This window comes from Equus przewalskii, chromosome 29 (assembly GCF_037783145.1).
Source record: "Equus przewalskii isolate Varuska chromosome 29, EquPr2, whole genome shotgun sequence".
In the NCBI taxonomy this organism is placed as follows: Eukaryota; Metazoa; Chordata; class Mammalia; order Perissodactyla; family Equidae; genus Equus; species Equus przewalskii.
Genome location: NC_091859.1, coordinates 33,316,844 through 33,387,588, shown reverse-complemented (window position 1 = coordinate 33,387,588; position 70,745 = coordinate 33,316,844). Strand labels below are relative to the sequence as shown.

General features: G+C 50.7%; 1 protein-coding gene and 1 long non-coding RNA gene across 2 annotated transcripts; one reads left to right on the top strand and one right to left on the bottom strand.

Moving 5' to 3' along the window:
* Positions 1–30,781: 30,781 nt before the first annotated feature.
* On the bottom strand, positions 30,782–55,494 carry ISX (intestine specific homeobox). Its single transcript, XM_070599166.1, has 7 exons — positions 54,115–55,494; positions 36,727–36,878; positions 34,850–34,966; positions 34,102–34,208; positions 33,776–33,984; positions 33,316–33,417; positions 30,782–30,852 (listed from the first exon to the last, which is right to left on the bottom strand). Exons 1-7 carry the CDS (start codon positions 54,305–54,307, stop codon positions 30,782–30,784), a joined length of 951 nt encoding a protein of 316 aa, XP_070455267.1. The 5' UTR covers positions 54,308–55,494.
* Positions 40,647–49,104, top strand: LOC139080185 (uncharacterized). Its single transcript, XR_011534467.1, has 3 exons — positions 40,647–41,770; positions 42,024–42,135; positions 46,815–49,104. It is a non-coding gene; the product is annotated as an uncharacterized lncRNA (long non-coding RNA).
* Positions 55,495–70,745: the final 15,251 nt, after the last annotated feature.

The following is a 70,745-nucleotide window of genomic DNA, read 5'->3' as shown; positions in this document are numbered from 1 at the left end:
TGGGCCGACATCCCACCCATGTTTTGAAAAACCACCACCACAACCTTGACCCCACCCTCCCCTCTAGCTGCCCCCGGCCCCTCGCCTCACCTTGGGTGTCGTACTCCTCCAAAGGGCCGCCCCCACGCCCTGCTCTGTTCCCTCCACAGCCCTCGCCCATCTGGGCTCCTCCTCGCTCTCCCCAGCCGACAGCTCTCACCAAGGTCGCTGGTGTTCTCCGCACTGTGAAACCCGTGGATGTTTTACAGACCTCTCTCCTTCCTGAAACACCCCCTCCATGGGCCTATTTGATACGCTAGTGTCCTGGCTCTCCTCCTACTGCTCTGGACACCTGTCCTCTGTCCTGTACCTGGTGTTCAATGTCACTGTACCTCAAAGATCTGTCCTAACTCCTCTGCTGTTCCCCATCTACTTTCCCCTCTACAGTCATGCCTTCGATTACCACCTGTATCAAAATCTGTCTGTAGCCCAGACCTCTCTGCTGGGCTCCAGATCAATAAAGAAGTTGTCACTTGTCATCCCTATTTGGACATCCCCAGCGTACCACAAAACCCACATGTTCAAAACTGAACTCGTGCCCTCCACGCCCCCCTCTCCACACCACCCCAAAATATCTGGTCCTGTTTGTTCTGTCTTCTAAACAGTTTTCTAATGGAGAGCTACAGTATGCGGAAGGAGGCAGGCGGGACGCAGGCGGGAGGAGTCGTAGACGGCTGATGACCTTCAATCCTGAGGGGGAAGAAATTATTTGTCAAAAATATGACGGGGCTGTCAAAAATAAATTAAACGGGGAACATAAGTTGTGAAACGTGAGTCACCGTTCTGTTTGCTCGGAGATGCTAAATTAAAGGCCAACTTTTGATTGGAAAAATTATAAGCGCCACAGTGAAGTCTGCAGATGATAACACTTGGTGACATGAGTGAACTCCATCACTGCATTTAAGAAGCCTCTGTGCCATCCCCCTACCCGACTCCTAGCCCCCCAGTGGGGGTTCTGCCAGTGGGTTGCAGGAGAAGCTCCCAGGAGGTGGCCAGTGAAAGCGAAGCCCTATTTTGCACATGCTGTTCCCAACGCCTGGAGTCCATGTTCTCCTCTTCTTCCCCCTCCTCAGCCCCTTACCGTTATCTTCACACACCCAAGTCTTACTCATCCTCTGGTTCTCAAGTTAAATGTCACTTCCTCCAGGAAGCCTTCCCGGAATCCCTAAAGTCCCTCGGGTCCCCCCAAGCACATCCCTCCTGGCCCTTGTGCTTGCCCTTCAGTGCTCTAATCAGACAGTAACTTACTAATTACGCTGGTTGCCTGTGGCCAGCTCATGTCGCGGTCACCCCATCACCGCAGAGCAGAGCCTGCAAGCTGCCATTGCCCAGAACCCCCTTCCCAGATGGTTCTGGGCTAGAGTTGGCCAATGAGGCACTTGAGGGAGATAGGATCCATGAAAGAGAAGGAGAACCATTGTTCTTTAGAGGCATTGCAGCCAGACAGGTATAGACACGAGGCTGGAAGCAGCTTCCAGATGAGGTTCTGGGGAGGCATCTGCATCTGGGTTGCAGGCTGAGGTAGCTCGTGGGAGCTTCCCAGTGGCCTCTGGGTGAGCTCTTGGAAACCAGTTCACGAGGAGTGACTTCCCTGCCCTTCGCTCCCCCACCTTCCAACGTTGTGTAAGCCTCAGATTTCCTTACTCTATCCCTTCATGCTTGGAATACCTGGAGTGGCTTCTGTTTCTTAGTAGGTTCCTCACGGATGCGCGAATTATGTGTGTGAACAGTGTTAATATCTACCTTCCCTCCAAATCCTGAGCTCCACATGGTTGGGGCCACCATCGCTGTCATGTGTGCCTGTATCCCCAGATATCAGTCTAAACTGAAACAGACTCCATATTGTCCCATTTCACAGATGAGAAGACTGAGCCCCAGGGTGGGTCACAAGATATTGGCAGAGCTACCACCATCCTGTTTGACTGCATTCTCTCTTTGCCTTCAAGACACTAGAAATGGAAGAAAGAAACGACTTGAATTCAAAATGGCTTTGGAGTCACTGTTTCAAGTGTTACACCCCAAATCAAGATGCTAGACACACTGAAACCAAAGCACAGGTTCCTCACTAATACGACTGACCGATTATCACCTCCCTGTGCCAAAATTATTTCTTATCTTTGTGTTGTACAGGTATAGCGACAAAAATTACTGTCAAGGTGATTACTACAATTTTTAACTACTAATGGAATTATGATGCTTGATGGAGTCTCAGCAACAAAACGTACTCCCTAGGACAGGTGGGAACTTTTTCTTTATTATCTCTGGGCTTTACAGTTACCATAGCAATGAAATTCACACTCACCAGGATTATTACCATTTTCACCAACAAATGGAATTATTATTTCTGTTTGTGGTTTTGAGCCTTAGAATAAAATGTAGTCCCATCAACAGGGCTGAATGATGTCCTTAAACCTCACCGTGAATGACCAATATAATAACAGAGTCCCTCTAACTCTGTCATTGGCTCTCCTCCTTCAGCCACGGGGTCTTTTTGTTTCTCTCATTATGGGATCCAAATGTGTTAAGGGAGCGTTTGGGGCATTCATTCATTATACAAGCAGTTAGGAAATGGGCCTTATGCTGGGGGCGGATGGAGACGTCAAGGATAAACAAGACAGCCCCGCATAGCAGATAAGGGAGCTGGCTTTGGGGCCATCTGAACAGGAGTTTCGATGCCAGTTCTCATGTGTGGCCCTGGGCAAGTTTCCTTTCTGAAGTTTCTGCTTCCTTATTCCAAAAAGAAAAGGGGAAATTATTCCCACCACTCAGCGTTGGGGTGAGGCTCAAAGGTGACCGTCTTTGCAATGTCCTTGTGAAAACGCTTGGCACGGGGGAGATGCTCAATGAATGATGGTGGTTGCTGTGTTTGTGGTTGATGCTGATGTTGAGGATGTTGGCATAACCCAGCCCTTTCTCTGAAAGGATTTGCATTCTAATTCAGGGGACATTCCACACGGTGACATATGCTACTCAGGGTACCTTCACAGAGCCGTCTAACCCAGCCAGGAGAGGCTGGAGGGCTTCCTGGTGGAGGTGACCCCTAAGCGGAGTCACAAATGATGGGTGGCATTGACACTTAGGGAGAAAAGGAGAGAAGTTTTCCAGGCAGTGAGAAGAGCAGACGCAAAGAAGGAAGTGAGTGAGGGCGCAGTGCCTGCGGTGGGGGCACAGCGTCAACAGAGCAAGGGCAGCGGGTCCCCCACAGGCTAAGTGACCCCCGCCAGGCAACTCTGTGACTTTGAGCAACTCCCCAAACTTTTTCTTCTCAACGTGTGAAGATCCATTAATAATAATCCACGGAGCATGGAGAGCCCGCAGGCTGTCTTTGGATGAAAGAAAGCATTCTCGTATTAACTAATTGCATGAATTAAAATAAATTAATTAAATAAGTGGCTTAATGAGATTAGCGCATTTGATGTTTAGTCATCCATTAACGCTATTCATAATAATAATGGATTCGGCACTTATGACAGGTGACAAGTCTGTCAGCGAGCAGTGGAATTTAAAGGAAGGAGTCACGAAGGTAGAGCGGCGCAGAGGATGCCCCACGTTCCCTGACCTTGTCCTGCAAAACCCGGGAGAGGAAGGTCAGAACGGGCAGTGGGCTTGTTTCCACCTCTCAGGGCTTCGGTTTCCTCACCTGTTGGAGGGGCGGGGCCTGTCTTACCCCCAAGGCTGCCGTGATACTGAAATCAGGTGATGTTCACAGCCAGGTCTGGGGTCCCCCTGAGCAGAGCCTGAGACAGAGGCTAGTGAGTGGGTCCCCTGGCTGGCACTTGGCCTTGCACATATCTGGGTAAATCCATGCACTCGGCCTTTGCAGACGAGGTGCTGCCACGTGGCCGGAATCCACCATCTCCGTTGATACTGAGCATTGATTGCAGTTCTGTGGCAGCATCTCCCACCTTTATCAAAAGGACAAACATAAACCTTTGGGGGAACCCAGGAGAAGACGTGGGGCACTGGAAGTGGCCCTAGGAAGCAACCCCTCAAGCGATCATTCCTTTTGATAAGAGTTTGGCCACATCCATGGAGGACAAGCTCTGGATTAGGTTTCAGAACCGTCTGCTCCAGGAAAGAAGGGAAAGTACCTATCCTCCAGCTCCTGTCCCCACTGGCCAAGAATTGTCCCGGGGGTCTTCGCTGTCTGCACTTTCAGTTTGCATGCGAGCGAGGCTGAGTGGGTGTCTCCTGGGTGCCAGATGCCTGCTCCCCGCAGCAGTGGCTGGAATAAGAGATGAGGCCGAGAAAACTGGAAATGGAGTGCAAAAAGTGGCCAATGTGTAAAGTGCTTTGCAAAGTGTCTGGTAGGAAGTTGGAACACGATTTAAAAGGCAGTTATGATTTTGTATCCCCAGTAGCTTGCATTCACTAAATAATGGATGAATGAAGGGAAAGAACAAGTGTCTGGCTTGTAGTAAGTGGGCCTCATGCATGTCTAAACGGCTTAGCTCACATGCTAATAGAATGTGAGAGCAGGACCTCTGAGAGGTCTCTGCCCACCTTCTGCAAAGATGTCTGTGCTGGACCAACAGGATTTACACTGTCATTCTTGAGAAGAGATTTTGGCCTGTGGCTTCTGAGAAATTCACGTGATGGGGACATCAAAATGGGAGGACGGTCCCCAGAGGAGCACACCTGAATAAACTCAGGTGGCCTGGGGCAGCCAACCTAGGGATGATGTCCTTGGGCTCTGAGCCTCCACTGACCAGGTTCGAACCCAGATTCTATCACTTATTAAAACCTGGGTGTTGGATGTCTTCTTCCGGGAAGATCAAATACACATACTTTTCCCTATTCCTCCTGCTAGGCACAACCGAAAACCTTTAAACAAAAAACAAATGTAAGAAGACTCTGGAAAGTGGAGAGAAGAAGGCAGACTGGCTGGGGACTTTGGGGTCTGGGAAAGGATACGATGGGGAGCTCCCTGGGACATGTCGGTCCAGACTCCTGTTCCCGGTGAAGATATCCTTCAGGCATGAGGGGGAAATCAAGACACTCTCAGATGGAGGAAAATGAAGAGAACTTGTCACCAAGAGACCTACCCTAAAAGAATGGATAAAGAAAGTTCTCTAAACAGTGTTTAAGGAGAGCTGAAGGATTAGAGGGAAAAGGGTGTGGTTCAAAAGGGCATCATGAAGGGTCTTTGTGGTGATGGAAAGTTCTGTGCCCTGACTGTATCAGTGCCAATATCCTAGTTGTATATATTGTATATATTATACTATAGTTTTGCAAGAAGTTACCACTGGGGGAAACAGGATAAAGGGTATATAGGATCTCTCGTTATTTCTTATTTCTCTCTCTTATTTCTATTTCTTATTTCTTTTAATTAAATTAAAAGTTTAACTAAAAATGCATGGCCTTGGGAAAGTTACTCGCTTCTCTCAGCCTCAGTTTTTCCCATCTGTGACATGGAGACAACCGGAGGGTCCCCAAACGTAAACTGGAAATACACAGGATGTTGCTGTGGCAAGTATGTGAAATACAACAAGACAATCACCCAGGACAGCACCTGGAACAGGGTGATTTCTTGGTGTACGTAACCATTAATTACTACTAACAATACAAAGAATCACTTTGCACTGGGTAGGACTTGAAGCCTTCACACAAGTTCTCTCATTTAATCCTTACAACGACCCTGGGGAGCAGATGCTTCCAGGATGGCTGTTTCACAGATGAGGAGACGAGCTTCAACAATTCACCCAGGGTCTTAGAGCTCATAAGAGGCACGTGCACGGTTTGAGCCCACCTGGCTGCTCCTGCTGCTGGGTTCTGAACCACTTTGCCACGTAGCCCAGATGCTGGGTCTTCCTCCAGGAAGGTGTTCTTTCTGATACTTGTGTCCCTCTTCTCTCCCCTGGAGTGGTGACCCCAAAGGTCTGTGGAGTGTGCTGTGACAGTGAGAGGCCATGCCCCGGGCCCCCAGCCTGCCCCGCCAGCCAGCCAGAAACCCAGAGGTCGGAGGAGGTGGGGGCATCTTGAAAGCGAGGTAGACAAGCAGGGAGCTGGGGGTCCTGGAGCCTGTGACAAAGGATATAAAAAGAGCAGAGAAGCTGGCCAAGGCAGGAAGAGATGCCCCAGGGGCCTACCAGAGGGCGAGCCAGAAAGACAGACTCACTTCCACATCCATGTTTCCGTACGTGCTGATGCTGTGACCTTGAGCTGGTGCCCCAACCTCTCTGAGCCCCAGTTACTTCATTGGGAAAACAGAGCCTGTGTTGGCACCTGGGGGTGTTCTGAAGACCAGACGAGGTCCCAGTATTAAGCACATTGCACCATTGCTGGTACACAGTTGGTGCTTAATAAACGCTCTCTCCTTCTGTTCTCCCCGTGGGTAGCTGATTTAAGGGGAGTGATCCTTGTCACCAGGGTCACAGAGCCTGGGTGACTCTGTTGCTTCGGAAGCCAGACAGCAAATGTGGCTGATTTCTGGGACTGAAGAAGCCTCTTTGGCTACCGCCGTGTTGAGGGTATGAAGTGGTAGCAGACGGCCGGGTGGGCAGTGATGTCCGGGGGGCCCCTTTCCCCAGGTTTCTGGGAAGGCGGCTCAAGCCCAAGGTCCTTCTTAGAAAGCCAGCTGTGTGGCTCAGGAAACGAGCATTCGTAACAATAATGATAACAATAAAAATAGCAACCACGAGGCAGACACTTAGCATTAATAGCCGGCCAGTTTATCAGCACTCAGCAGGAATTAACTAAAACCCCTCCAAGGGAAGCGGTTATCGATTTGGGAGGAAAGATGAAGAGAGCTCCTCGTGGAGGAACTTACGGCCAGCCAGGCTGAACGACGTTAGTCTGAGACGCAAGTTTCTTCATCTCCTAATGGCTCCATCCCCAGGTGCTGGGGGTGCTGCCCCAGGGGGTTCTGGGAGGCCGAGACCCCTTGACTGCCGGGATCCTCTGCACCGAAAGTTGCCTTCAATCACAGAGAGGAGACAGCCATCCTTGTCCTGCAGTGGAGGAGAGAGAAGGTGCCCCGGGACAAACCCCAGTGACAATATACCACCTACTGTGAAGTGAGCTCGTACTGTGTGCCAGGCAGTGGCCCGGTGTTTATTTACATTATCTAATCTAATTTACTCCCATGAGGTAAACATCATTATACCCACTTTACAGATTGGGAAACTGAGGTTGTGAGGGATGAAGTAATATCCCCCATAGCTAGTCAGGGAAGAGCCTCATCTTGGGATTTCTGGAAGGTTTTGCACAGACATCTTAAAATGAACCGCTGAACTCGGGATTGCTCTCCTCTCACAGATAGGGAAACTGAAGCCCAAGGGAAAAAGGGCATCACCTACAAGCGGTGGGGCCAGGACCCAAGCACAGGCCTGTGTGGTTCCAAGGCCGCTTCTCTTTCTCCTCCTGGACCCTGAGGCAGATGGAGAGAGGAGCGGTACCTTGAAGAGGGAGCTTTAGATGTTGAATCTGGCCTGCAGAATTTGTGACCTCCACTGAGCGAGCTCGTGCCGGGGCCAAAGCCACAGATTGGATTCCCCAGGGTGTCCGGGAGCTCTGGTCTCTCCTCTGGCCTTGGTCTGTGCCCACGTAATTCCAGAAAAGTAACTACATGTCTACAAAGTGCTTTCACATCCCTTTTCTCAACCCTGAGCAGTAGGCAGGGCAAGGAAACAAATGGTCAGGGCTAGCCCCTGGGCAGATCCACCTTGGACGTAGGCCACGTCATGCCTGTTCATGGCCCAGGGTAGGATGACACCTGGATCTACACAGCCAGCACCCTGGGACCCACTGCCAGAGAAAAGGAGCTGGAAAAGAAGCATGTGTTGAAAAGCTACCGTCGCTTTAGACTGTGTTACTAACTGCTTAATTCAACCCTCCCAACACCCCGGGATGATGTCACCACCAGTTTCCCCACAGTGTGGAGCAGGGAGTTGGCACAGCTGGCAGGTGAGTGATCCAGGCTTTGGTCCAGGCCTATCTGGTTCCAAGCCCACACGCCAAACTGTGGTGCTCGCCACACACCGGGGTGGCACACGGCTCTGGAAATGGCAAGTGCCCAGTTTTTCACTAATAATAAAGGCTCCCATTTCTGAATGCTTGTTCTGTGCCTTGCAGGGCCTTTCATGGAGTCCCCACAACGATATTATGCAGGAGGTGGCACTGTCCCCGTTTCACAGACGACACATTCAAGGGAAGGAGCGTGTAGCCGTCCTGGTGGCTGGGGAGGCAGGACCTGGGACTCAGGTCTGTCTGACTCTAAAACCCACCTCCGTTCCTCAGACGTGAAGGCTCCTGGTGTTACCCGTCCCCAGCCTTCCGGCGTCAGTCCTGCTGTTCCCGGCTTCAGAGTCGAGTTTCCCAGTTTGCAGCTGGGTGACATTATCGCACGCAGTCAAGTGACTCGGGCATCAGCGTTTGTCGAAGCTTCCCCAGGAGGTTCGAATGTGCAGCCCAGCCTGAGAACAGTGGGCCGGAGGAAAAGGCGCAGCATCTGGATCTTAGCATCAGCTCGTCTCACAAGACCCTCCAGGTCAGGGCCCTGTCCTCATCCATTTCACAGACCAGTGAGGAAACTGAGTCCTGGAAAGCTGGAGTGATATGACGAAGGAGCCAGGAAGCCAGGCTCGGAGTGGAGGCTGGAACTGGATCTTCCAACTTGAGAGCTGCCTCCCAGCCTCGAACGTGGGCATCACCTTCTCTTTCTGGGTGTCTCTGGCTGCTCATGGCTCCCCACTCCTGTGGCCTCGTCCCCCCGGGCCACTTTCCTTCTGGTCAGTCTTGGTTATGTTACAGTCAGGGACTCTAAAGACTCCATAACCAAGGAATTGTGGAAAAAGAGGCACAAGGAGGGGTCACTGTCATGGGGAAGGGATGCCCTACTGTCCCCCAAATGCACTAGCATTTGCCACGTCCCAGCCTTTGCCTATAGCTTGTAGTGAGTCAGAGGAGGAAGTCGCACGGGGCCAAAATAGCATCTTTGTTACTGGTGGAGCTAAGCATGCAGAACGTGGCTTCCGTCTGGAGGCCAGAGTCTGAAAGCCCCCTGGTGCTTTGGCTTTGTAGTCAAGGATGCCACCCCAGGTCCCTCCACGGGCGGGACCCCAATGGAAGAGTGAGGGGGCTCGCGCTCCCTGTGAGCATGCGGCTCCCAAGGGACCGGGAATAGGAAGGGCAGGGCTGTACGGGTCTGCATCTCCTTCCAAACTCGGTCCAGAGGCTTGAGGGGCAGCAGGGGCCAGGGTGCTGAGCCAGGCCCCTCCATGGGAAGGGCAAGGCAGGAGTGACCTTCCGCATCCTTCACGAGTAGAGGGCGCGGAGTGGGCACTTGCGAGCGTCTGTGTGATGATGGAGAGCGTCTGCAATGGGAGGAGGGCAATGCTCGCTCTCCCAGGGCAGCTGAGGATCCCCCGAGGCTGAACCAACTGTGGGGAAGTGTGCTGCCCGCAGACACGCGAGCGTTTGTTAGGAGAGTGTGGGCGCCGGAGCTCTGGGCCTGTGTTCTAGTCTTGCCTGGGCTGTGTGTGTGGCCTCGGCCGTGCCACCTCTCTGGACCTCAGCCCCCTCGTCTGTAGAATGAAGATAAAGCCTGGCCTATTTCTCAGTGTCGTCCCGAGGATGCTGTGACAAGTGGCCAGGAGTGTGCCCGGGATGCTGCAGCCTCAGCATGCGTTTGGGATGGCTGCTTAGCTTTCCAGCTCTACAGTCCCTCACTTGGCACCTTAGCGGGGCGGTCCAGTCGGCTTGCCCTCCCTGGGATCAGGATGGCAGAGGGTTCCCCCCTGAGCAAGCCCCCAGCCGGCCACTGTGCCTGGGCCCGGCGAGCTGCACCCGCCTCCTGGCACGTGACAAACTGCAGAGCTACGCCCCGGGTATGTGTTTTCATCCCGCAGCCATAAAGTGGGATGAGGGAAGAATTTACAAGCAAGGCTATAAAGCAATAACAGCAAAGGGGCTGTTTCGTTGGGTTCAGGTGGAGGTGAGCGAGGAGTTCAGAAGTTCAAGACCTCCAGACGTTTCCTGGCCTGATAACTAACCCCCCCTACCCGCTCCCCGCCTGGAACCAGCTAGTGTCCCAGCCGCGGAGGCTTCTCTTGGCTTGAACAAGGGGGTCTATTGTCGATGGTTCTCAGCTTGGACTGATAAACACCTGTGGGCTTGGCTGGTGCCCCCAAGACAGGCACTGGGGGTGGGGAGCCACCCTCTCGGGCCCTTGCCTGTGTGCCACCTGCAGAGCCTGTCCTCTTTGGCTCCTGGCCCCACTCGGAGTACCACAGGGAGGGGGAAGAGCATGGCCAGAGAACTCAAGCAAGCCCTGCCACCTGGGGTCCGACAAGCCTGCCTTCGTGTCCTGGCTCCCACTTACCGGCTGTGTGACCTTGGGCAAGTCCCTCTACCTCTCTGGGCCTGATTCCTCATCCGTCCACAGGGAGGACAACACCTTGTGTAACTGAGATCACAGCCTGGCACACAGCTGGATAATGAAAGGAGCTCTCTGGTCTTCCCTTTGCCATCCTTCTCTTCTCTCTGGTGGTACCCTCCACCTTCCCAGGACTCAGAGAGGTGGACCTGAAGGGGCCTTGGAATCATCCTGGAGTAGATGTGAGGGGGAGAAGCAGGAGCCCCAAGAACTGAGTTCTGGTTCCACCCTGGATACTTCCTTGCTCTGTGACTTCAGGCAAGTTGCTTAACCTCTCTGAGTCCCAGTTTCTACCTTCGCAGGAGGCAGATTTTGGTACCAACCTTCTGAGGCTGTTCGTCTAGACACCCCACCGGCTGCTGAGCCTGTCCTAGAGGAGGCCTTCGATAAGGACATTTAAAGGTGGGCGAACGAGGCCTGGAGGGGTGGGGAACTTTCCCAACGTCTGAAGAAGGATGGTACTTCCTGCGTGTCCTCATTGGGGTTGCTCACGTTTTAAAAGACAGAATCAAGTGTCATTGGCGGGACTGATCTGGTGGCATCGCCAAAGTGGCCAGCCACAGAAACCTTAGTGTTAAAGCTTCTTCCTCACTGCAAGAGTCCAGCGGCATTGTGGGGACTCTTTGCGGGAAGAGGGGGTTTGCGAAGGACGGCCTGCGGCAGAAACCCCGTCCACTGCCTGTTTTTGTAAATAAAGCTTTATTGGAACACAGCCACGTGCACTCTTTTACGCATCATCTCTGGCTCCTTGAGCTACAAAGGGCAGAGTTGAGTAGTTGCTACAGAGACCACAAGGCCTGGGAAGCCTAAGATATTGACTACCTGGTCCCTAACAGAAAACATTGGAAAGCCCTGTGCTGGTGGTTGGGGTCTGTGCTCAAGTCCACCGTCCACCCTTCATTTTCAGGGGAGGAAGCTGGGGTCAGAGATTTGTCCACTGCCACACGTCTCTGCGTAGCTTCTTAGGATGAGGGACAACGTGCTTAGCTCAGTGTTCTTCTCACTTGCGGTCACGCCAGAGGGGGGCAATGGCGGCCGTGGTGGAAGTGATCTGCCAGTCCCCGTAGCTGCCCCACCGTGGGTGAAATGCTCTGCAGCTGGTGAAGCAGGTCCCAAGCCCCTGTCTGTGTCCTCAGTCCTCACAGCCACCCTCGTAGGCAAGGACCCGTGTCAGTCAATGCCGCGTGAGTGAAAGCATAAGGGAATCCTGTCGCGTATTTTAGAGGGAGCACTGGAGCACCCCCGGCCGGCCTTGGCCCGTTCAGAACTCAGATCCCGGCCTGCTGCCTCCTGGCTTCTTCATCAGACTCAGAGCCCTCAGGGTCCCTCTGCGTCGGAGACACAGTTCAGGTAGCTGGGCACGCCTGGCGGTGCTCTGGCCCCCGGCCTGTGATGGAGTCCCTCACCCTGGCTCTCTCCCAGAGTTCTCCCCTGTTGATGCTGGAGGCCCACGAAGCCCACGGTGGCTTTATCCACGGGTCATGCCCCGAAACGTGGAGTTTCACGGAACTCTTTAAGGACACCTCCTTGAGTGAGTCATTGGACAGAGCGTTCTCCTGTCGTAAAGAGGTTGTGTTGGTGGCATGCCAGCATTGGCTTCATGAATCTGGGGCTTCAGCTGTTGGCGTCTGTCACTCCTTCCTCCCACACGCACCAAACTCAGGAGGCTCCCCATCCCGGGGGGCCCTTGGAGAGCTCCGGGATGCCTGTCACAGGGAGCCTGGCTCGAGGCCCGCGTGGGTCTGAGACACGGGCAGCGTGAGGCCCCGTTTCTTTGGACTGCCTCTGTGGGCCGGGGCGCCATGTGGGCAGAAGGGAGGGCAAACGCCCTGGAGCCGGGCAGACTGGGTCTGAATTTGAATCTGTCAGTGGCTGCGTGGCTTTGAGCCTGTTCTGGGACCTCTGGGCATCCTTTCTTCATCTGTAAATGAGGACGATGAGGACTCCCCCGATTTGACTCACGGGCACTGGAGTTTCTTCCAGATGCCGGCAGCTGCCAAGTGGATTAAATGCAATAATTCTTCCAAAGGGTCTGGGCCCAGCAAGCCCCCTTTTGAGATCTGTTTGTGTTCTTGTCCTCAGTCCTGGCTTCTTGACTTTCCCTTCTCTGGGGCCATAGAAATGGTCTGGCTGTTTGCACAGAATCCTGGGATGGGCCCGAGGGAGAGTGGCAAGGATAGAGAGAATAGAGACCTTGACCGGGGAGGAAACACGGAGGGATCAGGGCTGTTGAGCTGGGGAAGACGAGGCTCATGGAAACACAATCCCTTAAGCCAGCATGCAGGAGGGGGTATGGAAAAGGGCAGAGACACGGGGGGCACGCGGAGTGGATGGCCTGGGCTCCAGGCTCCCATCCGCCACCTGGGAGCTGTGCAGCTCTGGGCGGGTGACTGGTCAGTGTGTCCCCTGTGCCCTGGGATAATCACAGACCCTCCCTCACAGGCTGCTGTCAGGATAGGATGCTGTCATCCATCAGAATGGAGCCTGGCTGTGGGAAGTGCCCACCAAGGTGGGTGTTATGATGCTAGGGGCGCTGAGGGCAGAGCTTGGTGAGGAGGGCAGGGCAGAGCAATGGTTAGGTCCATCGAAGTCCTTGGCCTTTGGGTCAGACCGTCAGGGTTTGAGTGCTCCATCTGTTCCTTGCACTTCTGGAAAAATGATGTATCTTCTCCAAAACCAGATCCTCGCTGTGGAAGAAGCACGTGCTGACCTCACGGGGTGCTTGAGAGGTTTTGTTGCGATCATGTATGAAAAATGTTTAGCACAGAGGCTGGCACAGAGTAGGTGTTCAATAAATGGTAACCGTTATTACGACTCTTATCAATAGATGAACGGGTTGCGGGGGTGAATTTCAGCTCAGCCTAAAGAAGGGCTCTGGATGGAATTCCACCTCCAACAGTGGGGGCTGGCTGCCCCGGCAGGTAGTGAGTACCTTGTGAAGGGAGGCACTCAAGCAGGGGCTGAGTGGTCACTTGTTAGGGATGGAATGGAAAACATCCACTGTTGAGGGGAGGCTGCACCAGATCACATCCGGTGTACCTTTCAGCTTGAAAATAAGCCTCTTTCTCAAGGCTCGTTGGCTGGTCCAGCCAGAGGGGTTCACCCGAGGGGGGTGTTTTCCTGACTGTGTGGGGGAAAATATTAACATGTGTCCCTAGGAAAAAAGTGTCCATAGTCAAATAAGGTTGGGAAGTACTGCATACAATGGCGCATCTTAGAAAGTCACATGCGTATCAGCAAATTCAAGGCTCTGAGAAGTCCTGCAAATAAAAAGAAAATACACACTCACCTTTGCGCACATAGCACAATGACATTCAAGGACTTAGCAGAACTGTGGAGGAAGTTGCTTACGATCTGACTCTCCTCCTGGAAAGCAGATGCGGAGAGCATGTCGCTCTTGTTTGCTGTTGAATCCTCAGCACCAGCGCGGCCCCCAGTGCATAGTAGGTGCTCAGTGAGTGCTGCTCAGTGAATGAACATCTTGGAAAGTCACCCGAAAGTTGAAACTGAACTTTGCTCTAGGGCCGTAAATGCAATTTCAGAGATCACACACGGGATAAGAGAACAACTTTGTCCCGGGCTTGATTGCGTCGTTAGGAAATTTTCAAGGAAGGACCCGAGCCTGGAGAATCATGGTTCCTGGAATTTCACACCCAAGGGCTTCTCAACTCTGTTCCAGGCGTAGTCAGCTGCTGCTCCCACCAGACTTCTCTTCCTGCCGCTGGGATTTCGTTCACGCTGTTGCCCCTCTGGACAGCCAGCCGTCCATTTCTCCCCGTCTCTGTCTCTCTCCCTTGGTAGCTGGGAATCCACTGCACCTTGAAGAGACCTTTTCAGACCCATCTCTCACCCTTCACTGAACTCCTTTGGCAGAGTTAATTTTGCCACACTTTTAGGCCATTTCCTTGGGATTGAACTGTTTTCGTTGCCTGTTTCCTCCACAAGGTGCCACGTTTCCCGAAGGCCACGTGTCCCGTCTTCTAACCTCAGGGTGCGGTCCAGGGCTGACACACGAGCTTAGTACAGTGCTTCTCGGGACCATTAGCTGAACACTTGCAGTGTGCCAGGGACCATGCCAAGTGGCCTCATCCGTTGCCTTATCAAGCCAATAGTTCTCTTATCACTCCCATTTTATAGATGAGGACACTGGGGCACAGCCGGGAAGTGGTGGTGGAGCTGGGACACAAGCCTGGGACTTCCAGAATCTGGGCACTTAACACATCACCCTGGATGGATTCAAACCCACAGGGACCGGCGGGATGAGCCTGTCTTCTCATTTCTTTGCTCCTTGGACTAAGGTCACGTTCACGATAGGAACGTGTATGTATTGGAAAGAGCGAGGACTCTGGAGACACATGTCCCTGGGTTCCAGGCTGGCTTCACTGTCTACTGTCCTTTGACCTTGGGCATGCTGTTTCTTGTCTCTGAGAGCAGGATTCCTCTTCCTCGTGGTGAAGACAACAGCAATCCCAGAGGGCTGTGGGGGACCGCGGCTGATGGGAGGCGGTGCGCACAGCGCCCGGCTCACTGGGGGCATCTGACACATTATTTATTCCCTTCCCCCTCCCTCCCTTTCAATGCTTTAAGCACCTCTAAAATCTTTACCTGATTTTAACTATGATCTTTGTAAATTTGGGGATTTAAACAAATCTTCAGCTTCTAGCATATGGTGAGCATCCCACAGTGATTGGTGCATTCATGTAAGTTGTGTTCAGGGGAAAGGTCTCGTGCAATTTCACCCGAGCATGGGATGAAGGAGGCAGAGACCCAGGTTTGACTCCTACCCTCCTTCTACCTCACACTGACCCTGCAACTGGGCGACTCATCAACCTTATGGAGCCTCGGGCTCTTTACATGCACAATGGAGGAAAGAAAACTCATCGCGCTGGGTTATTTTGTCCTCTCTTTCTTTTCCCCACCCCAGCTTTATTGAGATATAATTGACATATAACGTTGTGTAAGCTTAAGGTACACAACATGATGACTTGATATATGTGTATATTGCCAAATGATTACCCCAATAAAGTCAGTTAACACCTCCGTCACCTCACGTAATTACCATGTTTTTGGTGTGAGAACATTTAAGATCGGTTTTCTTAGGATCTTTCAAGTACATAACACAGCATTGTTAACAGTGGTCACCATGCTGTATGTTAGATCTCCAGGACTTAGTCATTTCATCCTTGGTGGTTAGTACCTTTTGACCAAAAACTCCCCATTTCCCCCCACCCCCAGCTCCTCCAGTAACTGCCGATCTACTCTCTGTTTTTCTGAGCTTGGCTTTTTTTGATTCCACATATAAGTGAGAGCATATGGTATTTGCCTTTCTCTGCTTGACTTATTTTACTTAGCGTTCACTGAGTTAAAGAATTAAATGCAATAAAAAAGTTAGCAATTTGCACAGTGCCCAGCACATACTTAGTGCTAAAAGTCATCAGGTTTGATAATAATAGTTATTCCCATTTTCATGCTAATTAGTCAAAGGGGAAGAAATGGATGCCAGAGAGGTCAGGCTATTTACCCAAGATCACCCAGAAAAGTCTAGAAGGAGTTGGCGTGAATTGCAGGTCTCCTCATTCATGTGCTGTGCGCTGCACAAAGGCAGGGGGAAGACCTCGGTAAACATTATTCATTCAACAAACATTTGTCAAATGCCTACTATGCACCAGGCATTGTAGTGTGAGCTAGAGGCCCCTAGTCACCCAGGACCTAGTCCTTCCCTCAAGAACCTGACAGCCTAGAGAGCAAGAGGGACGAAAAGAAATATTAACACAGTGAGGTCGCTACTGTGTTCTGGGTATCTGGGATGCTTTTGATCACCTAACCAGGTCTGAGGGGCCAGACACAGCTTCCTGGTGGAGAGAACAAGGAGCTAAGCTTTGAAGTTGGAGATAACTGTTCAAAGAAAGGAAGGGATGGTTGTTCTTGACAGAGGGAACAGCATATGCAAAGGCACAGAGATGTGAAAAACATAATCCAGACATCTGGTTCTGGGAGTATGGCATGGAGGTGCTGAAAGATTTTCAGGACGGGTGGTTTTGGAGGCTGGTCCCAAGAGTGCTGTGGAGAGGTACCGAGCGCATGATTCTGGAAGCTGGGGGATGAACCACGAGGCTGGAGATGATGAAATTGGAAGCTGGGTGGGGGCCGATGGCCAGGAAAAATGTCCTTTCCTGTGGCACATAAGAGCCTCATTTTTTAAGGCCCCTTTCCAGAAATCCCCATTGAGAACCACTTCAGGGAAAGAAGATCAGCAACCTTTTTGTCTTCGAGGGCAGCGGGGGCCGAGAGGAGAAACAGCTGAATGCAGCAGGAGGCAGCCCCGCTGCCCTCTGGAGTGCCAGCTCCTCTCCTGTCCCGCCAAGACCAGCTGGGAAGGTGGAAATGGCTTTGTCCTTACACCTGGGGAACCCCTGGGGAGGAGCGCGGGCTCCCCACGCTTGGAGTGTGGAGTGAGGGGTGAGGGAGATTGGACATAAACTTTGCTGCATCCATCACCTCTGTGCTGTGTGAGTGGCTGCAGCAAACATGCGGTCCTTTTGTCATTTAAAAAAATCAATAGAATGAATAAGAAGGAGGAGAGAAGGACTGGATTCTAGTCCTCTTGATACTATCGTGTGACCCTGAGCCCTGGCCTCTCTGCCTCCTCCTCTGCTGTAAAGTGATGCGTTTGCGTGAGTGATGTCTCAGGGCGATTATTCCCCATCCTTTGTCCTCTAATGGGCCCCCCCAGCATGCTCAATCCCAGGAGCCTCCTGCATGCGGGAGGCAGGGCTAGCATGCCACTGACCCCTATGTGCTTCTCCCAGAGGGCTCATTGGCCATCCTTCCTGACCCTGGCCAGCAGGGCTGTGAGCCAGAGGGATGCAGAAGGAAGAGTATCTGTGAGGAAGGTTAAGACCTCCCTGAGAGCCAGGGCCTGGCAGTGAGCACAGCCCTGGGTCCCCTGCACGCCCTGGCCTCACTGACTGAGGACCCCTGGGCATCTTGCCTTCATAGAGGGCTCCTTTTCAGAAGCCATTGAAAGCCATGGCAAGATATGGCACGAGGCTGTGGGCTCTGGAGCCCATAGAGGGCTATCTGTCTGACCAAGCAAAGCCAGAAAGGAGAGCAGGCGGCGCTGGTTGTGGGTGGCAGCTCCCTGGGGAGTCATCGTTGAGCGGTTTGATGTGGTACCCAAGGCTTCAAGAGAGGGATTTTCCAGTTTTCCCCTCTTATTCTAGAGATGGGGACACTGAGGCCCAGGGGCGTAGGGGCCGGATCCACCCAGCAGGTGAGGAAAGCTCAGCCGGAATCCAGAATCTTCCCATTACTAGTCCAGAACCCTCCTTCCTCTGCCCTGGCCTGCATTGTGACCTCGAAGAGTGAGCTGTGGGATGGTGACACGGAGAGCAAATTGCTAAGCAGTTGCCCCCACATGCAACCTGAAATGTGTGACCCTCAGCCCCCAGTGAGCATCAAGGTGGTAAGGCATCACACCAAATTTCCCTGGGGGGTGTGCGCTCCAAGATCCGGGCCATTCAAGGAGGAAAGATTTCATCGCACGTGATGGAACAACTTTAAGTTCCAGTTTTACTCATGGGAAGTGTTCTTGGGCAGCATTTCCCGCTGCCGTGGAAGGGAATATGTGCCATCTCAGAACACAGTTGGCATCAGGGAGTTTGTGAGCTGTGCTCCCTGCTGCCGAGGGACTCCGCAGATGCCGCCTGATCTCCGCTTGGGCGTAAAATTCCAGTTTATCAGCACTAGAGCTACGGAAAGCCTCCTTCTGAGGGAGCTGGGCTGGAGAGGTGGGCGCCTTCCCTGCTCTTCACGAGGCAAACGGGCGGGCGGAGCAAGTCTGATTGGGGAAAATTGGTTCCGAGGTGAATGCCGCCGGCAGTACGCAAGTGCAACGTGACCGCAATTTCTTTCAGCAAGAATGATGCAAATAGAGAGGAGACCAGACAGAAGAGCTGAGAGATGCTGGGGCTCCGATTAGCCTGAAGAGTCAAAAAAGGCTTCTGTGGTCTCTGGTAATGGAAGCCCCTGGCCGAGAAGGAAGACAGCCTGTGGGATGGGGTTCTTATCTCTTCTGAACCACCGAATCTTCTGCCTATGGGCCCTTTTTAAATTGATGAAACAAAATACAGAAGATTGGAAAGGAAACCAATTATGCTGAAATTCAGCTGTCGAAACAGCAAAACGTTTGTGATACTGTAGTACAGATGTGTGCTTCTTTACTAACACATGAAATATTTTGAGATATCTGCAACAACGCTAAAGGAAAAAAAATGTCTACGGGGACAAAGTCACGGGTACTGTGACTACATTGCTGTGTCATTTGCTGTCTGCCGCCGCCATAGGAGGAAATGCTACATCCTAGCTAGAGGTTAGTGAAAACACAGATGCACATGTCTGTGGGATGTGGGTGTATAGCAAGGAAACGGTCAGAGCCAAAGGCTCAAAAAAGTTGATGTTTTGAATAAATGGGTGGCAGTTAAGTTTAAATGGAAAAATGCTAAATAACGCCCCCATTTGCTTTATGAGATCTTCTTTTCTGAATCTTTGCAAAACTTTTTAATATGGTAAATGTGTCAAATATATATTTTGTAATAAAGATAACTTTTTTTTCAACACAGGAGGGAACATAGACTTATTTCTCCCTCTGTTAAACCGCAGTTAACGTGTAAGTCTACCGCTTGGCTCTCGGGACCTCGACGTATTATACCCCAGGTCCAGGAAACTCCTCTGTAAGGAAATGATCTGTTGAAGGTTAGATGCCCCTTCGCATGAGCCCCCCCAGACCCCAGAGCATGCGTGGTGTAGAGTCAGAAGAAAGCCCTTTGGAACAGGAATCTCTACTACTTACTGTGGGCGACCAGGACTTTTACTTGAGTCTCATTTTTTGCAATCTACATGGTGGGGATTGTAATCCGACTCCACAGGGATGTGAAGAGGATGAACGGAGTCGGGGCTTAACAAACGTGGGTTCCCTCGAGGTCCTGTAGGTTGTGCACAACCTGTGGAACTGCAGGGCATGGCCCTTATCTCCTTTGACTGCAAGAGTCCTCCTCCGCATTTTATTGAGATATCATTCACATATAAAAATGGCAAGTATTTCAGGTGTACAATGTGATGGTTTGATAAAAATACACATTGTGAAGTGGTTACCGCAGTGCAACTAATTAGCACGTCCCTCACGTTACACAGTTACTTTCTTTTTGGTGTGGTGAGAACACTTAGGATCTACTCTCTTAGCAAGTTTCAAGAATAGCACTGAGTATTGTTAACTATGGTCACCAGGCTGTACATTAGATCCCTAGAACTTACTCATCTCGTAACAGAAACTTTCTGCCCTTTGACCAAACTCTCCCCGTTTTCCTCACCTCCCTAGTCCCTGGTAACCATGGTTCTACTTTTTAGTTCTCTGAGTTTGACTATTTTAGATCCCCCATATAAGTGAGACCATACAGTGTTTGTCTTTCTCTGTCTGGCTAATTTCACTTAGCATATTGTCCTCCAGGTTCATCTCTGTTGTCGCAAATGGCAGGGTTTCCTTCTTTCACTTAGCTTGTTTCCCATCCTGTCTGTTGTGAATAACCCTGAAATGAACATGGGAGTGTGGACACGTGTAGCTCTTGGGTTACTGATTTTGCTACCTTTGGCTATGCACCCAGAAGCGGGATTGCTGCATTATATGGTTCTTCTATTTTTAATTTTTTCAGGAACCGCCATGCTGTTTTCCACAGTGGCTGCACCAATTTACGTTCCCACCAACAATGCACTAGGCTTCCCTTTTCTCCACATCCTTGCCAGAACTTGTCATCTGTTGTCTTTTTGGTAAAAGTCATCCTAACACATGTGAGGTGAGATCTCATTGTGGTTTTGATTTGCATTTCTCTGAGGATTAGTGAGGTTGAGCACCTTTTCATGTGCCTACTGGCTGTTTGTATGTCTTCTTTGGAAAAATGTCTATTCAGTTCCTTTGCCCATTTTTTAATTGGATTATTAGTTTTTTACTATTGAGTTGTTGTGTTCCTTATATATTGTGGATATTAACCCTTTATTGGATAGATGGTTTGCAAATATTTTCTCCTGCTCTGCAGGTTGCCTTTTCATTTTGTTCATAGTTTCCTTTGCGGTGCAGAAGCTTTTTAATTTAATGTAGTCCCACTTGTTTATTTTTGCTTTTGTTGCCTATGCTTTTGGTGTCACACCTAAAAATGTCATTGCTAAGACTGACGTCAAGGGGCTTTCCCCCTACATTTTCTTCTAGGAGTTTTATGATTTCAGGTCTTACGTTCAAGTCTTTAATCCATTTTGAGCTGATTTTTGAGAGTGGTGTAAGAGAAGGATTCAATTTCATTCTTTTGCATTGTATGCAATTTTCCCAACACCGTTTTTCGAAGAGACTATCCTTCCCATTGTGCCTTCTTGGCACTCCTGTAATAGATTAGCTTACCATCTATTTGTGGGCTTATTTCTGGGCTCTCTATCCTGTTCCATTGGTCTCTGTGTCTGTTTTTACGCCAGTACCACGCTGTTTTGATTACTATAGCTTTGTAACATAGTTTGAAATCAGAACACGTGATGCCTCAGCTTTGTTCTTCTTTCTCAGGAGTGCTTTGGCTATTTGGGGTCTTTTGTGGTTCTATACGAATTCGGGATTGTTTTTCTTTTTTGTGAAATATGCCATTGACTTTTTGATAGGGATGACTGCAAGACTCTTGGTTATCCTGAGGCTCTGGAGGCAGGTTGTATATATCAGTGCCACAGGATTTGGTTAAATGATTTCCTACTGAGAATTTACAAGGATGTACAGATGCTCCCATGAGGGGCTCTGAAAGTGGGGGTGAAAGAGTACAAAGACTATAGAAAATATTTTATTTTTATCTCCCAGGAACTTTTTAGTCTAAGCATATGGTAGCTATGAGGTCATTAGCATCTACTATGGATTAGACATGTTGGGTGACTCTCTGTACCTCTGTTTCCCATAGATAAAATCGGAATACTGTTAGTGTCTACCTTCTAGGGCTCTTAGGAGGGTTCAATGAATTATGATTAGAAGGTGCTTAGAATGGCACATAGTACTGTATCTGTGAGTGCTAAATAAGTATATAGTTACTTATCCATATGGCATCTTTGCAAACTCGACTTATGGTTTCCGATAGTCAGATAAGGAAACTGAGACCTGAGCCTAAGACCGTTAACACTGTTTGAGATCTTTGACCTTGTGCTGCTCACTCAGGGGAGCCATCATGGATTCCCAGAACTGGAAGGATGCAGGGGGTTGTCTAGGCCACCAGATGCTGGAACCTGCTGTACCTTTCCACTCTCACCCACAGTGGTCTCTCACTCAGTGCTCCCCCACTCTGGCCTGCCTTCCGTTCTTCGAACACCCCCAAATTATTCCCACTCCAGAGCCTTCGGTCTTGCCACACTGTCCGCCGGGGACTCTGCCCCCACTTTTCTCAGGGCTGGCTTCCTCCTGTTGCTTATGTCTCAGCTCACGTAACTTGATCCCCTAGAGGCTTTGCTCGGTCTTTCTGACTTAATTAGCCCCTCTCCCATTACTACCACATCACCCATTTAAAATCTTTATATTTTCTGAAATGATTATGTTTATTTTTATTTACTCTGTTTTTCTCTGTTTCTCTTTCCTCCCCATCAGAATAGAGGCTCCAATACAGAAGAAAGTTTATCTAATTTGCTCATCATTGTTTTTCCACCTTCAAATAGTGCTTTGAACAATACAGATTCTCAAACATTTCCTAATTGACTGAGTACTGCACCCCCAGGGGGCCGTTCAGCTTCGGCTCATAGGCGCGTGCTGTGAGCGAGCTCCTGCCTTCCTGAGGTCACCTGTGCTGCTGTCTGTGGCTCTGACTGTTAGAAAGCCCCTTTTTAACTGGATAGATTCTGCCCCTTTGCTCCCCACAGAAGTCTCTTCCTGCACCTTTGGACGTGAGCTTTCGTTGGTGGCCCCATTTTTGGTTAGTCAAAAGATTCTCTTTGTCCTTCCTTTCCCCTTTCACATGATCCCTCAGGGGAGACATAAAAATGGAGATTGTCCTCCTTTATCTTCCAAAGGTGTCCACAGATGGCTGAGTGCTCACTCTTACTGTGCGAATACCTGTCCTAACCAGGGGCGTGTGTGCCACGAAACAGAACCCCACTCCACCTAACTTCAGCCCAAGAATGAGAGGGAGGCTTGGAGAAATAGATCCGCATTTGTAGAGGTTTATTGTGCTATTCATAGATTTCCTGTGGGGCTGAAAAGATTCAGTGGTCAAAGTCTAAATACACTGGGTTTACCTGAGTTAAACTTTCCTGTAGACCCTGGTTTCTTTCCTATAGATCTTTCCAGAACCTCTGAGATGCAGTGGACTCTGCGATGCTCTGAGAGCCTTTCCCAGTGCACAAATTTCCCAAACCGATTCACCCCAGGAATACTTTTCATCAAACACCTCTGAACATCTCATGAACCACAGATGTCCGGGGTTTCTAGTTTGGGAAGCTCTTTACTAGAAGTTTCTTTAGTCTTTCTAGCTCTAAGATTTCATGATTCTGGAGAGGAACCTTCTGGGGATAGAATATTTTTCTCCTGCTAAATCCACAAGGGTGGGCCTGGCTTGCCCACGTCTGATGAACTAAATTCCTTAAATTTTTCCTTTTTCCCATCGCCCTGGGCAGCCATCTTTCTTCCTTGTCTGCTCGTGTCATTCCCCCAACCAGGTTCTTAGTTTATGACCCCCTTCAAACACTATCTCAGGATTCTTGGGGAGATAAGAATCGCCAGGTAATTGTTTGGGAGCTGTAAATGACTTAAATTGGTTAGGATTCTAATTACCACGAAATGACTTTATTGCCTCCTGGCGATGATAACAGGGCTGTAACCTTCCTCCCCTGGGGAGTACAGGGCCCCACCCCCAGGGGTCACACAGCGGTCAGGGCCCTGGCACCTGGGGAAGAGGAGAGAGGCCTGCTTCTCCCAAACCCCAACCTCTGACAGCGCCTGGGAGCAGCCTGGGCTGGTGGAGGGGGTGACCCCACAGAGTCCTTGTCTGCTCCTCCCCTCCCACTGTCACTCCATTGACTGCCTGGGGAGCTTGGTAAGCCCCTGCCACTCTGAGTCTTGATACTTGTCTACAAACAGTGCTCTGCTATCCCATATGGAATCCTGGAGCCCAGGCCCCTTTATTTATTCTAGCTGTCCAGAAGTTTACCGTGGGGGCGGGTATTGTGGGGGAAAGCATATATGTAACTAGTCATGATACAGGATTTATTCGTTCATCTATCCATCTATTCTCAAATATTTGTTGAGCATTTACCATATGCTAGAAAGGAAAACAGACACAATGCATAAGGGGAAGATTCTATATAATTATTATATATTTGGGAATATCCATATGAATATATTACAAATTTATATATATATATACACACACACACGTGTATGTATAAATATTGGTTATATATAGTGGTTAAAACCTTTGGCATCAGGCAAATCAGACTTCAAATTAGACCTTGGCTGTGTGACCTTAAGTAAGTTGCATCCCCCTCTGATGCTTATGATTTCTGTGTCATAGGATTGCCATGGGAATTAAAACATTTGGCACCTGGTGGGTCCTCAATACGTGGGGGCCGCTGTTATCATAATAAAGGTACACAGTGTTGTGGGAGTGGAAAGGAGGAGCCGTTATAAAAGATAATATGTCGTTTATCTTTGATATCTGTAAAGATAATATGATCTCTTTCTAAACTGCCAACTCATAGGCATATAAGAGCCACCAGCATATTCTAAGCACTTGTAGGATGTTAGTATTTTGAAGAGGAGATCAAGGGCAGTGGGGGGAGGGCACCGTTTGGGTTGAGCCCCGAACAGGAGCAGAATTCCAATAGCTGGGGGAAGGGGAGGGCATGCCTAGCCAAGGACAGTGCAGGGCAAAGGGCGTGAGATACGAATGTTCCCGGAGCCTCAGGTGATTTACTGTGGTTGGAAGGCAGAGCTCACTGAGGGCTGCGGGAGAAGAGGAGGCTGGAGAGGAGTGGGGAGAAGGGGTCTTTGGGAAACCTCGCCTGTTCGCTCTTTGCGTTGACCTTCAACTTGTCTTCCTATAATTTCCTATTGGTCCCAGTGTTGCCCTCTGGGCTGCATGGAGCAGGTCTTCCCTCTTCCTCCAGACAAGCCCTCAGACATCTGAACCCAGGGTTGGACGTCCCGGAACTCCTCCTCTGCATTGCAAACGTCCCTGGTTCTTTCACATGACCCTCAGGACACTAGGTCTTGAGACATTCTGCCTTCCAGGTCATTTTTTCTGTTCTGTTCCTCCTTTTTTTTTTTTTTTTTTAATGAGTGGCTTCTGGATTAAAATTTCTTTGTAATGGAAACTTTCTAGCATATTCCGAAGTAGAAAGGATAGCTTACTGAACCCCCACGTGCCCATCGACAAGTCTCAACCACTATCAACATTTTGCCCGTCAGATTTTCTCTCTTCCCGCCTCCTCTCTTTTGTGTGTGTGTTTGCTGGAGTATTTTAAAGCAAATCCCAAGCATTGCGCCCTTTAATCCCTAAGATTTTAGTATGCATCTCTTACAAAAAGGGACATTGAAAAACCAGGCCTTGTTATTTTGACAACGCAATTAACAGAAAATGTCAATATCCTCTATTACTTGGTCCATAGTCAGAGTTTCTTGATTGTATCTAAGAATTTTTTTATGGCTATTTTTTTAAAATCAGCATCCAAAAAGGATTCTTATATTGCATTTGCTTGTTATAGCTCCTAAGTTTCTTTTATTCTACGATAGTTCATTTCCCATTTTTTCTCCATGCCATAGATTTGTTGGAGAAACAGAATCATTCGTTCTGTTGACTGTCCCATATTCTGAATGTGGCTGATTGCTTCTTCGTGTATTTAATTTGTCCTTCTATCTTCTGTATTTCCCGTAAATAGGTAGTTAAGTCTAGGGCATGATTGGAGTCAAGTTCAATTTTTTAGGCGAGAACAATTCACAGATGATAACTGTGTGCCCGCCACCGCTTATGTCAGGATTCACACAGTGGCGTGATGTTCTGGTCTTAGTGACACGAAGGCTGATGGGGGTTCAGACGGTGTCAGCCTGGTCTCTCCACAGGTCATCTCTTCTGAACAGAGTCCAGTTGGTGTACACTTCTCTCTTAAGAGGAAGCAGCAAGAAGGGAAGGCGTCACTCCAGCTGGGGCTGGATTATAGAGAAGGAGTATCACCTCCCTCAGTCTATACCTAATGCTTCTATTCACACAGCTGAAGGCCCCATTACCTCCTTCAGGGCGGCGGCACACTGCTACCTCCCACCAAGCCCACTGTTGAATAAATTATCCAAAGCTTTTTCTCATGGGCTGTTGCTAAGCTACCTCTCTTTCTTCATGAACTTTCCTCGTTGGTTTTCTGGTCCCAAGTGAACATTATATTTATACATATAAGCCTTACATATATTACAAATATGTAATATTTATATATCTTATAGTGTTCAAAGTGAAATTTCATCTTGTTTTAGCTGACTCTTCGAGCTTCATTTCCCTTGTGGTTTTGTCATTCTAGGAAGGCTGATAAGAGAAGGGACTGCCGAGAGCACTGATCTTAGCTCCCTCGCTTTGTGGATGAGGAAAATGAAGAACAGAGAAATTTCCTTTTTTGAATTAAGTTGCTGGCGGTCACGTACCGTGGGGTAGCCTGTTACACGGGCGACCTGGTGAACACACTTCTGGTCTTCACTTGATTGTGTAGTCCCCGCCCACATGGGCCCTGAGTGTGGCCATGCGACTTTCTTTGGCCAATGAGACCTTAGCAAGTGATGTCAGCAGAGGCTCCGTAAGCACTTAGATCCTGTGCTTGTCTTCTTGGAAATCTTGCTCTGGGAATGCGGAACGCTGAACGCTGATGTGGAGGGATTCGAGTGGCTGAGAGCACAGATGTGGGTACAGAGTGCTGTGGTTAGAGAGACAGGCAGATGGCTGTCCGCATCCAGCTGCTCCGTGAACAGGGACAGCAGAGGGCCGACCTTCTTTGGAGCATCTCAGAGCAAAGTGTTCTCTTGAAATCCATCGATACAGCCTCAAGGCTTCAACTTCAGCAAATGAACCAAGGAAGATCCAGACGTGCTCTGGCGGGTTTGGAAGCAAGGAATGGAGACCCCAGATGCAATAGCCTGGTTTGAACACGGCATGGGACACACACAGCAAGCGAAACTGGACCAAGTCTGTCCCTTGGTCACACTGCTTTGAGGATCCTCACCAGAGCTTTAGTACAAACAGGGTGACATGGCTATTAGGAAATGCAGCCTGTCCCTGACAATTTGCTGAGTCCAAGTTTGCTGAGAAAGCTCCATTGAGTTCTCTTTCCAGGTGGCTTGTGGGTTCTGCCATCTGCAGCCCATCATTTTGTTGTCTCAGATTACAGAACCCATTCTGGTACTGTCTGAATAGGTATCTGGACTGTGTAGGTGGCCCCCACCGGATTATCCCAAAGAAGATTTTGGGATCTAGCTTGGCATAGAAGAAAAATACAGCCCCAGACATCCTTAGTCCTGTGTTCATGTGCCATGCCTTAGATTCAGGGGCAGGTTCAGGTTTTGTGGAGCCTAAAGTTTAGGTAATTTGTTTTAAAAACAAGAAAATGCAAAATTGCAGATGTCAAATTCAACCTGGAGATCTTAGAAGAGCCCTGTGCAAGTGAGGGGCCCTGAAGCTTAATCTTTATAGTATTTCAGCAAATCCATCGCTGTTTCCATTTATACAACCATTCCTTCAGCCAGAGTGTTCTTTCTCCTACTTCCTCACCTCTCAAACTCCTACTCATCCTTCAAGGCCCAAGCTAAATGCTGCCTCCTCTGGGAAGCCTTCTCTGGTTTCCTGGGCAGATTGAGTCACCTCTGTATAATGCTCCCACCTGGCTTCATAGGATTCATATTCCCCCAGGTCCTAATGCTCTGCGTAAGTGTCTGTCCCCTCCTGCTAGACTGTCTACTCTTGAGGCCAGGGACTGTGTCTTTGTTTCTCTGGCACCCAGAAGAGGACCCCGTAAGTGTCTCTGGGGTGGATGAACCCTTGTTGGATCCTGGAGATTACCCATTCCATTGTCAGACTCAAGGTCAGTTGGTGGCTCCCCTAAAGCTGGAACATGCCTGGCATGGAGGAGAAACAGTGAAGATCAATTGTGATTTGAGATCTTTCTCTCTGACACACACACATACACAAGCACACGCATGTGTGCACACGCACACACATGCACGCATACCCCCAGACTCAACAGCTTCGTAAGATGATCCCAACGGGCAGGGCTCTGTTGTAAGAAGTGGACAAAACCTATTGCGTGATGGAGCCGGTTCCTCCCGCTCTTCCACTGCATTTAACTCCAGATCCAGGAACCAGACAATCAGCTGGAGCGACTCAGCCCCGAGGGCGACATTCTGTCATCTGCGACCCCAGAGAAAGATTTGTAATAGCTTCCGTTTAGAACCTTTGTCTGCAGAGCCTGAGGCTCGGGCAAGCCACCCTCATTAATCCTGATCTCCGCCCTTCTGGGCGGCAATGGGGTCAGTGCTCATTTGAGCTCGTTTCTGACCAAGACCCTGGGGCCCAGAGAGGAAGTGAGTCAATGTCTCCTGGGAACTCAGGCAACGAGTCCAGGCTCAGACCCTGGTTTTCTGAGGACTGAAAAATATCCGCACCGGAAGACATCTCAAGGGTCGTCTTGGCCAGTGTTATTTCATATGAGGACACTGAATGTCAGAGGACCGGGAGCAAATTGGTCCCTGCCACACACGATGGGGTGGGAGCAAGCTCAGGCTCTCTGAATAAACTCCGATCAGGAGTTTATTCTGTACCGTGAAAGTCTGAATAAAGAGCACCTGGAGACCCATGCTGGAATAGGGCAGGTCTGACCAGGGCCCCGGGAGGGGAGAACGAGGGAGGAGCAGACAACCTGCCGCTCATGTCTCCATCTTCTTGGGGTTTGTTATCTTTTAATTAGTGATGCTCCTCCTTTGCGTAAAAGAAAAATAATTTGTTTATTTGGTTGCTCTTGGCTCCCAGCCTGGGTTTTAGAGAAAGCATGGAAAGGAGGGCAGGTTGTGGCTCTGGATGCAAGAGGCCTGAGGTCAAGCCCCAGCTCTGTGCTTTCTGACCTGTCACCCCAGCAAGTCACTGCCACTCTGCCTGCATGGCAGACACAATCGTTTGGATTACCAGACGTGCATTCCCCACCTCCTCCTCCATTGCCAGCCTCCGCTAAAGATGCTTGGAAAACCTAAATTCTTGCTTTCTCATCTTCCCTTACGTCTAGGTGTGGCTTTGTGACAAGTCTTAGATAAAGAGTCTTAAGTAGAAGTCTACTGGAGGGTTCTGGGAGAGCTTTGTTTTTGCGTGATAGTAAAGACAGATGTCACTGACACTGCCTTCTTCGCTTCTTCCTAAGTTGAATGCAGATGTGATAGCTGGGGCTGAAGCAACCACTGTGTGGCCAAGGTCAAGGTCAAGAGAATCGTGCTGGCTCTACCTCTAGGTTTCTTAGTATGTGACAAACTTAAACCTATATTTGTGTAAGCCACTGTAGGTTTGGTCTTCTATTTCTTGCAGCTGAAAGCATTCCTATGTGGTCTAAATAGGTAACACTTTGAGTTCTGGAGTGAACGCCGGTTGTTTGTCAACCCAGAATCCATTTCCCTTTCTTCTGGTACCAGCATCCTAATTTTTCCAGGGGATTCCCCTGTAACTTCACTCTCAATCCATGTGGTTTTGGCAGACCTGAATTTACCTCTGGCTGCACACTGGGGTGCTCTGTAACCCAGCCGTAGGATGTTGTACCCCCACCCCAGCCCTGGGGATGGATGGATCGAGGGATGGCATGTGCCTCAGGGATGGCCGATGGCACTCAGGCCCAGCGCTTTGCAATAAGCCTTGGAAAGAGAGAGTCTCTTTCCCTCGGCGTGAAGTTGGCGAGATGGGAACCTGAGTCTGGCTGATGCAGACGAAGGCAGAGTGGAGAGATGGGAACGAGGCCTGGAGACGTAACTGAGCTTTACATCCTGCCCCACCCCCGCCCCAGACTTTTTCAGTTACTGGAGCTGCCTCTTCCATCGCAGGAGCCCAGACTTGGTGATCAGGTGGGGCCAGGTAGACCGAAATAAAAGCTCTGAGCACGGAGCCGGGGCTCCAACCTTGTCAAAGAGAATCCAGTATTTTGAGGGGTTCTGCAGATGGTCCACTTATGAACAGGACGCTAGAACCCAGGCCTCTGGCGCCTCATCCTTAGATCTCCCGTAATACCAGGTTCACACATTTATTAGAAGATTTCACTCAGCCGCTGCCACTGCTTACATGTGGATCAGCCCTCTTCCTAGACAGCAAGGCAGCGACTCACCTTCTTGCCTAACTGCTATAAGGGGTGTTTTCCACCTGACCGTCTTCTGCATTTATTCCCCTGGAGATTTCTTTAACAATCCATCCTACCTCTAACAACCCTTGGCCAGGCAGCTTCTCTTATCTGATTCTGGACCCACCTGCTTTGCGTGTTGTTTTCCCTGTGAATGGACCTGATCTCCTTTGCTTGGAGACCCACAGCTCTCTGTCCCCTTCTCCTTGTCCCCTGCGTCTGCCCCCACTGCCCCTGGAGAAAGCTTTCCAGCCCTCCCTTCTCCCTCCTGTGCTTTCCAGCAGTGGCTCGTTGGGTGACCCGCCTCCCCACAGGGGACCCCTTCAGCACCACAAGAGGCAGGAAAACATTTTCTTTGCTAGCAAAATTGCAAAGCACAAGAGAAGTGAGAGAAAACATTCATTGTTATTTATTAACATCTTAATTTATAAAATTATATAGTTGTGGCAGAAAATTCAAACACTGCAGGGCAGCAAGAAAAACAAACATTTCTCTCCATTCATCTCCATACCACCCGCCCACTCTCTGGAAGGAATTGCTGTTGGGTTTTTTGTGTATCTGTCTAAGAACTTCCTGGGAACATATAGACATGTGTGTGCACGTGTGTATGTGTGCACACCCACGTGTACCAAATACTGAGTGCCTGCTATGTGCCAGGCCCTGTTTTGGTTACTGGGAACATAGCTGTGTTTGAATCAGATAAGACCCTGACTTCATGGAGCTTTTGTTCCAGTGCTGGGCGATAGACAATAAATAAATAAATGTACAATACGTCAGGTGTTGATGAACGCCACGAAAAGAATAAAATGGGGTACGGGGCTGGGGAGTGACAGAATATGGATGTGCATGGTGACTTAGATAGGATGGTCGGCGAGGGACGGCTCTAGGGTACCATGTGAGTGGCGACCAGGAGGAAGTGAGAGAGCGACCCAGGCGAATAGCTAGAGAAGGATATGTCAGGCAGAGTGACAGTCAGTGCAAAAGCCCTGGGGCAGGATTGTGCTTGGCACCTTGGAGCTGCCGCTGGGAGGAGGCCAGCATGGCTGGGGCAGGGCACCCTGGGGGAAGCAGTAGGAGCCCCCGGACCTTCTATGTTGGTCCTCCGTGGGGAAGACTTACACTTTATTTCAAGTGAGACAGAAAAGAACTTGAGAGTTTTGAGATTCATGGTCTGACTCACATTCACCCAGGATCTCTCTGGCTGTCGAGTGAAGAATAGAGCATGGATGGGGAGCGGTGGACCCAGGGAGATGGCGGGGAGATGATCGTGGCTGGCAACAAGGAGGTGGCATTTAACGCTGGACTTGCCGCTCCATTAGGAAAGAAAGTCCTCAAGAGCACTCTGAGGAATCCAGTCTGAGCAACTAGAAGAAAGGCGCTGCCATCTGCTGAGAAGGGAGTCTGAGGCAGGAGGAGGCAGGTCCGGGTGGACAGAAGAGTTTGCTTTTAGACGTGTTAAGCTTGAGATGCCTATTGGACGTTCAAGTGGAGGTGTCGAGAGAATTCAAGAAAGAGACGTGGATGAGATACACTTTCGAGAGTCATGGCAGATTATAACCACGGCCACGCACTCTGCAGCTCTTCTCGTCAAGAGGAGTGTATCTTCCTACAATCTGGGCTGGCCTCCACCAACAGTCAAATCTTCCTTTGACCAATAGAAAGCAGCAGGAGTGACGAGTGAATTCTGAGTCGAGGGCTCAGGAGCCCTTGTACCTTCTGCTTTTGTGCTCTTGGAAATCCTGTGACCATAGGAGGAAGCCTAGCGAGAGACACGTGGCCCAATCACCCTGTCGCCCCAGCTAACAGCCTGCCAAACCCAGACCTGGGAGTGAGCCCATCCTAGATCGCCCAGTGGCCATCAACTGACCAGCTGACCACAGACACACGTGCAGGTCCAGCTGGGATCAGCCAAGTTGGCCCAGATCAGATGACGAACCCAGTTAAGCCAGAGACGTGAGCCAAAGAAATCCTTGTTTCAAGCAACTAAGTTTGGGAGTGATTTGTTATGGAGCAAAAGCTAACTTATGTAGAAACCGTCAGCATATAGATAAAGTTTTTGTATACGAAGATATCTTATCCCTTTCTTACTCAAATGAGACCATACTACTGTTCTGTAACTTGCTTTTTCCATTTAAAGACGTGTCCAGTGACAATTTCCCATCAGGTATGTTTCAATCACTCTCATTATTTCTAACAGCTGGGTGAATATGCTATAGTCAGCTCAACTGTGTCCTAATCAGGTGGTTTCCAGTTTTTGCTGTCACCGAGTCTCGACGAACGTTTTCGTATACCCTATTTACATACATGTGTATTTATCAGATAAATTCTTGCAAATAGAATTACTGGGTCAAAAACATTTGCATTCAGAATATTAATAATTGTCAAATTATCTTCTAAAATGATTTGCTAACTCATCCGTCCTTATATATGAGAGTGAGTACTTCATCAACCCCTCGCCAACACTTCGAAATATTTGCCAATCTGAAAGGTAAAAGAACGTATTTTATTACTGTTTTATTTACTTTTTAGATCATGGAGGGGATTGAGAAGGGTTTCATATGTTTAGTATCCGTCTGTATGCTTTTCCTGTGAATCTCTTATTTCTGCTCTTTGCTCACCGTCTATGGCTTGTTCCGCCTTTTAAGAAGAAGGCTTTGAACTATTAAAGGTCAACGGATATTAAAGAAATGTTACTGTATCTCTAAACGCTTTCCAGATAACTCCAGGGTCCCAGAGATACCGACGCAGACGGGCGTTCAGCAGCCGACCCCGCATGAGCAGGAGCGACTTACCCCAGGGCTGGGATCCAAGGCAGCCACTTCCCTGGTGGCCTCTGGGAGCAACAGCATCGCCCCACAGCGGGCCCAGCCCTCACACCTTGCACAGCCCTCTTGCTTCCTTTCAGAGCCTCCTGGTCACTTTGTGAGGCAGGCCAGGTGGGCGGCACCACCTCCATTTTACAGATGTGAAAACTGAGGTGCCCACAGCGTCTGCGGTTTGCCCGAGGTCTCGCCGCAAGGAAACAGCAGAGTCACACGAAACCCTGGGCTTTCCAGGACAGAGTGAGAGGCTGGCCTTCTCCCTGGGCCCCTTGCACAAGTCCTGGGAAGATAAACTCTGAAAAGAGCTTACTGTCTTACTTTTCATTCAGATCAGAAATGACAACATCTCTCCCTAATCCAGCAGAATAACCAAAGCGCCAAATTCTATTTAAATTAAAACACATTTTTTCCCTATATTCCTCTCCCACTTTAGATCATTCATGTCAAAGCCACACAGCGTGTTTTAGACTTGGGCCAACGGCAAGGTCATTGGGTGAATGTTCTCTTTGCAGGGGAAGGTCAGCACTGTCCCTTTGACCCCCTGGGCTGAGCTCCGTTGCCCACCCAGTTGTTCATCTCGAGATCCAGTTCCATTTATGGAGCAATCAGTAGGTGCTCAATAAGTGCGCCATGAACAAATGGACAAACAGCCCTCCTTGGTCCCCTCTGTCCCTCTGTTCTCACCATGGTCCACTTCACCACAGTCAGGGCCAGAAGGGCCCTCAAAAGTCATCTTGTCCAACTGCCTCGTGTTCCAGAGGAAGTCCAGAGGGGGCGAGTGACCAGCTGGAGGTCACACAGCAAGTTAGAGGAAGCACGTGTATAAGAGGACAACCTCCTTGTTCCAGAGCTTGTTCTGAGATCTCACACAGCCTCTGTCATCTGAGCCGGAGGGCAACATTGGCCAGGAGAGACGGGAGCTCCCTAGTTGGTCACCTTGCTGCTGAGTCTGATGCCACCTTCCAAGGGGCATGCTCAGGGTGGCTTTGGGGGCTGTGGGCCATCTTTGGATGGTGAGATTGATTCCCCCAGAGGCCTGGGGCACCTTGTCACCACCTTCCTTCACCTGGGGAGGAGAGCAGCTCCGTTGGGCAGAGGATATCCGTCTGGTCCCTATGTTGAAGTGGCACAGATGCTGCCCCACTTGGGGTGTGGCGGTGGAAGGAATCGGAGTACCAGGATGCAGGTCTGTTGGATGAGTGGGCTCGTGAGAGGATGGGGGTCCCATGGGTGGTGTGGCAGGAGGGTGACCCGGGCAGGGAACCAGGCAGAGGCCAGCTGACCTTGAGCGGGAGGATAACACCCCACGGGAGGAGCCAGCGTGGGCAGCGCAGGGGGCGGCAGCAGGGGGCCCTGTCATGAGGAGAGGTCAGGAGAGAGAAGTGAGCCCTAGGCTTATCCGCGGCAGTCCCGCAGCTTCCCAACCCCTCCCCATGACTTGGGCAGCTCTGGGTGGGCAGGGGGACCTACCTGGGTAGAAGCGCGTGCCTTGGGGGCCAAGAAACTCGGTCTTCACCCCGGCATTTACAGCAATTGTTTGATATGCAAAAGTCATTTTGCTTCTCCAAGCCCAGTTTCTGCATTGGCAAAAAGGGATGAACGAAAAATCCTGCCTCACAGCATCACTGTGGGTACCCATCAACCTCTAACCACAGGACTCTCTATTTTGTGTACCGCTCTCTCCCCAGAGTTTAGCATCCGATACATGCTCCAAATCCTTGTTGACTCAGCGGACAGCTAACTCTCAGGGAGCACTTCCAAGGTGCCAAGTTTCCTTCACCTCTCAGTCATTTCATCCTCATCAAAACTGTCACTGTCCTCTGAGGGGCACAGTGAGTCTTCCAGGCAGCCCTGCTGCTCACCCGGGCAGTCTGACTCCAGAGTGGACATGCTCCACCTCCGTGCCCTGCCCTTTACTCCGTGACCCTGTTCCAGGAACTGTGAAACTCGGCACAAGCAATACAAGCCGGTCCCTGGAGGAGGGAGAGGCACTGTGATTGTCACTCAGCAGGTGAGGACACAGGGACAGAGAGAGAGAGTGGCTTGTCCCAGGTCCCATAGACCTCCAGAGCTTCCTTGTCAACGCTCTTTCTAAAACAATTCCCCTTGCACGTTTTACGTAGACAGAGCCCCGGAGACGTTTCCTCACATCTGGGCCTGGGTGGGTTGTTCCCAAACAATGGCTCCCCCAGCCCCGTTGGACCCCCCAGCCACTCACAGCCACGTCCAGATTTGTGACCGGGGCCATGTTGGCCTCACTCAGCTTCTGCGGAGCCCCCAGGCTGCTGATCTTCTCCTGCTTCCGCCACTTGGCTCGCTGGTTCTGGAACCAGATCTGGGATGAGGACGACAGAGGATGGAGATAAGCAAAAGGCTTTTCTTCTCCATCTAGTACCACCCCCAAATGCAGAAAAGTGGCACCTTCGAAGGGACCTTCCCTTCACAGTCCAGCAAGCTCCACGACATCCTTGATTTCTCTGACTTTGGAGGTGAGCCTTCCAAGAGGGGGCCAGGGATCACAACCTTCAGTACCTACAGGGCCGGCGCTTATGTGTGGTGAAGCAGCGGGCTGCTACAGAATTGGGAGTGGTGGGGTCTGTGGTGTACAGAGCCTAAAGCGGCCAGCTTCTCAGCTTCCGCCAACAGTCACCACTGGAAATGTGAGCCCAACATGGCAGGCTCATCCAATTTCCAAGGCAGAAATCTTGATTTTTATGTGACAGCTCTGAGTTTTCTGTGTAGACCAAATAAAACCACCCTGGGCTGTTTCCTGCCGGCAGACCACAAGTTTGCAACCCCTGTGGGCCCCTTGGCATCTATAGGTTGAACATTGATGCTTCCTGTGTTCCTGAGCGCCCTGATCGGCCCCGAGCAGTGGCCACTTGTACCAGCTCATTGTGCGGAGGCAGCCGCTGAATTCTGGGCTTTACAGCAGACGGAAGTGGCACCCACTTGGCCGGTGACTGATTCCAAACGGGAAGAAGAAGGGGAGAAGTCAAAGACAGGGGTGGTCCTTAGCCAGAGGAAAAGGAGGTGGAGATGAAATCAAGAGTGGGATGTTGACCTGGGCCCTGGCTCAGATTTTGAATTCGAATGAGTCCATCACATTTGCTAAAACAAACAAACAGAAACATGAAGAGTGACTTAGAAAATTGTTCTAGAGAGAGTCCAACAGTGCAGCTGGTGGATTTGGATCTGCCAGAGTGATATTTGCAAAATCGGGGATGTGCGAAGAGGGTGTATGCCTGGTGATTGATGAAAGGCCGCTACGTTTCTAACCACAGATGAAGCGAGAGAGACCCCAGAGTGAAGACATTACAGATACAGATTAGGCAGCGGGTGCTTAAACCAGGTCTCTGACCGTGGATCCCGGTCCTTTCCACAGCTCCGTGCTGCCTCAAAGGGATACCCATGTGGTCTAGACCAGGGATTGGCCAACAGGGTCTGTGGGCTAAATCTGGCCTTCCATCTGTTTTAGCCTGACCCATGAGCTATGAATGGTTTTCACATTTTTAAACGGTTGGGGAAAAAAAAAATCAAAAGAAGAATAATATTTTGTGACACATGCAAATTAAACAAAATTCAAATTTTAGTGTTCATCAATAGAGTTTTGCTGGAACACCACCATGCTCGTTTGTTTACACATTGTAAACCACGGCTGCTTTTATGCTCCAACGGCAGAGTTGAATAGTTGCGACACTGACCGTATGGTTCCACAAAGCCTAACGTAATTACCATCTGGCCCCTTACAGAAAGCTTGTCGACTCCTGGTCTAGATTGTCAAGACCTATTTTGTGAATGAGGCTGCATGGTGAACGATGTTCTGGAACTGTAGCTAGATGGACAAGAAGCGAGTAGAAGCAGATATCAATGGCCATCACTGATGCCCCTTCCCTCCGTTTCCGCCCCCCGAGGAGAGAAACCATTTTGTAACTATGGGGACCTCATTTCCCGGAACATAATATTTTGTGAACACGGCTGTACTTATGGGATAAAGCCAACGTAAAATTTCAGGTGGGGCAACCCGGAGGATCCATGATGTCTCACCATGGCCCCAAGTGCATTAGCGGGGGCTGAGAGTCGGGGCGGCTGTACCTGCACACGAGCTTCTGGGAGGTTGATCCTGGCTGCCAGCTGGTTGCGGATGTGGACGTCCGGGTAGTGGGTGAAGTGGAACATCTTCTCCAGCTCCTGCAGCTGCTCTGTGGTGAAGGTGGTTCGGACTCTCCGCTTGCTCTTCCTCTCCCCTGGATGGAAGAGGGTCCAAGCTACGTTAGTGGCCTTGGTGTTGGTGCCTCGGTTACGCTTTGGGATGCATTGTTGTGCCCTTTCAACCCCTGCTGCCGCCACCGAGTCTTGGCCACCGGCTCCTTGTGCTTGGATTTTGCACTATTCTTTTTCCTAGAAACTCTGCCCCGAGGCTGACCCCCTCCCATCCATCCTGGACAGTGAGGCCAGGATAACCTTCTAGAAACTCCTCTGATTGTCCTTTCTGCTGCTTAGATACCTTCAAGGATTCCCTCTTGTCTGCAATAGGGAACGGTGAACTATGGCTTGCCGGCCAAATCCGGCCCACGGATTGCTTTTGTAAATAAAGTTTTATCAGAACACAGCCCCGCCCATTGGTTTAGGGACCGTCTATGGCTGCTTTTGCGCTATAATGGCAGAGTTGGGTAGTTGCAACAGAGACCGTGTGGCCCACAAGGCCTAAAATTATTTACCCTTTACAGAAAAAGTTTGCCAACCCTGGTCTTCAAAGTAAAGACAGAACTCCACAGCGGTGTGCCCTTTACAATCTGTTTCCGGCCCATCTGTCTGGCCTCATGTCCACTCAGGGGCGGCTACATTATTTGCGGGGCCCAGTGCAAAATGAAAATGTGGGGCTCCTTGTTCAAAAAACAGGAAAAAGCCTTTTCTTTTATCCCACAGTCTCTCTCTCAGGGCATTTTCTATGTGCTATTTAAGGTTGTGTTCCCTCAGGCACAGGGAGACTAACAGGGTGAGTGTGGACCCTCGCAGGGACCCAGGGCCCACCCTTTGACTTTGTGCCAGGGTGCATGTGCCTGACCGCGACCCTCCTTGCATCTGCATCCAGGCCCCCAGCCCCCCAGCCCCCCAACCAACCCCTCACAGGATGGAGGAGGCAGCGGTCCTTAGGTAGGGGTGGGGAAACAGGTGGCTGACAGCCCATCCCAGGGAAACAGGGGGGTGGTGAGTTGGGCATTGAGCGTAAGTTGAGGTTCCAGGCCCCTGGTGCCTGCTCCATGGGTTCATTGAACTTCGTTTACAAAACACAGATTCAAACATAAAATTATTAAGGATTTCAAGATAGTGACCGTAAGCATTAAACCCCAAGCACTGGTCCTCCTTCTGAGCATGCGGCCCCATGCAACTGCACTGTGAAGCCAGCCCTGCCTCCATTACTCTGTCAGCCCACCCACCTTGCTTCTTTCAGGTTGGTCTACTTCCTGTCTCCACACTCCCCATACGCGCCTATCTCTGGTTTTGCTCAGGGTCTCTTCCTCTTGTCCGTGATTTCAATCAATATCTCTATTTTCTTTTTTTAAGCTTCAGTGCGTGGTTGTGCATCCTAGTTGTTAGTTTAGTTCTCTATGTGAGCTGCCACCACAGCATGACAACTGACAGATGGGTGGTGTGGTTCCATGATGGGAAAACGAACCCGGGCCGTGGTGAGAGCGCTGAATCTTAACCACTAGACCACTGGGGCTGGCTTACAGTTTCTGTGATTTTTACTGGTTCTTCAACATCTAAATTCACTCTTATAATCTCCAAAATTTTTTCCCAGTCTTTCTAGCTCTGGGTGATCTTTCTTACTGTAGAGCGGCTTCATCACGCTTGCTAGCAATATCATTCATTCATCTTCACACTTATTAAGCGTACGCATCCTGCCAGGCACTGTACTAGGCAGTGGGGCTGCAGAGCCAATGGAGACATGGTCTCCGTCTGGAAGTACCTCCTCATCTTGTGAGGTGGGGGATGCAGACAGGCTTGTACGTGACTTAGAATACACGGTGGTTGCTGCTCTAATTGAATGAGGTGGGCACTTACTGATTTATTTGCCCAGCACCACCTCTTTTTTGGGGCAAACACTCCCCTCCTTTTGGAAACCATGCTTCCCACATACCCACCAAGTAGTTATAATGGGAGCTGGATTGATCCAAGGAGATGAGGAGGTTCCAGATTTGAACTGAACCTACTGGGGCCTCTCTCTGGAATTTTTTTTGCACTGGAAGTAGGAAAGAGAATCAAATTCCTTTAGCGGTGGGAGGTGAGCCTTAGGCCACCAGACTCCTTCTCTCCTGTCATTCTGGTGAAGTTGTTTATAGGGAGAAGTTACAGGGCTGACCATGGAATACGATTTGGATGGAAGTTTCCAGGGCATATTGATGGATTAGATCTTGGGCTAGAGAAAGAGAGAAATCAGGGACAACACTAAAGTTTTGGTGTGAGCAATAGCATGGGTGGTGTAGCCATTTAATGAGTTGGGAGGAACTGGGAGGGGAAAAGGTGTGTGTGTGTGTGTGTGCGCACGTGTGATGGGGAATCAAGTATTCGATTTGGATATCTTAAGTCTGAGATGCCTATTGGCTGTTCAAAAGAAGGTATGTTGAATAGGCAGATTATATATAAGCTTGGCGTTCAAAGGGGAGCTCAGGACTGAGCCTCAGATTTGGGAATCGTCACCATATACTTGGCCTTTGCTGTCGTGGGAACGGGTGAGATCACTTAGGCAGGCAGTGTACGTGAAGAATGGCGGAGGCTCTGGGAGTGAGCCTGGGGCCCCTCCACCATGCAGAGGTTCAGTGAGGGAGCCAAGAGAAGCCAAAGAAGGAGACCAAGGACAGCTGTCTGAGGTAGGAGGAAAGTGAGGAAGGTGCGGTGACATGGACAGAAGAGAAAGAAGGCTCAGCTGTGTTGATGCTGTGAGTAATTAGTTATGATGGGGACAGAAACGTGGCCAATGAACCTGGCCATACTGAGGAGCCTCACCATAGTGGTTCCCACGGAATGGAGACAGTGAGGGCTCACCTGGCAGTGGGTAGAGGAGAGAAGGGGAGTTGGAGTAGAGGAGACAGCAACTATAGACAACTCTTCAAGAAGTTTCTCTGGGCATGTGGAGAAAGCATTGCAGGTGATGGCTGGAGAGGAAATGTATGATCCAGGGGGTTGAAAAACCATGAACATTATAACATCATGTAAACTCCCCAGTAAACTGTCTCCAGCAAATCTCTGTCTCAGCCTGTTTTCTTGGGAATCTGACCTAAGATGGAGGAGCTCAGACACATGTAATGCCATAGAAACTGTGAGAGAAGAGAGGTTTGGAAAGAAAGGAGTGGCCATAGAATTAAAAATAAGAGAGGGAGAAGAGGAAGAAAAGCAAGAAAAGATCAATGTGTTCATTGAACACCCATTATGTTCCAGGTGCCATGACCTTGACTCCCATGTATGTATGTATGTATGTATGTATGTATTTTTAGCTTGCATTGTTTCAAGATGGATTTGAGGCATGTGGTCCTGAATTCGGTATTTCGGAGGTCATTGAGGACCACAGGAAGACCACTTGGGTCGAATTATGATGGCAGAAGCCAAGTAAAGAGGAATCAGGTATATGTTATCCCCAGACACACCCAATACAGCATCTGATACTTAGTAGGGACTTGAACAAATATATGTTGAATTAAATTGGATTGAGGTGTGAACATTTGCAATGAAGTGGGGGCAGTAAGAGAAGATCTTATATTTGTATCTTGAGAAGTTGCTAGAAGGGGTAGGGGAGGTTGGGGAGAAGCTCTAGAGTGCAGCCTGGAGCATGTCCAAAGACTGAGGAGGAGAAACTGAGGAAGCAAGAGAGAGGGCTCTGGTGGCTGCTCGATGGAGCAAGACTGTGGACAGGCTGGTCAGAAGTGCTCACTATATATATAATTGAATTTTGGGGGATAGGAGAGCAGGAGGTCAGGTCCTCAGCAAAGAATGGGGGAGGTGGGAGGGAAAGGATTTGGAAAGCGGCACTGGAGAAGGGCTAGGCAAGCGAAGAGAGTCAGGAGGATCACCCATTTGCAATGGGGAGATTCAACCAACCTTGCCCGTACCTCCTGACTGGGGCCCAGGGACTGTAGATATTGGAGGAAGGACCACACTGGCTGGTGATGGGTTTGTTTCCCTGACCGTGGATTTCTGAGGACAGGGTTACAGTTCTAGTGTTACTTGGAATAAAGTCCTTGTGATGTAGTTTTAGGGATTGTAGGAAAGAAACAACCCCTTCTCCAAATCACCTTCACTCTTGGGGCCAGTAGAATTCCTTTCATTCTAGTTGATCACAGAGCTCCTGATTTCTTTCTCATAAAGAAAAATCGCTTTAAGAAAAATTCCTGTCCCAGGATCACTCACTCATGTGGGAGGACTCAAACCCTTCCAGGGAAGCTCGTGCTTGCCTGCTGTTTTTTTTTTTTTTTTTCTCTCTCTCTCTCCTGTGAGCTCCTGGAGGACAGGGACTGTATCTTAGACTAGCTGAGTAACTGGCACCTAGTGGGAGCTTAATAATTATTTGCTGTAAATGAATAAATGTGAAACTCAGGCTCCGCTCTCAATCCCATTGGGCAGATAAGACAGCTTCAGAATAAACAAGGCTGGAGATTTGTCTGGAATTGTGAACGCTGTCTGATGTCACAGCTCAGATGGGCTGATGGAGAGGGCTGAAGCTCCTCTAGGGAGGGGTGAGGACCTAACTCCCCCAAGGGCTCCTTACTCCACTCAGCTCAGTCTTTTTTCCCCAAGTAAGAGGTAAAACCACCACAAGCTATGAATTGGAGGAGACACCGAATGAAAAGGAGATTTCATTTGTGATGGTTTAACAATTGAAGAGTTCAACTAACTTTGTGTGTTTTTTTTTGTCCTTATTATCCATCCTGCAATCATTGGATAGTAGAAAACCCACTGAGCTGGACATCAGAAGACCTGAGCTCTGTTCCTGCCTCTACTCTACAGCTTGGACCGCATTGTATTTACTCTTTGGGCCTCAGTCTCCCCATCTGGAGAATGGAGGAGGAAAGAGAGGTTGAATGATCAAGTGGCGAAGGCCCAACCCACTCGGACGTTCTGTAATTCTCTTTCTCTTCAGGTGGGGGCTGAATGATTTAGACCACCTTGCCTTGGGCTTGCCTGGGGGACCAACTGGCTTGGTGAAAGGGAGGGGGCCAGAGAGGAGAGATTCCCCCTGAGGATAAGTCTGCTGGCTGAAGGAGCTGTCTTCATCTCTGGGATTAACCAGGCCCAATGCCTCTGTTGTAGAGACGGCCTTTCCTAGTCTGCTTTCCTCTCACCCCTCCTACCACACCTCATGTTTGTTGTTAATCCATTTTTTGTCCCCTCAGAGTACTTTTACTCATTTTTCTGACTCTTGGAAGATTCCTGGGAGTCACAGACAGCGAAACTTCAAACATCGTTCCCCACTAGAGGAAGCTCTTGCATTGTGAACCACCCATGGTAGGAGACTCTGATCTCTTTCTCCTTCTCCATCTCCCTTTCTCTCCCTGAGTCCACCCTACTTTTTAATTTTATTTTTTTAAAGAGATATTTATTCTATGTTTAGAGCTGGTGGTGTATTTAAGGGGTAGAGCTGAACCCAATCAGAACTGACACAGAGAGAAATGGCCCATGTTACTGCCTCGCCAAGATCTTACTGAATGTCTTCTCTGTTCTCAGTATCTGATAGGCACTGAGGGCCTGTCTGCAGGAGAACACAAATGAGCAAGCCGTGCTGACAGTGTTTCATTCATTCATTCACCAGGGCAGCATTCTAGATGATAGTATATCTAGATGATACAGTGAAATTCTATAGGTAACTGCAAAAAAAATGCACAGAATGGAAGATTCTAGGTTGGTTGCTGAGATGTCAAGGACAGTGTGGAGCTGTGGTGCTTCTGAGAATATAGAATCATGGGTGGAGGATACTGAGCAGAGAATGTAGAGTGTAGAACCAGAATAGAGGAAAGACAGCAACATGGAGAACAGAGGACTGGAAACAGAATGCAGATTATAACAAAAGAAGACGCCTCCTCCTTTTTTCCCAGAAGGAAACTTAGGCTAACAAGGGTTTATGACTAAGTGTAGGCTCCTGAATATGAGAATGATTTCAAAGCTTCCATTTCTGTAACTAAGAGAGCAGCTATTAAGATATGTATGACTGTTCTCTATTTCCAGCAGGACCGGAAGGGCATAATTTGGAGGTGGGGTGCAGAAGGAAAGCATCTAAGCCCACTCTCATAATAACGTGCCTGCTGACTTCATGGAGAGGGGGCTGTGAGCAAATTATGGGCCAGTTAGAAAAATGTCTATTCTCATTAGCTTTGAGCTATACATTCTCAGGATAAACGTCCTTGAGAGATGATGATGATGGTGTGTGTGTGTGTGCGTGTGTGTGTGTCCAAGAAGCTGTAGTGACATCTCCAGGAATAAAGAGGGGTGCCTAAAATTCACACTGGTGGGGAGGTGGAGGCTGAGCCCCAAATGGACCAGCCTACAGGACTCAGAGTGCCGAAGACTCTCCCCCGAGACCAACCGTGGGTCCTTGGAGTGTTAATGGTCAACACTGACTGTCCCCATACAGCCCATCTTGGGGTGTTACTCTAGACTGAATGACCACAAATTGGAGAATATAAAAAGGAGTGTTAGGAAGGAGGGGCCTAGAGCTGAGATCACCCTCAGTGACTGGGGCTCCCGACGAGACCCAACTGGAAGAGTTGACAGGTAGACTAGAACCTGGAGTCAGGGAGGCAAGCTTGGCATCTGAGGCCGGACTTAAGTTTAACTCCTTAGATCTGCACTGCTCAATATGGTAGCCACTATCTACATGTGGCTCTTTAAAGAAAAGAAAATAAAAAATTCAGCTCCTGAGTCACACTAGCCATAGCTCAAGAACCACGTGTGCTAGTGGCTACTCCACGAGACAGCACGGATGCAGAGCACCTCCAGCATTAGAGAAAGCTCTATTGGATGGTGCTACCTTAGAGCCTTTCCCAATGGATTCTTGAAAAAGTCATATTTTGGGTCTAACCTTAGGTTTCTCCTTGTGTTGCGATTTCCTCTAATTGCCACATATCTCTAAGAAGGAAAGTATCTGTCAGTCACAGAGAACAATTTTGATGGCACTGGGGAACCTGGAAGTATGGGGCCCAGCTGGAGAAGGAGGGTGTCTGGTGCCCAGGAGCTGTGGGTGGTGGTTCAGAGCAGAGCAGAGCTGCCCATGGTGCACAGGGCAGGGCGGGATGGCCAAGAGCAGTGTCTGAGGGGTTGGCTCAGGAAAGGTGAAGGTCCTCGCTTCTGTTTCTCCACCATGTGCAGGAGGAGACTTTGCTAGGAGTGGGTGGAGGGGCCAGCAGGGCTGACGTTTGGGTAACAGACCACAGTGGGTGTTAAGAGAACAGCATAAAGGGATCTGGAACCCAGAAGCAGGAAGAATACAGAACTTAGCCTGTAGAATTTTGGAAGCAGAAGGGACCTCATTAAACAAGAAGCTGGAAATGCCAGCTCATTGATGGAGCTCTCCGTGCACGGGATGTGATTCTAAATCATCGGGAAGGGCTGAGATGTCCTGGGTCCCTGCTCAGAGAGGATGATGGGGGTGTCGGGCTCCATTTTCCAAACCCTGGAAGGAACACTGGATTGGGAATGAGAAAATCCTTGAGTTCCAGTCCTGGTCCACTATCTCCTTACTAGCTTCTTGGCAGACACGCTGAGAAGTGAGTGGCCAGAGTGCAGCCCACTCACTGTGGCTGGCCGAGGGCACTGGGAGTGGACACGGCTAGGGGCGTGGGGAGAGGGCAGAGGAGGGCAGCGGCGAACTGCCACCCCTTTCGAGTTGCTCCTCTCCTGTTATTAATAGTGCGAGCTGTGAATCACATTTCAGTGGATCTTCAAAGGGAGCGAGTCAGCAGAACTTAATTAAACCTGAGCCCTTTAGCACATCGATCATAAGAAATACACAGTTTACACAGGTGATTAGGCCGCCTAATTATAAACTGATGTTTCTCTGCGCTCGGCTCCCTCCCATGATGGCTCCTTCTCTGCGGTCTGCTAATTGGCCCTGGTTGCTCAGCTAAAGGTCCCGGGGGCTTTGCACTGGGCAGTGTGTCTGGAAATGGCCCTGGTCCTTGTCTTCCTAAGGCAGTGGCTTCAGCATGGAGGAGATCCAGGGTACCCTTTGGGGCCCTCCTGCAGGCTGAGGACACCTCCTGGTCATGATGGGTGGGGTGCAGGGTAGTAGTCTCCCGGGGTAGACTTCTCCTCTCCAGTCTGGTCATGGACTTGCTACAGGCCCCTGGTGCCCAGAGCCTACAAAGCGAGGAGCTCCTTGGCATGGCACTCAAGGCTCTTCACATTCTCCCTTTCCAGCATCATCCGCCTTCTCCCCAATCCTCATTTCCATTATTTCCGTCCCATCTGATCACTTCTAGATTCCCCCAGTTGGTCACACCCTTTTATCCTACAGGTGTTTGTCCTCACTTCTCCCTAGTCTGCAATGCCTGTCCTTTGTCTAAGAACTCTTACTCATCCCTCAAAGCTCAAATCAATCAGATGTTTCCTTCCCACCGAGGTGTGTTGTGGATCTCTGGGTAGAAACACAGCAGATTTAAAAAAAAATAAATTTAAGTAAAGAGTGCTAACTTTCAGCTTGCAGTAAACCAGTCTCCATGTTTGTAAAAAAAAAAAAAAAATCTAGGGGCTGGCCCAGTGGCATAGCCATTGAGTTCATGTACTCTGCTTTGGTGGTCTGGGGTTCTCGGGTTTGGATCCTGGGCGCAGACCTAGCACCGCTCATCAAGCCACGCTGTGGCAGCGTCTCACATAAAATCGAGGGAGATTAGCACAGACGCTAGCTCAGTGACAATCTTCCTCAAGCAAAAAAAGAAAGATTGGCAACAGATGTTAGCTCAGGGCCAATCTTCCTCACACACACACACACACACACACACACACACACAAAACGTGGCTATTACTGGATAGTGAGAGGGAAGAGTTATAGTTACATTTTCTTTTGCCTTCTTTTTGTTTATCTGCATTTTCTACAATAAACGTGGATGATGTGTAAATAAATAACAACAAAGAGAAGGCAGCTAGCGTGGAAAGAGATGAGAATAAAAAAAATCACTAAAAGAAAGAATTGAGAGAAGACCATTGAAAAGCTCAACGGCAAAGGATTTGCTGCCCTGCTTCCCGGGGATGGCCGGGCTGGGGCTCCCTCCCTCTGTCTCTCTCAGCGGTGGGAGGATTGTCATTTTCCCCAAGAGGCGGAAAGGCGTGTTCACGTCCTTGCGATGTGGATGGCCTCGCTTACATGATATGTCTTACGAGAGGACCTCAGCATCTGTTCTCCAATACGTCCATCCACACACCCCCCCTCGCACTTTTCATTTGTATAAATCTTTCTTTAGTAGCAGTTGTATAGTTTATTTAAGGGAAATTGTGCAGGAGACCCTACAGAGCAAACGGGAGTAAAGCTTCTTGATTGACATGTGTGTGTGTGTGTGTTGGGATCCGGGTGCGGCTTGCTCAACCCCCTTCATCAAGGGCAGCGCTGATCAGGCGTCTCGGGGAAGCCTGAAATTCTCCAAACGTGGGTGTAAAAAATGCTGATGACCATGAATAAAGGCCAAAGTTCTTGGCTTGACCAAAGTCAACCCCACTTCTCTCATCTTCCGGGACGTGGCTCCATGATTCTTAGACTCCGGCCACACTGAATTCCTTTGTTTCTCAAAAGGACCATTCATTCCTTTTTATTCCTCTGGGCCATTGCACATGCTTCTCTCTGCCTGATGTGCCCTCTCCCCTTTGCCTGACCGTCATCTCAGCGTCACCTCCTCTCTGAGGCCTTCCTGGAGGGCCTCAGCTGGAGTCCATTATTCCCTCCTCTGTGTTCTCAAAGCACTTTGTCAGGTTCCTATGTTTGTTTGTGTCATGACAACGTGACTCTCATGACAGTGAGCTTAGGAAAAGAGAGAGAGTGGGGATGGGCACTGAGGACATGGTGGTGACAGCCACGTTGTGCCTTCATAGTACCATCTTGTTTCAACACTTGTAACTTTTTCTTGCTGGAAGTTGCATGTGTATGTGTGCGCTCCCCACACACCCCTCTTTCTCTCCCATCTATACTTGCGACCATGCAGGGGGAACAGTCAGACAACACAAGCTGTGAAGCCGGAGGACGTTTCGTGGTGTGACACAGGAAACGTCACAGAACTTGTTTCTGTCCAATGGGGGAACCTGTATGTAGTTACTCTTCCTGCCGAGAACGGAGGAGGAAGTTAACTGTTCTCTCTGTGAAAATACATACAGCAGGCCAGCCCAAGTGGCAGGTGTGCAGAGAGCCCAGATCAGAGGCATCCAAAGCCACAGGGCCCCATAAAGAGAGGGAAGAGCCATATCTGGCCAAAAAATGATTAAGAACTGCCACCTTACAAGTAGAATCTGGAGGAGTAAACCTCTTTAGCACACACCTCTGATTAAAAAAATAAAGAAACATTGAGAGTTCCATATGTGGGGACTGAAAATGACATACGAAGAGTTACAAGGGCTCTGAAATGAGAACCATCATGCCAGCATGGAACAGTGTGAACAAGAAGGGGATCAGCAAGAAGAAGACTCCAGACCAAACACACACAGTTCCCTCAGCCTCCCCCTCTGGCCTCAGCTGACTGGTTTGGGTGGACTGGTTTGGAGGGTCCCAGTGGATCTCTCCTCTGGGACTTCTGGACTTGGGACTTTAGAGGGCCTGAGGGAAGTCACTGGAGGCTGATGTAACTCTTGGAGCTTTTGGGAGCCATTTGGAGAATGATGACTGGAGCAAGAAAGAGTTGAGCCAGCACGCAGAGAGAAAGCAACTGGAGAGACTGGATGGCGTTATTGGTTTTGGCTCTCATTGTGATCCTGCCCTCCCCACTGCTTAGTGTGGGAAACTCTCTCTTAATTTTCTCCAAGGCAACACATTTCCTTTTCTATTTTAGCTAACCTAAGATAATTTTTGTTGATTGGAACCCTCGAGTCCTCATTAATACCGTTCATTGCATCTTTTCCTGCCTAAAACCCTAAAAGGGTTCTTCATTCTTCTTGAGATACAGAGCAAAAATAAAAATGCCTACCATGGGCTATATGGCCCAGCATGGGTTGGCCTCTTTCTAGCTCTCAGACCCCATCTTGCACCCTTGAATATCTCGTCCCACTAGGTCCCACTGAGTCCTTGTCCTTGGGGTCCCCTCTGTGTGGAATGCCTTCCCCTTTCATTCTGCTCAGCCTGCAGATTGCAGCTCCATCAGGAACCCGTCTGGGAAGCCTGCGCTGGCCTCCCCGACAGGTCAAACCTCCCTTGGAGCAGGCCCTCGGAGTACCACGGCACCCTCTCCCCACACTGTCACAGTTGTAGTTATGCTTTCATTTCTGATCATTGGATGGCTGTTTGTCTCCCCTGCTAGACTCTAAGCCAGACAAGAGCAGGGCACCCTCCCTGCTCCCATCTCAGGCCCTGTGGTGGCTGCAAGATAGGTTCGCAGCTCTTTGACAATCCTCCCTGAATTCTTTTCTCCTTTAATTTGGGCCCAACTGAGTGACTCCCTTCCAAGAAATGGAATGCAGTGGAAGCGCGGCTGTGAAGTGTCTTAAGCTGGGTCACGAGAGGATGCAGCTTCCACTGGGCTCTCTCCCTCTTGGAGGGCTCGCTCTGAGAGAAGCCACCACCATTTTGCGAGGGCACTCAAGCTGCACGTGGTGAGCCCTGCCTGGGAGACACCGAGGCCTCCTCCAACAGCTGGCGCCAACTCAAGCAATGGGGCTGAGCCGCTGTGGAAACAGATGCTCTATTCCAGTCCAGCTTCTGGGTGACTGCGGCCCCAACAACACCTTTCCTGCAATCTCAGGAGGGACCCTGAGCCACAACACCCACTTAAGTCAGTCCCCAAGTCCTGACCCACAGAAAGCGAGTAAGATAGTGAATGTTAATGGTGATTTTAAGCCACTAAGTTCTGGGATTTGCCGTGCAGCAATGGCCATGCCTGCCACTCAGTAGAGATTCAGTGGCTCTTTGTGACATGTCTGGTTGAAAAACACAACAGATAAATCAAATTCAAATAATAGCCAATGCTGTAAGTCTCTTCTGTCCACTAGATTTCTCCCAGCTCTCAGAGTCTGGGGTCCTGTGACGGCCATCACATTGTCAATGCCTTGCTTGTCTCCCTTTGACCTTTCTGTGCTCCAGATCCACTTCCTACCGTCAGGATATGTGTTTCTGGGCCGAAAAGCCCAGATAGTTCTGAGGAGCGTATTTGCTCCTTTTCCCGGAGGATTTGAGCTTCGTTTCCCGCAGTGGTCACTGGCTTATCACACGTCCTTGTTTGCCACCTTCTCTTCTCTGTTTTATTCCACTACTTTACGCCCCTGTTCCTTGCAGGTCCCCAATAAACTACTTGTGCTCAAATCCTTTCCTTCAGGTCAGCTTTTTGGGGCAAATCACACAAATACCATCCTTTTTTTGCAGGTGGGGGTCAAGCTTTGTACTTCCTTGTGCTCCCACGGGGCATGAGACTGAGCCAGGTTCTCAACTCCAGCACCAGCCTCCAGGTGCCCCCAAGCCCTGTAGGAGTGTCCCCATGGCCACATTAGGTTGTGGCTCTGGTGGTGGGGACTGAGAGAGGAGGCTTATACTGGGGGAGTGCAAGTTTTTAGCTCTGTGTCCTTCTGCCCTGCTCCTGTCTGCTCTCGTGGGAGCCCCTGGGTCTACCTGTCTGAGAACCAGAGCCATTAATCACGAGGTGACAGGACACACCACAGACCTTGGCACAGCCCCGTGCTGGGCTTCCTCTCCCAGCGCCCAGAGCAGCACTGAGCTGCTGCCTGGGGTTCCAGGCAGTGCGGGGGAGGAGGCAGAGGGCAAGGGGAAGGAGGGCGAGGAGGAGGACGAGGAGGAGAGGAGAAAGACAAGGAGGAGGGAGGAGAAAGAGGAAAATGAGGGCAGAGAAGTGAGGGAAGGTGCAGTGGGTTCAGTTGTGTTCCCCCCACAAAAGATTTGTCCAAGTCTGCACCCCTGGTACCTGTGAATGTGACCTTAGTTGGAAATAGTATTTTTGTAGATACAATTAAGGATCTTGCGATGCGATCCTCCTGGATTTATAGTGGGCCCTACATCCAAAGACTAGTGTCCTTGTGAGAGAAAGGTGAGGGAGATTTGACACGGACCCCGAGGGGAAGGCCAGGTGACGACGGATGGTAGAGGGATGCGTCAATAGGCCAAAGACAGACGGCCAAGGATTGCGGGCAGCCGCCAGGTGCTGGGAGAGAGCAGGGAACAGATGTCCCCTCTGAGACTCCAGAAGGAACCTACCCCGCCAACACCTTGGTTTCGGACTTCTGGCCTCCAAAACCGTGAGAATAGATTTCTCTTGTTTTAAGCTACTCAGTTTGCGGTAATTTGTAACAACAGGCACAGGAAGCTAATACAGAGGGAAAGGAAGAGGGAAAGGAAGGGGGAAAGGAGAAAGAAGGCGGAGGAGGAGCAGGGGCTCCTAAAGGGGAGAGGTTTGGAGGCACTTAAAGGGCCGGAAAGATGGGAAGTCAGAGAGCAGCTTCATGTGCCTGGAGGGGCAGGGAGGGTGTGATGAGAGACAACCTGGGCCAGTCTGTGCAGGACATTGGCTGTCACACCAGTAAATTAGGGATTGATAAACTATAGCCTGAGGCCCAGTCCAGCCCTCTGCCTGCTTTTATAAATAAAGTTTTATTGGAACATAAACACACCCGTCTACTTTTCAGCCGTGATGGCAGAGTTGAGTCATTGCAACAGACACCATCTGGCCATCAAAGCTTAAAATTACTTTGTGGCCCTTTGCAGAAAAGCTCTGCTGACCACTGCTACAGCACACTTCTCAAATCCCGAGACTTCCACGGTGCCCCTGGCCCCTCCACCAGGTAAGATGGGCGGAAGTCAGCACTGCCCCAAGGTGGTGTCACCAGGACTCTCCTTGTTGCTGACCCCACCCTGTGCCAGGTGGGTGGTCACTACATCTGGTTCTATTCACCTCTCTAGTCCTGACTTGGCCCAGAGTAAGCACTCAGCAATTATTCACTGAGTGACCCAGCGGCTCATGAACAGACCAGAGAATATATCTGGGTTCCCCACAGGCTGGAAGACTCATACCAGTTAACCCATTGGGGTGGTCTCTTCCTTGTCCATCTTCCTCTCCCCTTCCCCCCCGGGTGTCACCATTTCCCTGCAGAGGGTCGTTAGTGGGACAGGCGCAGAGACGACTCTTCCCAGGGTCTGAGCCTCCAGGCCAAAGCATCTTCCTCCTGATTGGGGCTCCCTTGACTTTGGAGGGTGCCCGGGCTTCGGGGGGCTTACTCTCTCAGGACGAGTGAGCAGGTGGCTGGGCTTAGCATCCCTTCAAGCTGGGAGACCCTCTTGGATTTTCCCATTGGCTTGAGACCGGGAAGTTCTAAGCCGTAGATTATGAGAGGCCTGGGGAGGGTGGGAAGATGTGGGGACGGGGGACTTTGGTCTCTGCCAGGAGAAACGAGGGAGGCAGAGCCCTGGCCTTCGGCCTGGATAACTGGTCTGACCCCGGCTCTTGCACGTATTGGTCCTGCAGCTTGGAACAAGCCGCCCTGCCTCCCTGGGCCTCAGCCTCACTTCCAAGAGTGGTCCTTAGATCGCCTACATTAGAATCATCTGGGAGAGCTTGTAGACTCTTGGGCCTCACCCTGGACCTAGAGTCAGAGTCTTGGGTGCTGGTCTGGAATGCTGCATTTCACAGCTCCTGGAGGTCCCTGGGAGGGAGAGATAGTGCTTGCCAGTTGGCCTCCGTGAGCCACTCCATGAAGCCCTTTAAGTGTTCCCTGGAGACAAAGAGGAATTTATTCCTCTGTAGTGATTACTGGGGCAGGAGAGGGCCCTGGACACACGGTTTCTGGTCCTGTTGCCCGTTCCCCCAGGGGGCCTGCGTGCCGGGAGGAGGGCAGGACAGGGAGATGGAGGGGCATTAGCCGCAGCAGCAAGCCCTGGGGGATGGGGCTCCTGTGAGGACAGGAGAGGCGGAGGCCTGTGAGAGGGTTTGCCCTCTGGCTCGCCCCTCCCAGCCCCCCGCCCCTGCCCTCCTGGCGTGGAGACCCCCTCTGCAGAGAGGAAGCTTCAGCCGTGGAAAATGACCACGGGTGAAACTGCCAAGGCTTTTCAGCAAGCAGTCTGTTGCGGAATTAGTCATGGCGTACCAGAGCTGGGAGGGGCCTCAGGAATGTTCTAGCTCTGCTCTTTCATGTTCTAGATGCGGAAACAGAGGCCCAGAAAGGGGAGTGTCTCGCCTGACGTCCTCCTGCGAATTGGTGCTGGACTACAGCTTAGAGGCCAGGCTTCTGGAATCCCGCCTCTCGGCCCTCCTTGCCCAGGGTCTCACAGACTCCAGCTCATTTGCAGATTCTGCAAGTTACCTTTGTACTTTCCGCCACATTGGCATCCATTCTGTATCATTATCCGCTTAGCATTTTCCCAGATAGACTTTTTTGTTTTGCTTAAATAAATAAATTTATTTTGAAAGCAAACCTCACATCATAACCACAAGTGGATTACCAGTATCATGTGTCATAAACAGGTCAGTGTAGAAATAATTACAGAACCATCGACATAAATCATCTTTGTCTGCGTACCCCTTAAACTCATCTTGAAAACTACCAGTGGGACCCTCACTGGGCTTTCGGAAATGCTGAAGTCTGGCAGTGTGGGAGATGTATGGATTTAAGCCACATTCAGGAATAATCTAGAGGGGATGGTCTCAGGCCACCAGGGTTCAGTCCTAGTGCTAACCTCTCACTAGCTTTTGCAGGTGACTTATCTTCTCTTCTTGGTTTAATCATCTCTGAGGTGGGGCTCACAATTGTGGCAGTTCAACGAGAGAATGGCCGTGAGGGTGCCGTGAGAGCCACAGGGCACTGTCTGACGTTATGACTGCTATTTTGCCTACTGGGGGGTCTGCTCTGGGTCCAGCTGGATAGCTGACATGGAACATGCCAGCATCTTCAGTGGGGGACTGGAATGAGTGGCCTCCTTGTTGCCATCAGCTATTGTCAGGCTAGGGGAAGGGAAGCTGTTCTGGGAGGCGAGAGTGAACCTGTTCTCTCTCTCTTCTCTCTTTTTATTCTCTCTCTCTCTCCTCCAGAGAGGACGGTCATGGGTTTTATGTAGGTGCAGCAAGGGGCACTCAGGTTAGATCCCCAGAATTGCTTCTGTGAATGCTCATTCAATTCCCTGCAAGTTATTGATGAACTTCTGAAGATTGAGCTGCTTTCCTACTGATAGGCTCAGCTACAGGGAAACTCACCGGCACCCTGGGGACGGGATCTGTAGCCTCCAGGGGTCTTCCCCTTGTCTGCAGCTCAGCACCACCCCACATCTCCCTCTTGGAAGACTAGACTGAGGGGAGCGGGTGGCGCTCTGTGTACAGTAGAGAGGACATCACGGGCTCACCCGAGCTTCCTTCCCAGCCTTTCCTTGGATTAAAGGGGCAGAAAGGAGGTGAGAACTGGGAACGTCCTGTGAAATACTCCAGGCTCATCGACTACCAGACTCCAGTGGACCCTTGAGACATCACCATCTCTGTTTCCTCCCCCCTCAGCCCAAGTGGTTCACTGGGGATGAAACTGAGGCCAGAGTGGAAAGGGACTTTCCTGGGGTCACACAGCAGGCTGGGGTAAAACTGATCCCGACATTGCGGATTCCTGACTCATAGCAGGGTGCTTGTGTCCACCTCAATGCCCTTACTTGAGCTGGTTCTCAAGGAGGGGTCTGAGATCTACCTGGTCATTGCTATTTGGGGACATGCCCTGGAGTGGGCCACTGGCCTGGGTTGAGGGACACCCTGGATCAGCGTGGGCTGATCCTGGGCAAAGCTTCAGCCATTACAAGCTGTGCAGGATGAACTCTGCTCATGAAGGAGAAGAATGTGCTAGACTGAGCAGGGGTTTGGGGGCAGCCAGTGCCACGTCCTGACTCAGCTCTTCTGCTTACTAGCTGTGTAGTTTGGGGGCGTCACCTACCTCTTCTCTTCCATGGATGAGTTTCCTCATCTGTGAAGTTGTGATAACCATGCTTTTCTACTGAAGTTAAAGAGGAGACACACACAGCCTGCAGGACGATGCCTGCCACACTGTAAACGCTGGGTCAATAGACGGTAACAAGCATTCTCAGTGGCGGCCTGGTTACGGGAACGAACCCTGGGTGCCTGCATTCTGCACCTGCCTGAGGCTTGGTGTCCGCATCTGGCCCTCGGTCTGGGCTAGACAGAGAGGTCTTTAGGCCGAAAGCTCAGTGCCTGACTTCTCTGAATTTTGGAGTCCTGTCTTCTGTTGATACGAAACAGCTTTCTTTCTGCCTGAGCCTAGCTGGGTCTTGGAACCCAGGGAATGGATAAGAAATGACCAGAAGCCACTTACCCTGGGGCTGGTCCTCTGGGGCCCTCTCCAGCCTGGAGCCCGCAGCTCCTGCTTGCCTGGTGCCCCCTCCACCTGCCCCTTCCGGCCCGACCACATGGCTCCTCTCATCAGGCCTCTTTAAGATCTCCTCGATGGAGAAGGACAGGCCCAGCTTCTTCGGGGCTTCACAGCACCCCAAGTTCTTCCTCTCCATAACCCCACAGAGAGCAGGGCTGGCTTGGGCACACTCTGGGCAGCTGTGAGGAGAGGCAGAGCGGGGCTTTGCGTGTGCCCAGGGTGTTGTCGAAGGAGGGTGCGTACTTCCTCTCTGAAACTCCTGGAATCAAGAGGGCAGGCAGACGTGGAGAATGAGGAGCCTCATGTCGGATTATCCAAGCACAACTCCATCTCTGCAGGGACTTCCATGGGCCACCTCAAAAGACCCCTGGCATCAAGGAGGCAGGTCCCGTCGGAGGACCCGGAATGGGCTGTACCCTGTGCCCGTGGGCTCAGAGCCCTTGCCGGCTCAGTGTCAAGGGGGTCACCATTGCCAAATTGGGTTCAGTCTTACTATGAAGGGTCTTCTCCGGGGTGGTCACCTTCACAGCCCCCAGCCTAGGCTACAGGGGTCACTGCCAGTGGGGAACAAGGCAAAGATCCGGAAGGAAGAGGGAGCCTGCCCCCAGAGGAGATCTGGAGCAGTCTGTCCACCTTTGCCCTTTCTCTGGCTCGTGGCCCTTTCCTGCTGGCTCAGGACAGGCCTCTGGAAGGCTGGAGTGCCTCCTTTGGGCCCCAGGTGGCCAACTCAGTCCAGGGCCACACCGCAGCTTGAGGAGTGTTCCCAGAAACCCTCCTGGACTCCTTTCACTTCTGCTGCTGGAAGACTCCAGAAGAGGCCTCTCGGAGCCTGTGTTTCTGCTGTCCTGTAGGTGGAGGCTCAGGGAGGGGCTCAGTGGGTCCCTGCCAGGCTCTCTCTCCGTGACGGGGCTGGGCAGAGTGCTGCTCTCTGAACCTCCCCAGGTGTCTCTGGTCTGGCCCCGACTTTCTTCAGTTCTCCTCTCCCTAACCTCACTTCACAAGTCTCCCCACAGCCTCCTGGCCCAGGGTGGCTCCTCCTTCTTTTTGGGGTCCTTTCTGCTTCTTTCCTACTTGCACGCCCTTACCTGCCTCCTGAGACAGCACTGAAGGGACCCTTTCTCTGTGTCCAGTAAACTGCCGGCTGGGAGCTGACAGGCATCGACCTGCCCCTGCCAGGCGTTCTGCTCCCAATTACTGTGTAACCAGGGAGGAGGGGGCAGGAACGGCTGATAAGGGAAGAAACTCTCCACCTCCTTAAGACCGAGCATACACGTGTCAGGGGAACGGGCAGGGGGCGGAGGGGAGCTGAAGGATGGGTATTGGGGGCCCCCGGGAGGGGCCATGCTGGGGAACAGGCCAGACCAGAGCAGGACAACGGGAGGTGGGAGCAGGATGGCCAGGAAATGTCCCAAGCCCCAATAAAACGTGTTTACTCAGCCAGGAGAGTTTATGGGTCACATATAGGCTGGAGGCTGGGCCAGGGTGCAGGCTGCTGGGTGTCGGCTGCGGGCAGTCCCTCTGGAATATGCCTTCCAGGGCTTGCAAATATCAGAGGGGGAAGGCCTTCTGAGCCCTTAGGGTGTGTGTGGGGAAACTGAGGCCAAGACCACGGGGGTGTAGTGGATGTCATGGCAAGGTCTGATTTCTAAGTACTCCATTGGGGAGCTCCAGGATGCTGTGCTGGCCACACGGAGCCGATCTGCATGAGAGTGACAGATACCCCCGGAGGGACTGTGAATGTGAATTGGGACATCAGAACCCAGACCTTCTCACAGAGGGTGGGGGTGGAGAAGGCTGATCCCCACTCCCTGAGGAGGCTGAGCCAGGAGAGTGAGGGACTCACCTGAGATGGGGACGGGAGCCGTGCCCCCTGCAAGTGCTGGGCTGTCTGATCTAGCTGGGGGAGTCTGGGCTCTGTGGCAGTAACAAGGAAACCTGAAAATCTTAGGAGCATCATTGCTCACCCGTGTCCCAGTCTAATTAGTGGCACATCCATTCAGGGACTCAGGCTTCTTCCAAATGGTGATGACCAAATGGTGTGGCCAGAATGAGTCACATGACCCTGCCTAGACGCAAGGGGGCTGGGAAATGGAGTTCTCTGTGCTAGGAGGAAATGACCCAGTTTGCTGGATGCACAGGGAAAGGCCTGCTGTGTACCCTTCATGGTCAGGAGGCCACAGTCCCACAGAAGAAAGGCCCACCGTTGGTTGGCTAAAGGAGTTACTGCCTTGGGAGAGCAAATTTCCTTCCACTTGGTGCAGAGAAGCTGTGATGGATACTTGTGGTGGCCGGTGAAGAGGGAAGACAGGGACTTCAGGGCTGGAAGCAGCAGAGGCAGGAAAGGAGGGGAGGAGATACCATGGAGCCAGGAGCTGTGCACATGTTTACTCCACCCAACAGTCCCGTCTACTGGTGTCATTAACGCCATTTTACAGGCGAGGAGATGCGCCCAGAGAGGTGGAGTGGTGGGTATAAGGCTGCACAGCAGAAGAAGTGTTCAATCCAGGTGAGCCCAGCTCTAAAACCCACGTTCTGCTCCCTTTGCCATAATCCCCAGAGACCATCTGGTCCAACTTTCTCATTGCACAGATGAACCGAGTCTCAGAGAGAGAAGTCACCAGAGTTACGCCTGTCATTTTTAGCACCTCATTTTATTTCCTTTTATTTTGCCTGTCTTTGGGGTGAGCCTCACTCCTTGGAAAGTTTAGAAAAACACCCCTTGTGGTGTGGACCCAGACCCTTGCCCTCCTTCCCAAACCATTGCCGCATGGTTAGCCACAGCCCTGGCACTTGCAAGTATGTTCGTCCCACAAATGTTTCTTCTTAAGTATCTACCATGTGCCATCCACTAGAGAGATGTAGATGAATGAGATACAGACCCTGCCCTGAGGGACGCACATTCTGGGGAGGGAGTCGGGGTGGCGGGGAGAAGATGGTGGCAGACGTGCCAGGGGAAAGTGGTCAGTGGTCAGTGATGGGATCTTGTGGGAGTTCAGACAAGTAAGAGACTGTGTGGCTGTTTGGATCAAAGAAGGCTTGGACGTGGAGGAAGGAGAGAGGTAGGGAAGCCAACACACACAATTCTGTCATTTAATTCTCCTAAACACACAAACACACAGTCACCCTGCATGGTGTACTGTGAGTGTTTCATTGATGGGAGACAGGTTTCATTTTCTGAAGAGGTGTTTAGGGGGACTATGCTGGAAAGGCAGGTGGGAGCCGTCTGTCCATTTATGCACCCATCGGGTATTTGTAAGTACCCACTCTGATGTGCCAGACTGTGATCGCCGTGTTGGAAAGACGGTTGTGATCCAAACAGACAAGCTCCCTCTTCTCGTGGTGCTTCCCTTGAGAACAGACAGGTGATAACCAGATAATAAACCAAGACCCAGGGTAATTTCCATTCGCGATCACGTTCTGAATAAAACAAAGCAGGGGGATGAGCTAGACGGGGCCAGGTGAGGGGAGGGACATTAGTTTTTTCAGATTTGAATTTTATCCTGCAGGCATTACCGAGCTACGGGTGTTCTTGTGAGCAATGGTTCACGAGCTGAACTATGGGGTTAGGACAAACCTTGGGGACCCGAATAAGATGGAGACAAGTTATAGGCTGTGTGTGTTGGAGTCCGGGAGGAGTGTGTACGCAGATGCTCTGCTGTAAGTGACCAGATACCCAACCTGAAGAGGCTTCCACAGCAGGGGTTTGTTGTCCACGTGATAACGTGTGTAGTAGGGGATCCTGGGCAGGTTGATTCAGACACAGCAACTACGGCAAGGGCCAGGCATTTTCCTCTTCCTCCTCTGCCGTCCCCAGTGCGTTGGTTGTGTCTGTGGGCATTGGCTTTGTCCCCGCGTGGCTGGTAGGTGGTCGCTGCAGCTCCAGACCTCCTGGCCTCCTGCCAACACTTCCCAAGGCCGCAGGAGGAGGCTTGCCTTCCCCAACTCTTTTTATCATGGAGGAAACCCTCTCCCAGAGGTCTCCTAGCCGAGTCCCTTTATTTCCCCTCAGCCGGGGCTGGGTCACGTGCGTGTCCTTAAACCAATCACTGGCAGAAAGAATGAAATGATCATGACAGATTGCCTTATTCAGTGTCCACTCTGGGACTTTGCAGGGGACCCGCTGTCCTCGTCACTCTGCTGCTCAGTTCCTGGACAAAGCTGGGGGTGTGTTAGCAGGAAGAAGGCAGGTGACCGCTATTGGGGAGACGACCAAGAGTGTTTGCTTCAAGGTGTGTGGCAGATCAAGTGGGTTTTGATGGGGGATGTTGCGTCTGGAAAGGTGTGTGCCCATGTGTGCGGGGGAGGTCGCTCTTCTTGAGGAAGTGACACATTGACTGACCCGGAGCACGCCTCAAGTGGCTCACAGCTGACTCCTTTCCAAAGCCCTCTACACCAGCACCACCTTTGAGGCTCCCAGGCTCCATGGGAATGGGGAGTTACTGCCCCTGCTGTCCAGCTGAAGGGATTGAAGCCTGACGAGGGAAGTGACTTGCTCGAGCTCTCTCTGTTAGTTGCTGGCTGCGGGGAGAGTCACAGCTTAGACCCAATCTTTCTATCACCCATCCCAAACTCTTTCCACCACGCCACACTGCCTCTTTGAGTGATTTTTAAATCCTGAGTTTTAACAAGGCACTCCCAAAGAAGCATGTGTCTGGAGATCTCCATGGCTTGATGGTTGAGAGATTTGAGGTCTGTGGAGCTCCCACTCTGCTACTTTCCTCCAGAGAATTTTTTAGAGTCTAACCCAATTTGCATTTGGGACTCTGTGGCACTGGCTTCCTGAGCAGAAGAGGGCCCTTGTCCTATGAGCTAGGTTATATGAGCTGAGGGATCAGGGACAAGGACACGAAGATGGCCCATCGTGGAATGGTCTGGTGAGAGGATCAGGACTTCTCAGTGGATCCCTTGTCCCTGTACTCTTTGCCCTTGAGACTTGCGTTTGATATGGCTTCCTGGGGGAAGCAGGATGCCTAGACCTGCCTCTTTGGGTTCGTGTTTGACTGATTCTTTTTCACCTTGGATTCTGTGGAGAGCATTCAAAGTCTTCCCAGAGCCCGCCAGGTCCTTATGCCCCCTTGTTTGGGAATGAGAACTTGTCCTTCCAAGCAGGCCGGGCAGATCCTAGAGAAAACGGGGAGTGGCGATCCCTACTGCGCAGGACAGAACAGAGTTCTTTCCTTACGGGATTTGCTAACCAGAGAGGCTGGACCTGGCTCACATCGCTCTGGTTGGGTACGTGCCGTCTACCTGGACGTTGGTTGTGTGTGATGGTTCAAACCCTCCATGACATAGCATATTTAAAGTCAGTCATAATAAGCTCTGAAGAATATCAGGATTGGCACAGGCTTACAGTCCTGCTTGAACTGCGCTGGAGCAGAACTATGTCAGATCCGTATATATTTCCTATATATAGGTCACATCTCCTGACGGACAGCTGTATTAAGCCGAGAGGGCAATTCCTCACCAGTGGATTTATAACGTCTAGTATTTCTGGATGTTAGTGTGTGGCATGGATCTGGGGAAACTTTCCATTCAATCCTTCATTTAGAAACATTCTTTTGGTGCCAGGCTAAGTAGGAGGAACATACTGGGTAAGACCAGCATGGCTCTTGCCCCGATGGAGTTATAGATCAGATGAACAAGCAGCAAGTAGATAAAATAATTACAAATGATGGTAAACAGCTTGAAGGAGACGGTGCTGTAAATTGTATTACAGTTAGCCTGTCTTATTTATGACTATGTTTAGGAAGGCATTTTTTTTCAGCCAGGGACAAAGTGATAAGGTCCCTCCCACCTTAGCAGGGAGTATTGCCGTGCGAAGGCTGTTAGGTCTCATGGCCGCACCTCCAAGGGTGAGGGGATGGCAAAGAGAGGACTAGAACTTTCAAATTGGTGGAAACTGCTTTTTCTGAGAATCTCTTGGGATGCCAAGAGACACTTTGGGTTTACCACTTACCCATTATCAACGGAGCTGTTGGCAAATTAAGACTGGCTTTGTTGGTTCATTTTGACTTGGGTGAATGTAGATTTTGCCATTGTAGTTCTTGGTTTGATAAAGACTATCAGAGAGGAAAAAGAAACCAAATGAACTGAGAAATAAAACAATTCTTAAACTGCGGCCAGGGAAGCGAGCGGACGTGTGAAGAGGAGTTTGCAGACAGCCACAGTATTGCTGTCAAATTTAACTCTTGCTGTGTGGCGGCCGTGCACTTGTCGGGGGTTAGTTGTCAAGGAGGGGACTCAGGTGACTGCCTCTGATCCTCAGCGCTCCTCTGGGAGCCCCCTTGGGAGAGCACCTTGCTGAGAGGCACGCATTGCCTGTGGGTCAGACCCACGTGGCAAGTTTTCTCTCTCTTGAGTTGGAAGAAATTGCTGTTTCTTAGGTAAGTTCTAGATGGGGCAGTTGGCTTCTAGGGTCCACATTGTATGGAAGCGACACATCTTTAAACTCTCGACTCCTGCTCAGCATGGCGAGATGAGAGACTCAGGGATTGAGAAGCAGTTAGGGTGTCTCCCATCCCCCGACCCTCGGCTGACGGCTCTCCACCCTGGCTGCGGCTTAGAATCCCCCAGGGGAACTTTCACAAAATTCTCCCCGTCTGGACCCCACCCCATCCCCAACACCAGTTATGCCAGAATCCCTCGGGGGAGACCTCACTCACAACTTGTAGCCTAATAAACGTTTATGGGAGAACGGATGCTGGGATCTGGTTATCCTTAGCGGGAATCTGGGGGACGAGACGTCTGAGGACCAGTTTTGAATGGATACCCAAAACCTCAGTGTGCATCCAATTCCCTGGGGATCCTATTAAAATTCAGCTTCTGGTTTAGTGCACCTGGGCTGGGGCCTGAGACCCGGCATTTCCAACAGCTCCCAGGAGATCCGGAGGCACACTTGGAGTGGTGAAGCCCTCGATGTCGTGTTGATTTAAGCTCAATGACATTGGAGAATCATGTCCTTAGAGCAGTGGTCTCAACCCCGGCTGCACATTAACACCACCTGGGTAACTTCTAGAAAATACCAGTGCCGGCGCTCTATCTGTAGAGACTCTGATTCAATTCTTTTGGGGTGAGGCTGGGGCATCCGCAATTTTGAAAAGTTCTGTGGGTGATTCTAATGTGCAGCCAGGTTTGGCATCTCTGCTCTACAAGCTTACTCCTTTTTTTTTTTTTTAAGCTTGAGACCAGTGATGTTCAATAGAAATATAGTGCCTGAGTATTAGTCATCTACTGCTGTGTAATAAATTACCTAAGACTTAATATTATTATTTTACACAATTTCTGAGTATTGGGAATCCAGGATCGGCTTAGCTGGGTGGTTCTGACTCAGGGTCTCTCACGAAGTTGTTGTCAAGATGTCGGTTGGGCTGCAGTTTCCTCAAGGTTGGACTGGGGCTGGAGGACCTGCTTCCAAGAAGGGTCACCCACGTGGGTGTTGGCCAGAGGCTTTAGTTTCTCTCCCACAGGGCTGCTCACAAAATAGCAGCTATCTTCCCCCGGAATAAGTGGTCAGAGAAATAGAAACAGAGACTGAGAGAGAGACAAAAGTAGAAGCCGCAGTATCTTTTATAACCTAACCTTGGAGTGATATACCATTCCTTCTGAAATATTCTATTGGTCCCACAGATCAACCCTGACACAACACGGGAGGGGGCTACACAGGATGTGAATACCAGGACGGGGGATCATTAGGGGTCATCTTGGGGGTGGCTTCCACAGTGTGCATGCACGTAATTAAAAATTCTCTAATAGTTGCATTAAAAAAGTGGTATTAACTTTCATAACATATTTTATTCACCCAACATAACATATTCAAATATTATCATTTCAACATGTAATCAACATAACATTATTCACAAGATATTTTGCGTTCTTTTTTCATACTGCATCTGAAAGCTGATGTGTTTTACACTTAGAGTTCATCTCAATTTGGACTTGCAACATCTCAAGTGTTCCATAGCCAAGTTGCCTCCTTTCCTTGATTCCACACATGTGGTCTTGTCTGGATGGGCCTATAGGGTAGATTATCCCACGTTGTAAACAGGGACCGTCCTCTATTTCCTCCCCAGGGTTGGGCCCACTGGTTTACTTGATATTCCAACTAAACTGTCTGTCAATTTCCTCTTTTATAAATTGCAAGTCTGGGTTTCTCAGGCTGATATTTCTTATGAGGAAGTCTTTGGGTTTTCAGCACATTTCTTCCGTGCTATTGACCTTTTCATGCCACTCTTGCACAAATTTGTCAGGAACAATATACGAATTGCAACAGCAATGACCGACTTTGGCCTTTGACTCAGGGGAGGGAAACTAGTTACGTGGAGAGAAACCAATTACGGGCTAAACTGCAGGTGCTCAGCGTTAGTCCCCACCCCACCTCAGACGCTTCTCCAGAACTTGCACCCCAGCTCAGCGTGAGGGCTGGCGTCGGGAGAAAGGGTGTCCTGAGAACCAGACGACAGCTTCAAGCACAGCACAAGAGCCACGTACGTTGGTCCCCACTCCCTTTAATGAGTATTTTATGACTTGAAAGAATTTTTGAATGAGCTGAATGAATTGCCCTTTGCTAAGAGGAACAGAAAGTTAAGTCTTTTCTACGCAGATGACATGGTTTTATTGTCACCAACTAGGAATGGCCTCATTACTGTGAGGAAAAAATGGCTCAGATAACTGCTCCAACCCTCCAACTGCCATTTTTGGCAGGTGTCCTCCAACATTGAGTTGGCTTTTAGTCAACAACTGTGAATTGCATTCACTCATTTAGTCACTTAGGGCTATCTTTTCCTACTAGGCCATTTGGGGGACTCACCCAGAGGTGATACGTGCTTAACATTAGGTGTCTGTGGATGCAGTATTAGGATTTTTATAAGGCCTTCTTGGGAGATTTTTAAAATGTGCTTTGAAAAAAATTTTAACCTAAAATTGTCATGGCTTAGCTTGACGGGCTAGGACATTATTTCTCGATGTGGGAGCAGATACAGAGCTGTTCTCTTAAGGAAAACAGCTTTTCCATGGATATTCCCACAGGCATTCCCACGGGCATTCTCATAGATAATCCCACAGACTTTCCCCAGGCTTTCCCACAGGCATTCCCACAGGTATTCCCACAGGCATTCCCACAGGCATTCCCACAGGTATTCTCACAGGTATTCCCATAGGCGTTCCCACAGGCATTCCCACAGGTATTCCCACAGGCATTCCCACAGGCGTTCCCACAGGTATTCCCACAGGCGTTCCCACAGGTGTTCTCACAGGCGTTCCCACAGGCATTCCCACGGGTGTTCCCACGGGTGTTCCCACAGGTATTCCCACAGGTATTCCCATAGGCGTTCCCACAGGTATTCCCACAGGTGTTCCCACAGGCGTTCCCACAGGTGTTCCCACAGGCATTCCCACAGGTATTCCCACAGGTGTTCCCACAGGCGTTCCCATAGGTATTCCCACAGGCGTTCCCACAGGCATTCCCACAGCCTTTCCCACAGGCGTTCCCAGAGGGATTCCCAGAGGCGTTCCCACAGGTATTCCCACAGGCATTCCCACAGGCATTCCCACAGGTATTCTCACAGGTATTCCCATAGGCGTTCCCACAGGCGTTCCCACAGGTATTCCCACAGGCGTTCCCACAGGTTTTCCCACAGGCGTTCCCACAGGCATTCCCACAGGTGTTCCCACAGGTCTTCCCGCAGGTATTCTCACGGGTGTTCCCACAGGCATTCCCACAGGCGTTCCCACAGGCGTTCCCACAGGCGTTCCCACAGGCATTCCCACAGGTTTTCCCACAGGCATTCCCACAGGCATTCCCACAGGTTTTCCCACAGGCGTTCCCACAGGTGTTCCCACAAGCATTCCCACAGGCAGTCACACAGGCATTCCCACGGGCATTCCCATAGGTATTCCCACAGGCGTTCCCACATGCATTCCCCCAGATATTCCTTTAGCTTCTCTTTATGCCAAAGTTGGTCCACTTGATTGACTGTTAATGCGCACGGACGTTCCCTTAGCTGGTAACATAGACTGTCTGTGCCACAGGCTGGTTCTTCCCACAGACTGAAACCTCAGACTGTCTGCGCTGCTCATTACATCTCTACAGAGATGGAGAGAGACGTACTCCCCGGAATTCCCTGAAGAAGAGAGCTGGATCTTGCTGAGGTTGGCATGACGTTTCCCTTATGAGAACCCAGATAAATGTTTCTCAGACCACCAAGCCAGGAAAAGCCCACTTCTAACTTCTAAGCAATTAGCAGTTTTCTAACTTTTAGAGTCACTGTCATCCTGAGCACTTGTGGGTGGCTGTGTTTCTGTTTTCTCCATGGCTCCTGGGAAGCTAAGTTTAAAAAACTGGTTTGGGCTCTTGGATCTTAGAGTGTGCTGGGCTTCCTTCCTGTCTCCCTGGTTTCTTGATCTTTTCCTTCCTTTAAAATACGTGCTGGGTTGTCTGTATTCAAATCTTTCCCAGGATGAGGCAGAGATGTAAATAGACACCAGTATGAAGAGGGGACAGTCCATCTATCATCCTAAAACACTAACGAGTATCGTGAAGGACTGGAACCCAGGTGTCCCGACTGCCGAGCTGGTGTTTTCCTCTCAGACCACGAACCAGGCACATGATTTGACAAGAAGAGTTGAGCTGTTATGCAGGCAACACCTTCTGCTCCAACAGATAGAAATCCTGGGTAGAGAGCGACAGCAGCTTTTTTGATACGCTAGTGAACTTCAAACCCAGGCCACGGAAACCTGAGGGGCCTCAGCAGAGGCAACCGAGAACCTGCCCGGGGCGGGCCTGCTGCTCAGCGGCACAGACAGCTGTGCAGGTGAGCTCTTAGCGAAAAACCGCAAACGGCATGCGGAGGCGGATGGTGGAGTGAGAGAGGCGGGCGGCCCCACCTAGAAGGAGCACCTCTCATCACGCCCAGGAGCACCTCCCATCACACCCAGAAGGAGCACCTCCCATCACTCCCGGGAGGACCTCCCATCACGGCCAGAAGGATCACCTCCCATCATGCTCAGGAGCGCCTCCCATCATGCCCAGAAGGAGCACCTCTCATCACACTCAGGAGCACCTCCCATCACACTCAGGAGCACCTCCCATCACGCTCAAGAGCACCTCCCATCATGGCCAGAAGGAGCACCTCTCATCATGCTCAGGAGCACCTCCCATCACACTCAGGAGCACCTCCCATCACGGCCAGAAGGAGCACCTCCCATCACTCCCGGGAGGACCTCCCATCACGGTCAGAAGGAGCACCTCTCATCACTCCCAGGAGCACCTCCCATCACACCCAGAAGGAGCACCTCCCATCACTCCTGGGAGGACCTCCCATCACGGCCAGAAGGATCACCTCCCATCATGCTCAGGAGCGCCTCCCATCACGGCCAGAAGGAGCACCTCCCATCACGCTAACCTGGGAGCCAGCCAAAGGGAGGGGCCTGGAGAGTGTTCCAGGCAGAGGGAACAGCCTGGACAAAGGCCTGGAGGCACGAGATGACCTAGGAGGTTTGGAGAAAGGCAAGAGGTTCAGGATGGTTTAGTTCGTGTGCGTGCATGCGTGTGCCTGTGTGTTCACACATGTCCATGTGTGTATGTGTGTGGGGTACGTGTGTGAGCGTGTGCCCGGGTGGGGTGGGGCAGAACCCAAACCTTTCAGCCTGGTGAACAGACTCCTCGTGATCTGTCCTGCGCCTCCGCTTCTGTCTCTGCCCCAAATCTCCCTGGGGAGTCCTCGTTCATGACCACGCAGCGTGTCTCTGGGTGGCTTTCTCTGCCCTGCCTGCTGGGCCAGGGCGCCAGTTCTGCGTCCCTCAGCTCAGACTTCGCACTGTTAAAATAAAGCAGAACAGAGACCAGGCCCGACAACCCCTGGAGCAGAGAAAACCAGTTAAGCCGTACAAGCAAAACGAAGCCGGGCTTATTTCAGCGACATGAGCGAGACTGAACTTCGCTTACTTCTTGTCAATGCCTCTGACAATCACAAAAGAGACTTAAGTCATCTTCCAAAAATGGTAGAAGATACTTACTTTTAACCAGTCCCCTGCCGTCTGGAAACTTCCATTGTAACAATCAAGGTTTAAAGGTTAAACGACTTCCTCACTTTCGTTTCGTAAGCCATCCTATAACGTCACGCTTCTGAGCCTCATACTGGTTTTCAGTTTGAAGCATTCCTGTTTGTGAACAGTTTGGATCTCACTCAGTAAAGTATTCCTATCAAATAAATCTCTGTCCATTTTTCTTTTGATACCGCTCTCATAGTTTCCACATGGAATTCCCTGCACTATGAGGCCCTTGAAAGCCAGGGCTGTGCCTTACTCATCTTTCATACCACACGCCTAACACAGTGGCTTGCATATAGCAGGTGTTCCATGACGGTCTGCTGAACGAAAATGCATGTGTTAGCATGTTAGTTAGTATTTTGTTTGGCTGCAAGTCACAGAATATGGGCATCTATATCTTAGAAAATATAAATGTATTTTTTCTGTCATGTAAATGCAGCCCCAGGGTTGTCAGGCCAGGGCTGTGTTAGCAGATTCACTATTCTCAGCATTTACCTACCTTAGTACCAGCTCCATCCTCAAGGTTGCCTCACAGTCCAAGTTGGCTGCTGGGGCTCCAGACATCAGGTTTGAATTCCAAGTGGAAGGGAAAAAGGACCAATCTCTCAGCTCGGCCAGCCCCCTTGTCAAGAGCTTTTTCTGGAGAAAAGCTCACCTAATGACTTTCTCCTTCACCTCCTTAAACCTCCCCTCTTAGCTGAAAGTGGGGCTAGGAAATACAGTCTTTAACCTGGGAACGTTGCCACCCTGAATAAAATTAGGGTACTACTGGTAGCAAGAAGAGGAACATGAATCTTGGATGCACAACCAGAGCACTACAGCTCGTAGCTGGGAGCTGCAAGGCACAAGTTCCCTAAAAACCTAGAGAAAAGAAGTAAGGTGGCCTTCTTGGTGACAAACTTGATATTGAACACATACCAGGCTGACGCAGAGATGTACAAAGGCAACTTCACGGGACACAGGCCTGAAGCCTGGCAGCTTCCGGGGGTCTGAGAAAGCCCACACAGGTGCCAATGTGGGCAGTGCCCCTTGCTGATGGTTGGGGTCTGTGGGTGAGGCCACGGGGACGATTCCAGCACGAGGACCTTGGTTATTTCGGTTCCACTGGGAAGACCACGTCCTTGAGACGTGTGTGCAGCCAACTGCCTTTGAGTCCAGGTCTCTGTCCCCATCTTGGGTACAAGTGGCTGTGAAATGGAACAGCTCAAACGCTCAGCTCGCTGACGCGCACAGGCTGGGACTCAGATAGATGCATATACGACATGGCAGGTGACCAGTGCTAGAGGGAGAAAGTGAGTGAAGAGACAAGAACGCGAGGGAAGGGGCCAGGGAGCCGGGGAAGCGTCTCAGAAAGAAGGAGAAGCAGACGCTGAGATGCCGGAGTCGCATCCCAGCCCTGCCATCGGCAAGCTGGTGTGTGGCTGCATCACTGGTCTCAGTTTCCCCCTCTGTGCCTTGGACTGGTGGCCAGAAGAGCCCAGTGACCAAGAACATGAGCCCTCGGGAGGGCGTCTCCCGCCTTTGAATCCCAGCTCACTGGTTAACTGCAGTCGCTGAGCAGGCGGCCTCGTCTCCCTGAGCCTTGTGGCCTCGTCTGACAAATGCGGATGCGGGCGGCTACGTGCAGGCGGGCGGTGAGGGCCTTGAACGAGGCAGCGCAAATACAGTGCCCGCTAAAGTCGGGGCCCAATGGACAGCAGCATCTCCCCCCCGCAGACCCCGCTGGACCAGGAAACGCGGTCCCTTCTTGACACTCTGCCTCCAGCTGGCACCGCTGCCAGTCCAGACTCCCTTTTGCAGCCCGTCTCCCTGGTTTAAAAGTCTCAAAAGTTCAGCGGCGACCACCCATCTCACGGAAGGGCCCCCGCGCTGCTGTCTGAGTCCTTATGACCTGTGATTTATTAGGTTTGTCGTCCCTGATGACTTCTCAAATGAGCCCATAAATTACAAATATTAATAAAGTGTCCCTGGGTCTTAAACTGATAACTTGTATTATGGGGTCCATTTAGGGACCAATTAAGATCGATGGACATTTCCGTCTGCATCACCATCCATCAGGGCACAAACGGCTCTAGGATTTGCGCCGGGGGTGGAAGGGCGACATCAGCCCAGGGGTGGAGCGTTATGTAGCTGCAGCCATTTCTTCTGCACCCACGGGCTGCATCTATTCCTAGACGCATCACTTAAATATGTTCCACACTCTCTTACTCCCCTTTGTGCTTCCAGAACTTTCTCTGGTGGGTGATTCATTCATTCATTCTTCATTCCCTTACTCCTTCCCTCCCTCCTTTGTTGAATGTTTACTGAGTACCTCTTATTTCTTTGGCCAACTCCGTAATTATATTGGTAATGATGATGAAGGCAATGATGATTAAAAAAAAAACAACCCTAGCTGATTTTGAGTACTAATACATGCCGGATTTTCCAGAGATAGAAACTGGGACACACAAGCAGTAAAATAACAAGATCAGAGAGGTTAAGTGACTTGCCCAAAGCCACACAGCAAGGGAGGAGAGGAGCCAGGGAACTTTGAGCCACTTCCTGTGCTTCTGTCTCTTTTTCTATGAAATGTGTTCATTGACAGAATCCCTGTGATAGGGCTGCTGTGAGAACTGAATGTAAAGGGCCTTGAACAGTGCCGGCCTGCAGACGGTCCTCAGGACGCGTTAGCTGCTGCAATCAGCGCTGGACCTAAACTTGATCATTTCATTGAAATCTCCCAAAAGTCTCACGAGGAAAAGGACATCCAGGGCAAATCTTGTCCAAGGCCGCCCATGAAGAAGTGGCAGGGGTGGGATTTGAACCCAGGTCCCTCTTGTTGCAGAGACTTCACACTTAGGAAGCACTTTACCTCCCAACTCATCCGAGAAACCAAAGCCAAGAGGGACCCCCAGCAGTGAAATGTATATATATGATGTGCATGTATATCAAACCATCATGTTGTTCACCTGAAATATATACAGATTTTATTAAAAAAAAATTAAACAAAGAAGACCAAACTGCCCATGTGGCTTCCATGGAAGGTTAGGTTCCCTCCTCCTGGGAAATCAGGGAGGACTTCCTGGAGGAGGTGGCCCTGGAGCCGTCTCTGAGGGGTCGGGGAGGAGGAGGTGCTGTAGAGATGGGATGGTAACCCAGCGGGTGGGGTTCGCCTGGGGAAGAGCTGTGAGTTTGCCCAGAGCAGGGTGTCGGGTGGAGGGAGGCAGAATCGCTCTGCCGAGGACGTGGGCTCTGGGCCTGGCCACAGGGAGGGCCAGCCCTGGGAGGGAGGCGTGGCCCACGCTCCTGTGCCATGCCATCGCCTCGCCAGCGCGGGTGGGGATGGCACAGCGTCCCCCTCCGCGGTGGGTGGGCGGGCCGGAGGAGAGGAGGCCTTGAACGCCGCGGCGGCGCACTTAGCGGACCGTGACTTGGGGACTTGCCTTTGCAGGTTGAAAGGAAACCCTGACTTGGCGCAGTTCTTTTTCTGATTCTGGGAGAACAGAAGAGAGAAGGGGAGTGCAGGTGGGAGCTCAGGATGCACAGGAGGGAGGCCAGGTGACCGGGGCTCCGAGGACACGCGGGCCTGGTGCGGACCCCCAGCGAGCCGCGCTGCGGGGCCCTCTGTCGCTTCCTCCAAGGGGCACGGCCAGTGCGGGTTATGGGCAGGGCGACAGGCTGGGCGACATGTGGCTCGACAGGGATGTCCTGGGAGGTTGTCTGTGTAGAGGACCGTGCAACCCGTTGTTCCCTTGGAAAGGGTCCACAGGTGCCTGCTGGAACTTTCAGAAAACGCTGTATTCTTACAGACAGAGCATTTTTGAGCAGAAAAGGCCTGGAGGGACCGTCTAGCCGAGATGGGAAACTGGCCCGAGAGGGAAGCAACTTTCCCAAGGTCACAGGGCCAGTTCAGTGGAGGCGCCAAGACGAGCAGCACTGGGTCTCTTGACCCCTGATTTCATAGCATAGAAAATACCGGAGCGGGAACACCACTGAGGTCATCTCTCTCGTATGACAGATGCTCAGAGAGGGGGGCACATGACCTGCCTGGCCTGGGAGGCGGGGTTGCCACACAGTGGCCAAGGACTCTGGTTGTCAAGTGGGACAATCCCAGGTTCACATCTTAACCCTGCCGCTGCCTAGCTGTGTGAGGTCTGTGTAGTGATGTCTCTGGGCTTGGGGTCCCCCATGGCTGAAGTGGGACTGGTGTGCTCTGTCACAGGCTTGTTGCGAGCGTTAAATGAGTTCCTGCGAGCAGAGCACGTGCCTGGCAACCCTGCCCGATGCGTGCTGTTGTTCTCATTTCCCAGGCTGCACGTGGTGGGTGGCCGTATTGTGGGGGTTGCTGTGGCTGACTCCCCACTGCTCTTTGTCCTTGTCCTGTTGGGCGGTGACGCTTCAGTTTGGGGAACTGACTTAGGCTCCAGGCCTGAGCCCAGATGGATGGAAACCAGAAAGCTGGGAATTATCCCACTCCTTTTCCTCACGTTCCACATGGACTCCATCAGCCTATCCCGTTGGTTAGAGCTTTCATGGTGCCTGGAATCCCA

What these genes read in the sequence shown, in the direction of transcription:
- ISX (XM_070599166.1), bottom strand. Translation starts at nt 54,307, where the DNA reads ATGGAGAGGAAGAACTTGGGGTGCTGTGAAGCCCCGAAGAAGCTGGGC. An exon ending in TCCCAGAAGCTCGTGTGCAG is followed by an intron (nt 34,967 to 36,726) that starts GTACAGCCGCCC and finishes TCCTCATCCCAG; the next exon opens with ATCTGGTTCCAGAACCAGCG. An exon ending in TCACAAATCTGGACGTGGCT is followed by an intron (nt 34,209 to 34,849) that starts GTGAGTGGCTGG and finishes TTGCCAATGCAG; the next exon opens with AAACTGGGCTTGGAGAAGCA.